This window comes from Mytilus trossulus, chromosome 12 (assembly GCF_036588685.1).
Source record: "Mytilus trossulus isolate FHL-02 chromosome 12, PNRI_Mtr1.1.1.hap1, whole genome shotgun sequence".
NCBI classification, from domain to species: Eukaryota; Metazoa; Mollusca; class Bivalvia; order Mytilida; family Mytilidae; genus Mytilus; species Mytilus trossulus.
In genome coordinates, this window is record NC_086384.1 from 23,621,576 (window position 1) to 23,693,664 (window position 72,089).

Sequence of the window (72,089 nt, forward strand, 5' to 3'; positions counted from 1 at the left end):
TTCCAAAACTAAAAGGTTATGCATTTCATAGAAAACCTGTGTAATGTGTAATTTTCATTTGGAATATAAATTGAAGGGAAAGTTAACAAAATTTGAAATTTAATGTCCGCGACATTCATTTTCTCTTGCTGTAAATGTGCGTGCAAAGCTTAAGCTGTTTATACGTCAAGTATGGCCTTCAACACAAAGCCTCGGCTCACACTAAACTGCAAGCTATAAATAGCTAAACATTGCTAGTGAAAAACAAGTCAATCAGACAAAACTAACGACTCATCTTTATATAAAAAAGCGAGAAACAGTTATGATTAAAGACAACAGTAGTTTACTTTTGTTCAAAAGTCATGAATAGTTATCAAAGGTACCAGGAATTTAATTTAATACGCCAGACGCGCGTTTCGTCTACATAACACTCATCAGTGACGTCCAGATCAAAAAAGTTATAAAATCTAACAATTACAAATGTAAGGAAAATTGAGGATCCATAATTAAAAAAAGTTGTGCCAACTACGACTAAGGTAATCTATGCCTTGAATAAAATAATCCTTAGTTTTCGAAAAAAAAAATCTAAGTTTTGTAAACAGGAAATTTATAAAATTTAGCATATAATCAATCGATTATACAATCCTAATCCGGGTTACAAACTTACACCGAGGGAAACACGTCAAATTAGAGGAAATTAACAGAACGTTAGAAACACTGAAGTGCAACAAAACAAACTGTTCAATCACACGAACAAACGATAAACACTGATAAATAGGATCCTGGCTTAGGACATGTGCATACAAATGTTATGAAACTTCATGCAAATAAGTTTAACTTTTCTTGCAAAGTTTCCTCATTCAAGGAATATTTTGAATGTTCACATAGCCATTGATATATGTATAGCAGTAGATCCTTAACCTGTCGACGCGCTAGATCTGGCTCTTTTTCAAGTTCATACAGTTTCCTCAGTTTTGTTTTATTAGTTTGGGTGGTCTCATTAATCGATATATGAGATTTACACTTAGGTCAAATAACTACTACCTAAATTTATTTCATTCATATGAGATCCAAAGTTGTGCCAATGATTTTAGACCCCAGAGCAACCATTCAAGTATTTTGATTCTCTCGGAATTCGTCATATCTTTGTTCCAGCTAAAAAAGCAGCCAAAATAGATTTTTAAATGTCGATGTATGTACTACTTAGTAAATTTGAAACGATAATTCGAGAATATTGACAACTACACTGTTTGTACAATTATCATTGTAAATGACCACGCTTCATCAACGACTGAAATCCAGCTGTTACTTATTACCACGTGGTTCCTGAGGAAATATCTTGATATTAAAAAACCTGAATATCTGAAAAGGCATAGAGATTGTGGATGTGTATAATTTACAGTACATTTTTAGCTCACCTGGCCCGAAGGGCCAAGTGAGCTTTTCTCACCACTTGGCGTCCGTCGTCCGTCGTCGTCCGTCGTCGTCCGTCGTCGTCGTCGTTAACAATTTACATTTTGAACTTCTTCTAGAGAACCACTGAATGGAATGGAACCAAACATGGCATGAATGTTCCTTATGAGGTGCTGACCAAGTGTTGTTACTATGTAGCCGATCCATCATCCAAGATGGCCGCCAGCGGGGGACTTAGTTTAACATAGGACACTATGGGAAATGCATACAAATGACTTCTTTTAGAGAACCATTGAATGGAATGAAACCAAACATGGCATGAATGTTCCTTATGAGGTGCTGACCAAGTGTTGTTACTTTGTTGCCGATCCATCATCCAAGATGGCCGCCAGCCGGGGACTTAGTTTAACATAGGACCCTATGGGAAATGCATACAAATGACTTCTTTTAGAGAACCACTGAATGGAATAAAACCAAACATAGCATGAATTATCCTAATGGGGTGCTGACCAAGTGTTGTTACTTTGTAGCCGATCCATCATCCAAGATGGCCGCCAGCGGGGGACTTAGTTTAACATAGGACCCTATGGGAAATGCATACAAATGACTTCTTCTAGAGAACCACTAAATGGAATGAAACCAAACATAGCATGAATATTCATTCCTTATGGAGTGCTGACCAAGTGTTGTTACTTTGTAGCCGATCCATTATCCAAGATGGCCACCAGCGGGGACTTAGTTTAACATAGCACCCTATTGGAAATGCATACAAATGACTTCTTTTAGTGAACCACTGAATGGAATGAAACCAAACATGGCATGAATGTTCCTTATGTGGTGCTGACCAAGTGTTGTTACTTTGTAGCCGATCCATCATCAAAGATGGCCGCCAGCAGGGGACTTAGTTTAACACAGGACCCTATGGGAAATGCATACAAATGACTTCTTTTAGAGAACCACTGAATGGAATAAAACCAAACATAGCATGAATGTTCCTTATGGGGTGCTGACCAAGTGTTGTTACTTTGTAGCCGATCCATCATCCAAGATGGCCGCCAGCGGGGGACTTAGTTTAACATAGGACCCTATGGGAAATGCATACAAATGACTTCTTTTAGAGAACCACTGAATGGAATGAAACCAAACATGGCATGAATGTTCCTTATGAGGTGCTGACCAAGTGTTGTTACTTTGTTGCTGATCCATCATCCAAGATAGCCGCCAGCCGGGGACTTAGTTTAACATAGGACCCTATGGGAAATGCATACAAATGACTTCTTTTAGAGAACCACTGAATGGAATAAAACCAAACATAGCATGAATGTTCCTTATGGGATGCTGACCAAGTGTTGTTACTTTTTAGCCGATCCATCATCCAAGATGGCCGCCAGCGGGGGACTTAGTTTAACATAGGACCCTATGGGAAATGCATACAAATGACTTCTTCTAGAGAACCACTAAATGGAATGAAACCAAACATAGCATGAATGTTCCTTATGGAGTGCTGACCAAGTGTTGTTACTTTGTAGCTGATCCATTATCCAAGAAGGCAGCCAGCGGGGGACTTAGTTTAACATAGGACCCTATTGGAAATGCATACAAATCACTTCTTCTAGTGAACCACTGAATGGAATGAAACCAAACATGGCATGAATGTTCCTTATGTGGTGCTGACCAAGTGTTGTTACTTTGTAGCTGATCCATCATCCAAGATGGCCGCCAGCGTGGGACTTAGTTTAACATAGGACCCTATGGGAAATGCATACAAATGACTTCTTTTAGAGAACCACTGAATGGAATGAAATCAAACATGGCATGAATGTTCCTAATGTGGTGCTGACCAAGTGTTGTTACTTTGTAGCCGATCCATTATCCAAGATTGCCGCCAGCGGGGGACTTAGTTTAACATAGGACCCTATAAGGAAATGCATACAAATGACTTCTTTTAGAGAACCACTGAATGGAATAAAACCAAACATTGCATGAATGTTCCTTATGAGGTGCTGACCAAGTGTTGTTACTTTGTAGCTGATCCATCATCCAAGATGGCCGCCAGCAGGGAACTTAGTTTAACATAGGACCCTATGGGAAATGCATACAAATGACTTCTTTTAGAGAACCACTGAATGGAATAAAACCAAACATGGCATGAATGTTCCTTATGAGGTGCTGACCAAGTGTTGTTACTTTGTAGCCGATCCGTCATCCAAGATGGCCGCCAGTGGGGGACTTTTGAATGAAATTAAACATGTTCCTTTTCTTATAAATGAGGTTGTGTTGTCACTTTTAGCCAAATTCTATATTTTTTTATATGATTTCAAAAACCCAAGTAGAATCAGGTGAGCGATACAGGCTCTTGAGAGCCTCTAGTTTCTAACCTGTTTACAAATATCAAGTATTTACAGAATTTTTCAGTGTTAATGTAAATCAAACTGATAGAATTTCCTAACAGGAGCAAAAAAGGTTACTATCAATTTATTTTAATTTATAAATTCATGTCCATTAGGGTGACGTCATATTTCGAATGCAGAGACGTTACGCTCGATGTTGGTGACGTTTTCTGATTTCACGTACCTCTGACCAATAATCGGCTTAAAATAAGAAAAATACCGTGAATATCAAATGTTTTTTTGTGTTAAAATCTTCGGAGCACTTAAAACATTATTTGTACGGTGGCTTATTAGTTTTTATTAACTTTTGTCAATAAGCTGTCCAAAAACAAACGAGGCAAATCATATGTTTTTGCGTGTAGACGGGTAACATACTAATATTGTTTTTAGGGTTCCTCCTAATTTCGGATACCCACAAGTAAATAAAATATAAAAATTGTATACCATATGGAAGAGGAACGTTAGGACTTTGTGATGTTATATTTGTATAACGCAATTAACACCATTTTCGAACCGAGTAGACCTTGAAAAAATCCATTTCAGCTTGTAGACACTGAAGGAAAAATATAAGCCCTTTGCGGCATAACAGGTGAGAATCGATCGATAGCGAGATTATTTGTCATCAAAGTCTTTATTTCAAATATCATTACGTAAAACAAAGTTGGAAAATGCTTTAAAACATTGATTCCCAATTTAAAAGAACGAATTCAATGAGAACTTCGACATCATAATCAAAATCAAAGCCCCTAAAAACACTGTCACAACAACGTTTAAAAAATACATGCTCTACTTGAAATTCTCAATACCGAGTAAAAATATGTAAAACATGCTATCTAGTCAGAAAATTCTACATGTCCGGTAATCTAGAACATCTGAACGGCATTTATTCATATCGCAGTCTCTTTTTTAGCATTACATAAAATTATATTTTGCATATGAGTCCCCACAGGGCTCCCGTCACAAAACTTTTAACTAACGTTTAACGTTATTAATTTTGATGGTTTTTAAAGAAAACGAAGAAAAAAACAGGATTGTGCATTTTAAAACGGAGAAATGAAGCCAATTTGATAAATTCCTAATAAAAAAGAAACGGTAGTATGCATTCGTTTATATTTTTGTCAATTTATTTCGATTACTAATGCGTTGGAAGGGTGTCTACCAAAATGTCACAAAAATGGCATCTTCATTTTTTTTCTAAAATACTAAAAACAAGTTGTTACAAATCTTTATAAATAAGTGAAAACTGTATAATTGAGAAGAAAATTTAAGCGATAATCGGAAATTCTCAAACCGAAGAAACATTTCGATATAAATAGTATAAAGATTAATGTAAAAATTATCAAAATACAGTGGGCACATGGTGGTCTACCAAAATGTCACAGCGTCGCTTATTTGACGTTTTTGACGTAAACCATTACATGTAACCGTTTTTTTGCATTATGGCGTTTTTGAAACGTATTTATTTTGTTCTAAAAATATCTAAAACTTAAATTCGGAATCTATTTTTTCTTTCAAATGTTTTTTTTTCTTTCGTGTCATTTTTTGTTAAAGCTAATGAAATAGAAACCCAACAACAACAAAATTATACATGTATATACAAAATTTATATCTTCAGTGGAGATAATCGCCTCAAACTTCAGCTAGCATATCATACATAATGGATATTCGTATCAATTAAAGTATTGAATAAGAAAGCTGAACGTTGTGTATACATTATTGTGTTATTACATACATGTATACGAATACGGACACACGGACACATATCGATATGTAAACAATCAAATACGGGGATGTTATACGTAGAGCTAATTGGATATTAATATTTCCAAACATAAGTGGAAAATTTTCCGTTTTTTATATGATTGATATTTTAAAAGTATATATGTATCAAATAAAAATCATCGATACTTTATGTTGCCTTACATATATGTTGACGAAGAAAGTTTTGGACCTTAAATCAACATCATAGGTTGGTATGTCAAATATTCACCTCAACATGTCTGGAATATTTAAGTTGACTTGTCCACTAGTAAGACTAAAGTTCTAATGACGAAGACAAATGCAATTATAGGTCATTGCATTGATATCCTAGTACACGGTGCCTAGTAGAATCCGTAGCCGAATTTGGATATTAACAAATAATTATGAATTATTATGAAAGTTGACATAGAAAGGGTCCGCAGTATGCCGCAGGTGGACTTTTGAAAAATCAAGCAGATATTGCCGTTATATACGCAGGAAATTTTTAGATATGTTCGGCTGTATTATAACTGTTTCAATTCACGCAGTCACGATTAACAACACCATGGTCATATGCTTGCAAACAAAGAAATTCTAAATATGTAGGAGAAATTCCTAGAGATAGAAAATCATTTAAACCAATAAAGGGTATACGGACCATACATCGAGAAGAAACAAAAAATATAAAAACGGTACTAGTTCGAACCGTGTCGTGTTATTGCGACGGATGCCTTGAGCGTGACAATTGTTTGTTTACTGATTCTAGTTGGCATTTCGTTGGAAGTCAAATTTTTGCAGTTTTCTGTGATGATGAGGAAAATTACACCGGGGAGTTATAATTATGTTATCAGGAGAAGAAACTAATGAGTGGGGTCAACTTTCGGCATTCTTTTTCTATAGGGGTCCCAACACTTATAGAGCAAATTTACTAAACTATTTAAAAACCCCAAATCTTTCCTTAACCCATACCTAACCGTAACACTCGCCCTAACCATAAATCCTAACCCTAACCTAACACATCCTCTAACCTAACAATTACCTCTAAAGTATAGGGACCCTTAAAGTAAAAGAAGGCCCAACTTGAAGGTAGATCTGTAATTAATTGACATTATTTCATTAAAAAAAAAAACATCACGGTTTACAGGGCAATCTTTCGAAAAATCAAAAAGCAATTGTCCCAAGCGCTTCCGAATTGTATGTATGCAAAGACAATATTTTGAAAAGAAATACGTTCGTTTTAACCGAAGAAGAGAATAAAAATATTTTTGGAATGTGCACGTGTTAATTTATGTTAACTGCTTCATTAATATTCATTTGACATTTATATTGTGTCACGGCTTCGTATTGTGTCACTGCACAGGATCAGAGCACTACATAGAACTTTCTCAATATTGATCCAATATTGTCTTAAGCAATAATATCTATTACATTGAAGTTTTTTTTTATTTTTTTTTTTATTTCTCCAATTGATATTAAAAGAAGTGATTTAGAAATGTATGACGCGTAATTTATCTTTTTTCTCGCGTTAGATAAATTTTGTATTAAACAATGAGTACTTTGTGATATTTTAGAGAAATGCAAAATTGAAAACTTTACTCGGGAGAAAATCACATGACACTAAAGTACATCTTTACTTAAATTGTATTCTAAGGAACAGAAAATCATTTCGTTGAGAAATAAAGAATGCGCCAAAATGAGAACAATTAAATAAGATACCATCAACGACAAAAACAGTTAAATGAGATAGAGAAAAAAAAACAGAAAAACAAATACAGAACAAAGTAAAACATAAAATATAAAATTGAGAATGGAAACGGGGAATATGTCAAAGAGACAACAACCCGACCAAACTAAAGAGCAGACAGCAGCCGAAGGCCACCAATGCAGCGAGAAATTCCTTTACACGGAGGCGAGCCTTTTATGACCACCCCATTCCCCAAAAAACGAAACTTGACAATCAAATACTGTCGTCGTAGAATTTTGACAGACATTTTAAGTCTTACAATCATTAAAAATACGCAAAAGTTATTTTGTTAAACTACTTTAAAGTTGATATAAAAAAAATTTATACCGCGGACATCCCTACAACCATTTTTGAAAGATCAAGTATTAAAAAAAGCTAAAATTGTAAAGCGTTTCTCCTCTTCAATACGGTTTTCATAATAGAAAAAAATATATGTCTTATCGGGGCCTTTTATAGCTGATTATGCGGTATGGGCTTTGCTCATTGTTGAAGGCCGTATGGTGACCTATTATAGTTGTTAATGTCTGTGTCGTTTTGGTCTGTTGTGGATATTTGTCTCATTGGCAATCATACCACATCTTCTTTTTTATATATTATTTTAAAACAAATTGTGCATGAATGCATACGCGTGGATTTGAATTTAGCGTAAATCCCACTATTTCCGTCCTTTTTACAAAACACTATACGCATTTATCTTATATTTCCATTTGTCAAGAGGTTACCTGGCATAAACCCATATCACTTTTCATTAACCGAAAAGCGAGTGTTTAACAAATATACTGGACGTCAATATTACAAAACGTCTATATAATATGATTTTGACGTTAACATACGACGTTACCAAAAGTGACACCAACATCGAGCGTAATATATAGTTTTGCTGCGCTGTAGTTGAGTGGTAATGTTAATTTATCCGGCTTTTGTTTTACTTGCTGGGTATAAAATTCCGGGATTTGATAAAGCTTCTGTAATTTAATTTTAAAGCTTTTATTGTTATTTTACACATATCCATAAAATCAAAATGCTATTCATCACTGTACGTTTAGTTGTAACAGTTTTTTGAAAATAACAGAAAGACAACATGCATACATGTGTAATTAAACAAATTTATAACTAACAGTGGTTTGGTTTCAATAAATATATTTATTAATAGTATCGGAATCTGTGTTTGTTTATGTTCAACACGTGTTGATGGGCACATGGTTGCATACCTGGTTTGTTATTGTATGATTTGATTGGCTATTGTATGTCGCAATGCAGGTATCCTATCTTTTTGTACGAGGGTATGATCGTGATTCTCGTGGTGCAGAATCTCATTATAAATATAAGATATTTTTATAACCAGTTATTCGACGTTCTGCCTTTACCGAGTAGCATACCTTCCGTTTCGTTATACATATCCACCACCCTTTTCATATGCTGTTAACCTCAGTTTGCGTTGATTGGCATGAAATCTATTTGATTTTATTTCATTGTCCACTATGTCATTAAAGGTCTTTTATAGAATTTTCTTTGATTACCGTACATAAAAGCTGGTCTACACGCAGCTGCATTGAGGGCATCAACAAAATTGGAATCAAGAAGATATTAGAACGACTCAAACGAACCATGAACTAGGACATATAATGTGGCAACAGAATATAACTTCAAGTGACTTATATAAATTCAATGCATAAAGATAAATTGCAAAATTTCACAAGTTTTGACATGTTTAATGCATTTGTATAAAGTAAAATCACAAAAATACTGAACTCAGAGGAAAATCAATTTGGAAAGTCCATAATCACATGGCAAAATCAAATAACAAAACGCATCAAAAACGAATGGACAAGAACTGTCATATTCCTGACTTGGTACAGGCATTTTCAAATGTAGAAAATGGTGGATTAAACCTGGTTCTATAGCTCTAACCCTCTCACTTTAATAACAGTCTCATCAAATTCCGCTACATTTACATGATGCGTTAAATTAACAGTCACAATTAATAAAATAGTCAAAATATGGGTCTTTTAAATTCGGCATTATCTTCCACTTCCTTTCTGTTTCTGTTTCTGTTTCTTTTTTATTCATTTTTCACATATATAAGCACACGTAAGATCTATTCTTTGCTCTTGAATATCATGCCATAAATAATTGTAGGTCTTGACCATCGTTATGTAATGTTTATTCCAATCATTTTCCGGTTGGGATGAAGCTGTGTTCCAGTTGAAATACGTCATTTCCGTATCATTATAGAATCTGTAAGTCTTTATGGTGTTGTCATTGTTTCCCTGAATGCAGACCATATCTGATGCATCATTAACTAGAAAATAGATAAATCAATTTAAATTAAAAAAAAAATCTATAAGAAACTATACTGGGTGAGTCAATAGAAAGAAAATATTCCAACGTTTAATATCTAAGTAAACGTTTACTACATGGTTTACTGGTCTAAATACTTTTACGATGTAGTTCATTAAACTGAAAAAATACTTACAGTTTCGATATTCTACCGCTTATTTAAGTTAAAACTTCAAAACTTGAAATGAATATTGCAACGAATTACGGTACAAGTATTCATTTTGAATACTAGTATAACTTTTAAATCTTTGATAATTTGAGTCTAATGTATTCACAAAACTTTAGACAGGGGTAAATAAAAACATAAAGACAACAGCAGTCTGCCATTGTTCTAAGCTCATAAATCGGTTAAATTTAACATTGTCATTAAAGCGGGAGGTTTGGCATGACACAAAACCAGGTTCAACCCACTTTTTGTCTTCTTAAAATCTCCTGTACCACATCAGAAATATGGCCATTGCTAAATTATAGTTTGTTTTTGTGCGTGTTAGATTTTAAAGTTGTGTGTTCTGTTGTGTCGTAGTTCTCTTATACTTGATGCCTTTCCCTCAGTTTTAGTTTGTAACCCGGTGTTTTTTCTCAATCGATTTATGAATTTCGAGCAGCGGTATACTACTGTTGCCTTTATTTATTAATACACAACAAGGTAACAGAACAAAATTTAAGAAACCGCATGAAATCAGAAACAAGACTGCTTGCATCGATAACATAGAATTTATCTTCCGTTTTGCATGTTCAACCCGCAAAGCCAAAGCGTATATGGAGATCTGAATACTATAGTATGTAAAAACAACTATAAAAAAACATAGTAAAACTAAAAAGTTTTTTTTGTATCGAAAATAGCTTTGTTAAACAAATGAATGAAATGTGATAGTAGAAGAAGAAAACATCTACCAAGGCTAAAAAACGGATCATTAAACCAATGCAAAAGAGAAAAAGCATCATAACACAAACAGAAATCAACTCCATGGAAAACTCTGGTAAGACCTTGGAACCAAAGATGACAACAACAAATCTGTTCAATTATTTCAAGTATATTTAGCTTACCAAGTATTTGCTGAACAATTATTTGCTTGGCTGCAGAATCTATTCTAATAAGATCACTACCCATATCTACACAAAGTTGTTTAATGTAGTTAAAATCCACAATCTCAGGCGAACCAATGAAATAACAGATATCACCATTTGGACTGTATAGAAATCCAGGATTGGAAACGCATTTTACCAGTGAACTAATATCATCTAAATGTAAAGGTCAGACTCTTTATTAATGTCAAGTCAAAAAATATATCTATTTATAGACATCATTGGCACATTGTATATCAAAACATGATGCATATTCATTATTTGAAATAATTTATATTATTGTTTCATCTACTTTTTAATAGTCTGACAATGTATCATTGTTCGTGAAATATCCCTTATAAAAAATGTGTATGCAAAATGTACAGTGCCCAGAATAATTAGTAAATTCCTTTAAATTATCCAAAATAAGTTTGTGCATTGTGAGCTTCTTTAAGTCAGGAATATGACAGTTGTTTTATATTCGTGAAATGTTTTGAGCTTTTGATTGTGCCATTTAATTGGGGACTATCCGTTATGATATTACTCGAGTGAAGTTCTTTGTTATTTACCTTTACTGTTCAATGTTTTGAGATAATGAACTAAATCTTTGTATTTACTAAGTACGCTTTTTTTCAAATAGGCCAAAAAATAGAATGTGTTGTCTTAGTTACACGTTTGATTGGTAGGGATTTTTTTTTATTTTGTTATTTTTAATTTTACATTGAGTCTATGGTAGCAACATCTGATTTTAATGGTGCTTAATGAAACATGACAAAAACATCTTTAGGGTAGACAATTATTAACACTAGTATAGGAGGTATGAAAACTGGACCCACACATATATTTTCATTTTATTTGGCCTTATTTGTTATCAAAATTACCAGGCTTATAATTTAATACGCAAGACTCACGTTTCGTCTACATAAGACTCAATAGTGACGCTCAGATAAAAACAAAAGTTAAAAAACCAAACAAGTAAAAATTTGAAGAGCATTGAGGACCCAAATTCCAAAAAATTGTTACAAATACGACTACGGTAATCTATGCCCGGGATAAGAAAAGCATTAGTATTTCAAATAGTTCATATTTGTAATAACAGTAAATGAATAAAAATGACCATATAATTGATATGCATGCTAACACCGGAGTTTTATCTACTAGGCGACTTCAAGTTGTAGAAAATAAGGAGAATATACCAGGGGTTATATAAATATAAGTAAAATGGACGATATTAAGAATACAAAAAACAAAACAGAAAAAATACGTACCTTCTGCTCTTTCGTAATATTTCCAACCAGCTGACGTCACAAGATTGACCTCTATACCTTGAATCGACAACTCTAGAATATTAAGACTATGAATAATGCATTGCTTTGTCTGGTAGTGGTAAAACAATGATCTGCAATTCGTTCGCAACAAACATTTATTTGTGCATCGGATCAATGATTTCGTCTGGTCAAACTGCCCAAGATTCAGGTACAGGGACAGCTGGCCAATCAAATTATCATTTACAGTCATATCAATTTTTTTGATGTTTCCGGACAGACAGCGATAGCTAAGATACGATATGTAACTATGTAATACCATATAAACTCCAAACTTTCTCAAAATACCCATGACTTTTTATGTCAAAGTACACAGATCACATAAGTCTAATTACGAAATTAATTATATTTAAGAAAATGTACAGCGGTAGTAGAATTTAGGAAAATTAGTTCGTTTCAGTTAATAATAATATGAATTAACTGTATACTTTGTGTCTTGATAGTTTGATTAAGAATGAGAAAATGACAGATGCTATTACAATTTGAAAGGTAAAACAATAGAAATCAAACACTGACAGGGCTTGATGTTTAATAATAAAACAACTTCTAACTTTCAACAGTTTCAAAGAATTATTGAACAGAGACTGAATAAACAAATACATAGTTTTACTTCGAACTAAATAAAAAATATCAAATTTGAATAAAAATCTTTCATCAGTAAAAATGTTTATTACAAAACTAGCTTGAATCACTTCTACATCAATCAGCCCACATTTCAAACGATCGAAAACTTGATTAATCATAGTTCAAAAATGAATAGAAAATGTTAAAAATAAGTAAGTTATGCAAACTAAATCATATTCTGTATAGATTAGTGTTATCTATAAGTGGATCTTAATTGACAAGTCATAAGCCATTACTTTGTTATGGCACATTAAAATATTGTATATAATTGATTTAATTCTAAATATTGCAAAGAGGTGTTTTATGATTGTGAAAATTCCAACGACTAACACGTGTCTTCAAACATGGTGTCAATCAATAACCATGTACAGTCGATGATAGACGAAGCGTCCACCCGTTTGTTATGTGAATTCTCCTATTTTTTTCACAATTATTTTGTATTCATTCTTAGTCAGCAATATAACAATTGTTATCTATTCGAATGATGTGTTCTGAGCTTTCGCTTTAGCCATTGGATTACGGTCTTTCCGTTCGGTATTTTTGTTATTCTTATTTTTTAAGGGATGTCTTTTCTGGATGTTTCTCTATACTCATTCTACTTTTTTATATGAGAAATTGATATACACTTCCCCGAAAAATAATCATATGCATTTTTAACTTCCTCCCAACGTATCTAATATAAATCATGAGAATTTTTTTAACTGTGAGATTTAAAAATAAAATGACAATATTTGGATTGATTTATTTACCAAATATCTAATTTGTTAACCCAACATGTGTTTTCTTCAAGACAAAGCTGTATAAGTATTATCGACTTCAAGGCAAACCTTCATTTAACCAATTAGGCATTCTGGAACTTGGAGTGATGGGAGACATCTTTTGAAGGCTTAAGAGTAACTTTGAGCAAAATATAGTTGTTGCTTTCGGGTTTTTTATTCATACATGCGATGTTAATTTGTGTTATGGATTGGATTAAAAACCATATGCATTTTCCATCGGACAATCAATAATATAGCCAATATTAAAACGACAAACAATAAATAGAATTAAACATTATAAAGCAGAATACACACAAAAACTCTAAAAATGTGTGCAACGCGGAACCATCAAAGACTGAGAATATCTGTTTATGATATAGACAATACGGTTGTTACAAGTCTGGCTTTAATGGCATCAATGACAGGAAGATGTTAAAACATATTGTCGTGAACGATTTTTTTTGTTATTTACAAAACATGATTTGGTCAAAAGTTTTTAATATAAGATAAGATAATCTATATTTCACACTCAAAAAGTCCATATACATATGTACATGACAAAATATTCTGTATAAACAGGATACAATGTTAAAAAAATTTCAGTATTATTTGTAGTTAAACATTTAGACTCAGTTAAACTCATTGTACCATTTTATTTTACAGTGTTGAAGAATACAATAAAACACTTTAAGAATTGAATTAACCAAATGATTTCTAATATTTTCAAGAGCCTACCTTTCTTGAAAGACAAAAATTCATTTACGATTCACAAAGGTCATAATTTAATTTACAACGAACATATTCCTTTTTCTTCATCTTTATTGATATTCCATTATTATTTTTGAATGCATTATCAATCATTACTCGCATTTTATTTAGACTATAAAGATACACAACAGATATTCATACAATAATAATGATAAACTTTCGCTTTAGTATATCAACTTTCGTACATATATACTTTAGTATTGTCTATTTATATAACAATCATTATTTAAAAAGTAAAATCACAAAAATACTGAAATCCGAGAAAAATTCTAAACCAAAAGTCCCTAATCAAATGGCACAATCAAAAGCTCAATCACATCAAACGAATGGATATCACTTATCGTATTCCTGACTAGGTACATGCATGTTCTCATGTAGAAAATGGTGGATAGAACCTGCTACTGAATTCATTACAAACAAAATGTCAAAAATGTTTTAATTTCATCATCAAATACTTGTAAAATAACACAAAATTGGGGCAGATTGTATTTTTTTATAAAGTTTGTTTTAAAAATCATACACAGATTTCTTCACATTAAATAAAATATCAGTCCTCTAAGCAAATTCTTTACATTAATATAAAAGAATTCTCAACCCTGCACCCGATTAAAAACATATCAACAGCATAACTCAAGAAAGACTAATACATGCATCGTTTTGTTAACATTCATATTTTTGTTATATTTATGTACGAACCTAGTAAATAAAATACTTATAATAAATTTATTTTAATAGTCCCTGAATAAATAGGATATATATTTCATTTCTTGTGGATGATATTTTGTTTTCTCAAAACACCTCCCTTGAAATATTTCTTAGATAAAATTTTATGTTTCATGCCAGGATTTAACGAATTACAATAATATTATTTTTCTGTCAATGCAACAGAGAAAAACATGCCATCATGTTGGAGATCACCGTCTTAAAAATACCGTTTTATCTAGAATATCCTTTTTTTTTTAAGAATGCAGATGTATATAAACTATGAGTTTTTGTAGAGTATAGGCGCGTCTAGCATTTCATCTTATTATCTATGATGGATTTATTAAAACCACTGGTTCTTTGCCACTGCCGAAGGTATTGACACCCCAGTAGTATGTACGTCTGTGTTGTCATAATCATCATTGATATGGTCACAACTATAATTTATCTGTAGACGAACATTAAGAATTATGAAAATCACTACCCTAGGAAATGATTTCCTTTGCTGTATATGGCAAACATTTCGGAATTTTGTCCCGAAGCGCTCTTCAACTTCATTCTTTATTTAGTGCTTTCTTTTTGTTATTCTAGTGTCACTGATGGGTCTTATATCTAGACATTAACTGCTTAGTGTCTTTAAATATCAACTGTATGTGTAAAGAGCTTAGAAACAGGTGTAATGTGAGCTACAGCGAACTATTACTCCTGGTTCGAGCCGAGTACGAATACAGCTGATACGTAAAGACACTAAACAGTTATTATCTTTATCCAGCAATCAATTTTGTACATTGTTTTTGCCTTAAAAGATAGAAAAATAAATATTTTAGATTTAAGATCTTTTGAGGCCCGCGTAGTAATATTAAGAATATCACAATTAGACCGGTACACAGAAAAGAATCTCCGATGATCAACAATAATACATCGCTCAAAGATAATTATCATATATTATAACATTACAACTAATTTCAACAATAAAAACAAATAACAAAACACTGCCAAATTTAAAACAAAAGTGTATGCTTTGTTCTACAGTTCAGAATTTTGAACCGAATGTGAAATTCACTGAACATGCTGAAATTGACATTGTTGCAGTACTGATAGCATGTACACATTCGACGCTGAAGAAAATGGAGTTCATCCTGTTACCACAGGAGTACACAAACGTAGTCCAACAGTGGGTGGAGCTTTAAGTGTTATCTGTTTAGTATACAAATACAGAATAGCCATATCTGTTGGGATGCATATGTACAATATGTCACCCAATTGCAGGATAGAGACGAAAAGAACGTCTGGCTCATGGTGATCACGTTTATAGTCATGGTTTCTACGGTGAGTTTATTTTTAATAATACATTACAAATGTTAAAAAATAAAAATGTTTTAAACAGAATAAGGATAGAAAACAAAAAAATATACACATTATTTTTCTCATATATACAGCATAGGTTTCTCTATTGGTTTGACGTACCGTTTTACTCTGATCATCGATGAGTTCTGTATCAAATGCCATTTAAGAAATTCCAGTAATTCAAAACAGTTATTAGTATTGTATTCTCTATTTGCAATCTACCATAGCTCCAATGTTCTTTAAATACTCTAGATATGCATACCTATCCATAATCCATAATCCATAATCCATAATCCATAATCCATAAACATATTAAAAATTAGTTGTTAAAGTATTGTTAAGTTGTAAGTTTATTATTATCTTACCAACGTATATTAATCAATCCTTAAACACAGAAAATATTTTCATAGAATATTGAATTACTTTTTCTATATAGTGACTGTGTTAAGGGCATACGATACAGTTTTGATCCTGTATTTACAAGTTTATGGAAATTTGCATATACTAGTAGGCTGTTTTTTACCTGATTAAATAAAATATGTAATAAAAAATATACCTCCATATGCTACTTTTTGAGTAAAATGAGGTCGAAATTATGTATATTTGCTCAAAATTCAGATTTGTGGCCGTAATTTCTTTTTCGAAAGAAAGACATAACTTTTTTGTTATAAAAGATAAACACAAATTGTTTTTTGTTAAATAATCGGTAATGTCTGTTTTTTATAAGTATCCTAAAAAAATATGCATTTTATTTATTCAGAAATAACTCATATTTATCAAATGATCGTGAATTGAGGAAAAAACGTCATTTTTTGCTGCATGTTTATCAAAATTAAAAAAAATCCTCTTTTTACAGTTTTATAAAATTTGGGTCACATAATCTTCCTGCAAAATGAAACAAATTGCCGTTTTGAAAAATAGGGGTCCATAAACTCGTTTTCAAATTAAATCAGTTTGATTGATAAAAATCAGTCGAAAAATGCATCTTTTCCCGATATGTCACAGTTTGACGTCGCGAAAATAACATTTTACGTTAGCAACGTCATTACCTCCCCAGTAACTGTATCGTATGCCCTTAATGACTATCTGTAATATGTGGCCACATAAAATCTATCCAGTTATTTTGCAAACTATCAAAAACATGTGACGAGAAGTTGTTCAATTATGATTGTTGTGCTCTTTTATTTTATTTTTCACAAATGTATGTGCACTGACGGTCTAGTTTTTCATCTGCCATATCATGCCATAGATAATTGAATTGTTTCACCATTACTATATGATCCCGATTAATGTCGTCAGGCTGTCCCATGGCTGTGTTCCAGTTAAAGTATGTCATGGCTGAGCCATCTGCAAATTTGTAGCTTCCATCATCCCTGTCTCCCTGAATACACACCCAGGCACCTGCGTCTGTAGCTATAGAACAAAACGTATTTTAGTGAACTTATAATGTTACTTAAAGTATATTGAAGTTTGTATGTGGAATGTGACCGACTAAATAAGGCATGTCACCTGGTCTTTACTTTGGGAAACACGACATGTCAATTGTTGAGTTTAGTGGGAGTTCCGTTGCCCATACATAATTTGTCTATGTTGAGGTTTGTATGCTGTTGTTTATTGTGTTTTGTCATGGCTCTGTTTTCAGACTCATAAATACAGTCCTGTACCAAGTCAGGAAAATGGCAATTGTTATATCAGAGTTCGTTTCTGTGTGTGTAACATTTTAACGTTGTGTTTCCGTTGTGTCGTTTGTTTTCTCTTATATTTGAGTGTGAATTCACATTACTATAAGACGTGTCACGGTACTTTTCTATCCCTAATTCATGTATTTGGTTTGATGTTATATTTGTTATTCTCATCGGATTTTGTCTAATGCTTAGTCCGTTTCTGTGTGTGACCTATTTTAATGTTGTGTTGTTGTTCTCTCTTATATTTAATGCGTTTCCTTCAGTTTTAATTTGTTACCCCAATTTTGTTTTTGTCCATGGATTTACGAGTTTTGAACAGCGGTATACTACTGTTGCCTTTATTTAGTAACTTTTGCTTCTCTTTCATTGCATTAAAACTAATAACTTTATTTTCTTCTTTTTATATATATAAAAGGGTCAGACTTTTCCAAATTGTGCTAATTGTTTGGCAAATTGCATGATCATCTATTCATTATCATACAAATAAATAAAAAATATTTAGTTATGACACAAAAATAAATCTTTCAAAACTTTTAGCTACAAAACTGTGCATTGACATCAAAAGAAAATAGGAAAGTGATATATCTTGTTGAAATTATATCTTTTCTTTTTAAACTTGAGAAGAAAGATTAAGGGGACAGTCCAAACTCATAAGTCAGATAGGATATTACTTTTCCGTTTCGTCTACAAAGGACTGATTAGTGACGCTCGAATAAAAAAAATGTTTAAAAGGCCAAATAAAGTACGATTGAAGAGCATTGAGAACCAAACATTCTCAAACAAAAATGCCAAATACAGCTTAGGTAATCTATTCCTGGTTTAGAAAAGCCTATTTTTTCAAAAAATTAAAGATATTTTGAAACCAGTTTATTTATAATTATGAACATATGAATGATAACTCAAGTCAACAATGAAATGCTGACTACTGGGCTGGTGATAACCACAGGTAATCAAATGTCCACCAGCAGTGGAATCGCATCGACCAAGTGGTTGTAAATAAACTTATTTTAAGTTGACCTATTATGAATTTGGCTATTTTTATGCACTGTTTGATTTTGTTTTTACTTTTTCACGTTATACTTTTTGGTTTTCAAATATTTAGCTTTCAGCGATCCTGGTGAAGGTAAATCAAGAAGACGCTCTTCGGACGCATGCAATTTATAACAATTTGTAATCATTGTTCGCAGCACTGAGTTGAAACCTCTGCTGATTGACATTTATAAATTTTGAAATTATTAAAAAAAAAAATAAGGTTTCAACTCCCTCAGGCAAAGTTGGCCAAAGATGGGTTTGAATGGCTGTTTTAGTTTTGTCAATTTGAGTAAACAATTACTATAACGACTTTTGAAATGTTTAACATGTTTAAGGATATTTGAAAATGTAGCTGAATTTCAACCTAAACTCTTACAAGCACCGCTTACCAAGCAATTGTTGTACAAACGCTTGCTTTTGTGCTGAATCTATCCTGATGAGCTCACTGTTCATGTTTGAACAAACCGTTTCTATGACGTCAAAATCAACAGCTACTGGTGTCCCAATGAAGTAACACATACTTTCATCTGCATTGTAAATGAAGCCAGCTGTGTCAGTGCATTTCTCTGCAGGACTGGAACTTGTAAAAGTACTTGGAGTAGTACTTGGACTTTCTGTAAACAAATAATGATTGTAAAACGTTTGTCATAATGAAAGATAACTAATCAATTATTCTTAAATGCACAATGTTTTATCTTGACTGTTCCTTTGCTGTAGAAAGCTGTTTCATTCCATTTAAGTTGTGAATAACTGCCTAAATTTCAATCTCTATATACATTTTTAACAATAAATACTTTTTTTTCAATTTTAGCATGTTTTTATTTATCTACGTTAAAAGTGTACTTCGAAAAAGGTTTTTATTAAACGCTTTCATCATAGATATATTAAGAAGATGTGGTATGAGCGCTAATGAGACAATTCTCCATCCAAGTCACATTTATAAACGTGCATCATTATCGTCCTTCCCTACGACTATATCACCCTGCTCTGTCGCTCAGTAATAATCGTATCAAGACTTCAAAACGAGACCAGGCATTATCAGCGACGTCACAATGTGAGAGGAAAAGTTATCAGCGACGTCACAATGCGAGATGAGACGTTATCAAGCTTGCATTCGTCAAGCATAAAACTGTCTTAGGGAGAGGGGAAAAGACCATTAATAGAACGATAAACAGATAATCGGGTTTTCTACGAACAGATATCGTAAAATATCAGCCGCTCGACACAATGGCTCGCGGCTGATATTTTACGATATCAATGTGTAGAAAACCCGATAATGTATACTTATTGGTCAAAGTACTTAGCTTGGCATAGGTTTGAATCACCTGCTATTCGTTAATAAGGTTCTATAAAAAAAAAAAAAGTGTCGTTCATTGTTGATGTTTTTATTATGTTGTTCTCCTTCTAATCACTCAGATTTGAATACATAATCAGTTTTGTCTATGTATTAGTATTTGACTTTCTGTCTATATGTCTTACGTCCATGGGTATCCATGTACAAGAAACCGTTTGATAGAGAATAGCAAAAAGAAGACACAAACTTGTAAGCAGTATATACCACTGAACAGACTTTCAAATTAAGAATTGTGAAATCAGACGCTTTGAGTAAGATTATTCATTAAAATTCACTTTTTATTCAATTGGTGTCCAAATCATAAGACCTTATGTCGACGTAAAAATGTATTGCCATTTTATTAAATGTTTAAGTTTTCCTACGATCCCTCAATCTGAGTTGAAATTAAAAATTCTAACTTTTCTATCATTTGTAAATATATGTAATAAACTCAACATATATACCAGGATTGAAATTTCAAATATACGCCAGACGCACGTTTCGTCTACAAAAGACTCATCATTGACGCTCGAAAAAAAAGAAAGGCCAAATGAAAAATGAAAAGATTGAAATGTGTTTTTTATAAGAAACTATTAAGTTCATATGAAATACGTTAATTACCTTCAAACGTTTTGTAGTATTTCCAACCCGTTGACGTGACGAGATTTACCGACGACTCTTGGATATCTAGACTGTGTAAAATACACTGGTGTAATTCTTTCTGGTAAAACAGTGACCTGCAATTGGCAGTCAGCAGGCATATCTTGGTACATCTAACTAGACTTTTTGACTCGATATTTCCCAAGTTGTTATATTCGGAGAACTGGTCTCTCAAATTTAATTTTTCTGACATTTCAATTGTTTCTATGTTTCCCGAAAGAGGCGAAAATCTCACAAAAAATAACAAACTGATAGGCACTAATTTATCGTTCGCCATTACTGCAGCTTTTACTGCAGCTTAAATGTAACAGTTTTTAATGGGTTAACTATTTATATTTATAGAAAAATTAAACATCAACTATATTTAATTTAGCATCTCCCAAGTTCCCACGAAATGTTTTTATGTGACCGATTTAAGAATCACAATGAATAAAACAAACATTGATTGCGGCAATGAACTTTGGAAAAAAATGAGTTATTGAACAACTATTGAAGAAGTTTAATTGTATAACATAAGAGATTTCAGGCTTTAGTACAGTAGTTGTAAATTATAAAGTCATTAAACTAAAATAATCATAATTCATCTATCAAATTTAAATTCATCAACGATTTTTTTCTATACATTTAGTTCATATTTTTTAAAAATGCATTACGTTTTATGAATAGACATTTTAATGGTAACATTAAATTGTTTTTATGCGAGTCCTAGATAAACAATTTTTCTTTACATGACGGGAAATGAATAAAAAATACAAGGAGAAGATGAAATCATAGGATATTAGCTAGCTTTTGTAAAATAAATAAAAATGTATAGTCGATGTAAGGATGTTATTGATTGAAATTCCTTTATAGCACAGATTTGATCGAATGCGGATAAATCATATTAAAATCAATTCTATTTTTTTTTTGGCGTTAAGGAAGACAGAGCTCTTAGTGTCGACAAAATCTTTAAATAAAATATTTTGGAATTTTATAATGCGTAAATGTAAGAAGTCTAGAGCCTTAATGTTGGTATGCCATACAAGTTCAAATTTAGATGATGATTTCAGACAGACTCATATCCTATCCACAAATAAAAGTAAAAGCATAAAGATACTGAACTCCGAGGAAAATTCAAAACAGAAAGTCCCTAATCAAATGGCAAAATCAAATGATCAAACACATCAGACTTATGGACAACAACTGTCATGTCCTGACTTGGTAAAGGCATTTTCCAATGTAGAATATAAGAATTATTTTGATAGATTTATGCTTATAAGAATTTTCGTTTACGTGCACATACAAGTTGCTTGGTTTTACCTTTTTCTTTGTGGGCCATCTTTTCTATAGGCGATAAAGAGCTTTAATTATTCTTTAACCCCTATGTTACTGTTTAGAAGTCTTTTGTATTGTTTGTGTGTGCAAACATGACTGTGTTTGTCATTGTGATGTTGTATCATTATTCACCTAACTTAAAGATATTTTCTATTCATGACCAATTATAAGCACCTGTTGCGTTGCAATGTTCATTGTAATAAATGTTAATCAAAGAAGGCGGATGGTGCCAAATGTATAATTAAATTAATACGATAGCCGAAATGACAACGCAATAAAAAGAAAAACGAAAAAGACAAAAAACAACATTTTGTATATATCCAGCTAGCTTTTAAACCAGGTTGAATCCATTAATTTGTTTTTACATAAGAAAATTTTGTTGCCTGTACCAAGTCAGGAATATGACCGTTGTTATACATTCGCTTGATAAGTTTGAGCTTTTAATTTTGCCAATTGCTCAGGTACTTTCCTTTATAGTTATTTTATTATTTTACTCTTTACAAAACACAACATAGTAAGGCTTACGGTCCAAAATCGTGTCCATACTTATAACTTTGTAATTGTGATAAGATAAGATAAGAAAAATTATTTCAAGTCGGGTTACATGAAATACTACAAACATGAGCTCCGTAGAGCTTTTTGTCGACAATAATAACAATAGCAACACATACAGTATTAAGACATATAGGACATATACAGCACACACAATTATTATTGTAATTGTAATTATTATATTTTATAATGTTGGCCAAATTTTGTTGTGTGGCCTTTTAGTTGTTTTCAAATTAATCTTATAACTGTGCAGTTTAGAAATCAGTGGAATAATCATAGAATGATTCGAACTTTCCATTTGACTTACATAATGATTCCAGAATTATCCTAATACAAGATGCGTTTTTCAAACTTCTACATTTTACTAGAAATTTCCAATGCAACTTTTAGGACGTTTCATTTCTAGAGTGTTTTAGAAATTTCCGTGACAACTATATATATACAGATACTAAAGTTAAACTCTCAGACTAAGACATCGATAGACATTAGTATTAACAGCATTTAAATTGACACTTTTATTCTACAAACAACATTATACTGGATTGTGACCTTAGTAGTGAACGTAATATTCAGATTGGATTCCGAGAAGATTTCCGGATACAGATAAAGATAAAAGATTGGACTCATATTTTGACAGTTAAGTTGCCAGTTTTTTGTATAAAACCTCTTGTAAAATTTTGTATATTCAATCTTGTTAAATTTTATTATAGATGTGTGTCTTTTGTTGGCTACGCTACAATAAAAGGTGATTTCTGACCGTAACACAATAGACAATATAAAGACAGCTAGATTTCATGAGCAAAATTTGTTACATATGAAAGCAAATACAAGCAAGTAAAACACTAAACTAGATTATAAGCACATGCAAACAAAGAAATAAATAAGCTGAACTAGTTCTTAAAGTAGCATGAAAAATGCAAGGTCATGACTTTCTATACTGTTCATAAAGTTGTTACACTTAATCGAATGTGTGTTTAACAATTTATATTTTGTGTGGGAAACATGGTTTTATATCAGTTGTCAACAGTAAGGAACAAGTTTCAGTAAAGGCTAGTACTCTCAGATTTGTACTTTGTGTCTTTATATTGTTTTTGTTACTTAAGAAATGATTCATGGGGGCTTGAATATATCGTTATTTTACCACGGTTTGGCCCTTTATGACAAATATTTTACCCTGAGCGATAGCGAGGGGTGAAATATCGGCATAAAGGGACAACCCTTGGTAAAATCTAGATATATTCAAGCCCCCATGAATTATTTCGATTCTAATAGGACAAATACGGCATTTTTTTTTGGATCGAAGAGCTCTAGGTGGAGGCCATTATTTGCCGTTCCCATAATTAACGCACTTTTAGATTGGCGTAAAAGAACGGAGCAAACAGAATAAGTGACATGCTCAAACTATTCACAAAACTTATTAAGATAGATTTGGATGAATTTTAATGATAACTTACTTATATGTCTTCTATGTATATAAATAAATGGGCTTAAACCTCATTTTAGGATCGTTTGTTTACGTTTCCTTGTTGTGATGATTTTCGGTATCAAAAGCGTGTATTTTCCCGTAGAATGCTTAAATTATAACGTCATCATTCTATGACGTCGGGTACTTCATTCATAAAAAAACATATGACGTGGGAGTTCGAACGGAACAGCCAATGCAATATATTCATATTTTACCACGGGTGTGTACTCAAAGCGTTGAAGGACGTCGTGTTAGAATTGTGTTTATGCTTTGCATCAATCAGATGAGTTAAACCTTTTTAAACTGGTCTGTATAGTTTGCCCGTATGGTGTCCTATTATAATACTGTATCATATTAGGGAAGGGTCGGTGTTTAAATAGGAATTGACGATGAATATATATACTCCTTCAATGGCGAGAACTTATAATACAGAAAGAGCATCGCTATTCTTTTTATGGAATCTTCTTTACTGTTATACACTGTTGGAATCAGATAAACTATTTGTTGGTTTCACCAAATGTCATTCATGATAATCTTATAGCAAAAATGAGCGAAATGATACAGGTTCAAAGAATGAAGAAGATATACCTCCATCTAGAGGATATAATTGTAAACTACTACTTAAGTTGTAGAAAAAGAAACGATACAGTTAAATCTCAAATTTGAGAAGTAAACAACAAAGGGTATTTAATCATTCCAGGGTAAGTAACAACAGAGGGTAGATATTTTGAAAACATAACATGGAACGTAAACGTCTTTACTCTAAGATACCTCGATTTTTTTGTTGTTGTGTTTTGTTGACTATTGAAGGAATCAATCTGTTGTGTCATTATTCATTTTGTCTTTGTATCTAATTTTTTTTCTCCCTCAAATTTGATTTTTGGTTTGTGTCTTCATATTTTTTCTCTTTTTTTCTTTGCTCATTACGGGTAAATATTTTTTATAAGATTGTATTTAAGTGAAAAACTTGATACTATATTCAAATTGTTGCAGAATATTTTATTAAATAGCTTATAATTCATTTTTAACAAAGAATGTTGGGAATGTGCCAATGCGCAATCAAACGACACAAACCATCAAATGATATTTAGAGGTCAACCACCGACAAACAGACATTCAAATCTATAAAGTCACAATAGTATCGCTGTTGATGATTTTTCAATCAATGTTTTATTGTTATGGTGGTTTCTTTTTGTAAATAAAAAGTGCTGATGAATAATAATAAAACGAACTCTCGAATTCAACACTTATGCGACTGTCACTTGACTTCTAAGTTCACTTCATTAAGTAAGTAGCTGCAATCTCCATTCAACTCATAATCTCTTCTCGCTTAACATGTCAAATAGTAAGGTTTAAGTGATGTTACCTTATTTGCATACCATATCTTTAGTCCCATTCTGTATGCAGAATTGTCAGTTAAAACAACATTAAGGGTTTTTAATATAAAAAAAAGAGTTGTGGTATGATTGCCAATTTGTCACTTCTATTAATAAATAATAAAGACATCGTTGTACTCATGCCTTCATTTTCTCTTATATGTACCGTTTCACTTCTTAACTTAACAGTTTACATGCAGCAACGAGTATTTTTTTTTTTTTACCTTGCTGACTCACTGACGTCTTCTTATGCCGGTATCCCTTTTAATCCTGGTATCTATGATGAGTTTATTTGCAACCACTGTGTCGATGCCACTACTGGTGGAGACTTATTTCCCCGATGGTATCACCAGCCCAGTAATCTGCACTTCTGTGTGGACTTGAGTTATCATTGATATGCTCATAATTATAAATTAACTATTAACAAAACTTTGAATTTTTGAAAAACTAAGGATTTTCTACCTTTGGAATAGATTAACTTAGCTGTATTTGTCAAAAATTTTAGGAACTTTTGGTTCTCAATGCTCTTCAACTTCGTACTTTATTTGGCCTTTTGAACATTTTTTGATTCGAGTGTCACTGATGAGTCTTTTGTAGACAAAACGCCCGTCTGGCGTAAATATAAAATTTTAATCTTTGTTTCTATGATGAGTTGATTTTATCATATAATAAATATGTGAACTAATGCCTCTAAAACAAAGAGAAAATCAAAAGAGAAAAAACTGAGCTACAAAAACGCACCTACACAATGAAATCTTGTTAACTGGTTCAGTACTGAACAGTTACGGATTGGTGTTCAACGTGGCAAATATTACATGCGTACCAAGACGAAAACATTTTGATGTAGTTTTGTAATACACACAAATGACAAACAAGATCAAGAGTTGTACTTGACCGACATAGAGAGTCCGATTTTCAAACCTGCTAGTTCACAAGTAGTCCGAGAATACTCTGACGTTCGACGGCTGCATAGTCAGCTATTTATGGCACCGATATGCCAATAACAGACCATTCAAACGAGAAAACCAAAGAACTAAGTAATGTACAAAATAACAAACGAAAACAAATATGTAACACAGCATGTCGAAACGACAATTTGGGAGAGGAACCGGATAGGAGGAACAGTTCCCAATGGAGGATTTTGCAGATGATGGTTTAACGTAAATCTAAACTGACTATTGAAATACCGATCAATATGTTTTATTTAGAACAAAACATCATATATTTCTACAAACCTATCACCACAAACTAACAAAACTTTGCCAGACTTATCAAAACAAACATCATGTGGCGCTTTGATTTTGTCAAACCTATCTAACACAGTTTTCCTTTGATATCCATCTTCTGAGATAGCATGCAATGCACCAGACAGATCACATGCTATTATACAACCTTGGTTATTAACGGCAACGCCAACTATCTTCTTCATATTTTCGTCCTTGTAGGAAAATATTTTTGTGCCATCTATCGTTGTTGCTACTACCTGGTCGGTATCGGATGTATAAAGAAAACGTTTGTTTTTTATATCAGTCGCAAGACCAGTAAATTTGTTATTACAGTTTGTATCTGTGTAAAAACACTTTTGTAAGCCTATTTCTTTGTTGTCAATATTTATCATTTGTAGGCTTTTCCTAACGATAATATACATGAATCCGTTAAAGATGCAAAGCCCACCAGTGAGTGCCTCCCTGTTGCTATTTTTAATTTCTTGACGTAATACAAATCTGTTTTGTTTTATCTTGCAAGAATATATGTACGCATCATAACACGAAACATAAATTGTAAGGTTTTCGATGTCACAAGTCAGTCTTTTTATACCTTCGTTGAAAGTAGTTTTCGCAACACATGTGCTAGTCACACAATCAACTGCATTTAATACCCCATATTCACCGCCAACCAAGATAGTCGAGTTCATCATACATACAGTATTAACATCAAACTCGAATGACAGAGTTTTTTTATGTCTCAATTTTATGTTTGTTATTGTGCCGGTATCCAATGGATTAAAATTCACGAATTCATTCAGGTCAATTGGTACACTACAAATCACTTCGGTTTGTCCGAAACTTACTGCTTTTTCTACTTGATGGAATATTTTATTGACGGCAAATCTCGCTTCCACGGCTGTTTTTACATTTAAAATTTTGCTTGTTTCAACGAGTTTAGATCTTAATTGAGGTTTCGATTTTTTTAAATGAATAAACATTTGATTCAAGGTACCATTATCTCGAACAGAATCTGTGGTCTTCATCAATGAAACAACACGGCTCAGTAGATTTTCGGTAGTTTTTGACTTCGCTTCGAATACAGTGTTTTGTGCATCACGTGACATATCTAGTTCCTTTAAAAATGAAGCCAGTAGAATATCCACACTGTCTTTAATTGAAGCTGCGGATGCTTTAGCAGCCAACTCGATCGCTTGAAAGGAATTATCGAGTTTTTCATAATTGCTTGTCTTTTCTTCAATTAGTTCTTTAACTTTAGCTTTTACTTCATTCAATTCATATTTAAAAAATTCTATTCCATCCGTGTTAAGATTTGTCAGTTCTTCAATAGCCTGGATATTTTCACATTTCCTATGATGTGCAGTTAAACAAAGCAAACAGCAAAGTTCCTGATGATCAAAACAGAAGGCTTCCAATATTTTAGAATTATGAATTGAACATTTATCGGATATTAGACTGAAATCAGGCTCGCCCCCACGAGTACAATTGTTTATTTTTTCGATATGTACAACTTTATGATCTGCAGAAATCTTCATAAGGTTGTGAAGTCGCAAGCATTCGTCACAAAACGCTTCACTGCATTCCCGACACCAGTATGATGCCACATTTTGAATAGTTTGTTTTTTGCACAGATGACACTCTTGTTTCGTACTTTCTGATTGGTCCATTTTTGCTGAAATTGTTAAAGAATGGGGTGCCAAGGATGCACATTGCGTTGCATCGTGCTCCCTTTTGGTAGTCGTTACAACTGATCTACAGACGGGACAAGGATAACTCGAAAGTTTATGCCCTGTCTGGCGTTCTGTTGATAATATAAACTCGCCGATACATGTTTCACAAAAATTGTGTGAACATGGTAAAGTTGTAGGAGATTTCAGTTTCTCTAAACATATCGGACAAGTGAAAATATCACATTCATCCATACACGTTGTCATAATAGTCGATCATTGTCATAGGTAAATTACTTCCTTTTAGTGATTTAATTTATCTCCCCTTTTAATATCTTTTATTTTTTCTCTAAAAGAAATGTAATCGTGAACCTGAACATTGAATGTTACAATGAAGTAATTATTTACATAGGCGACAATGGTAGCCTTATTTGGTCCTGCCTTTTCACTATCAAAGATCAATTTAAAAAAAAATCGAATTCTGAATTATCAACACCTTTGGATGTTATTGCAATGGTTAAACACAGATGGTGCTGCAGCTTTTTTGATAGAAAAATGGCATTTTTTAAGGGTACTCAACAGTTCCGGAATTTTCGAAATAGTATAAATGAAGAACACCCCTTGCTCAATTTGGCACAGAAAATGTTGCTTGTCTCAGAGGGTTTTCTCTAAATTTCTCGCTATTTCTACACCAATGGCCAATACCCATTTCTCACTATTTCAATTTTAAATTTCTAATTACCAAGGCAACAGAAAATAAATTTACTTCTACCTATTATCTTGGATGAAAAATCTAGGTGGCGCCAGTCATCTTTATTTACTTACTTCCTTCTAACCTGAAATTCCGATGTTAATCAGATAAGTGGATTTTCAAATATTCTAAAGCTCTTCTGCTCAATCTTACAATTTCTCTGCAATGTTTCATCAAAATTAAAACTTTCGATTTGTCTACGCTTGAAACTACTATTCCACATTGAAAGATCGACTTCACCATCTCATTAAACAGAGCTTTTTCTATAAAATTGGTAAATCGTAGATACAAATTTCTTCTTTTGGGTTATGATAACTCTTATTTTGTGAAGAACCCGCTGTGGTGAAGAAATATACTGAAGATGATATTATCAAAAAGCAGGACGTTTTGATCGACAATATATTTGTTGAGATTGGAGAATTGATATTGCAACAGACAGTCGATACTCCAATGGGCACTTATTGCGAACCCTTACTGGCTGATTTGTGTTTGTACTCGTATGAAGCAGAATTTGTTCAGAACATTGGTGAAAGTTAAGATAATTAATCACCCAGTATATTTGTATGATTTTAGTTCAAAGCAACAGGATTTATTTGTCTTACTGAGGTTTTTTTGGAATAAAGGCCAAGATAGCTAGTAGCACAATTACTTACACAAATACATAAAATAACATAACTAGAAACCTGATCTTGATTTATATACATATTTATTTTTTAATTTACCTGTGACGTTACTTTTTGTTGCGTTGGTACATTCGTGTGACAGACATACAGTTAATTCTTTTAAGTTGGTTTTGTGCACCGTCTTAAATCAATTTTAGTTATTCGTTGTTATTCTATGGTAAACATGTCGAAATGTACTATTATATTATTAATTTATGTATTCCTCCGTCTTGGGTGTTCATGCATTTATTTGTACTGTATGTCCGTCATGTAATGTCATTTTAGCAGAATATTTAGTCAGGAACAAGTCAGGAACATATTGCAGCTGTTATCTAATAGTTCGTTTCTTTGTATGTTGTTATTTCATTTACTTTTGTTGCACTTCCGTGTTCTATTGTATCGTCGATTTTCTCGTGTAGATGATGTGTTTCCTCGGTTTTAGATTGTAACCTGGATTGTTTTTCTCTAAATCGATGTATGACTTTTGAACAGTGGTATACTACTGTTGCCTTTTACTAGTTCATTTCCATATTATCGACTTTTGACTCCGGAATTAATATTTTTCGACATCCTGGTACTTGGACAAGCAAGAGCAACGCTAATAAGTAAATTCAATATTCTAATCAGTACACTTTTGAGGGAAAGTAAACTGTTTAAATGATTTCTATACAGGACTAAATCATCTGAAAACAGTAACATCCATCACCCCCACCCAAAATTACACCGATCATTTATTTTATTTTACCTTGTTTGGCTGCTCGTAGTTTACAGAGTACCAGGATGTCCTATAACAGATTAGGTAACCTGTCTAATAGTTGTAGAACCCGAAGTCGAAAGTCGGCAACATGCAAAAATTATACTTCAATACTCACAGCATGACGAAAGTCGAAACTTCGCATACTCTCGCAAAATCAAAAAAAAACTTAAATTACTAGTATACTTTTTCTCTTTTTCTATTACAATTTTCAATACTTCTTCCATAAAGGGACGTTAAAACCGCCCTCTCCTTACTTGAAAAGCCAAGTTTGAAAATATCCAATAATTCTCCTAAATAAACTTCATAGTAACATCAATTATGATTTCTTATGAAAATTAAACAGTTTATCGGGTAACCTACTTGACACATGGCAAAGTACATAACATTACAAATACCACTCATGTATTACTTGATTTATTTCACTTGACTGGGTGGATTTAACAGGTTCGCTTATCATAGACCAGTCCATCTATAGACAGGTGTTTCGGGATTAATTCATCAATGAAGTGTCTAGTTATTCGTCCCATATCTCATATTCAGTTCTTATGTGTATTCGTTTGGTGCATGGCACTGATATGTGATTAGAAATCAATAATAATTACAACGGCAATCATCCTTATCACACACATCTTCAAATAGACCGTCCTTTTGCAAATTAAAACGTAAGCTCCGCCCGATCAGTTGAAATAACATTGGTAATATTGTCCGTGAACTCAGATTAAATTAACGGATGCGATATGAGTTGTAAAAGAATAACTAGATACTTGTTTGATCGGAATGATTTCCTGAAAGCCTATGATATGATATTGACCCTTATTATTCAAACGGTTAGAGCTGATTTGATTTAGTCAGAGAATTTATTGAATTCAACTAAGATGTGGAGTTTCTGGAGTATGCGTAAATAACAATAAGACAGATAAAACCACAGGCAGAATTAAAACTAATGAATTGAAGAGAGACTGACAAAATCATGGGAAAAATGAAGAACGACAAAAAAAACACCAGTATTCGAATACTTCATTCAAAATAAACAAAATATAAACAAAAAGTCAGGGGTAATTTTTAAGAAGATAACAATCAAACGATCTTATTAAATTTTAATCAAATGACTTCAGCAATGGAATGGTGTCGATATGATTATGTCTAGTTTTATATTGTGCCTCGACAGAAGTCATCGCTTGTACATTTGTGAGATTTATGATAACATTTTGATAAAATCTTACCTTGATGATGAAAATTTTCACTCTTTAGTTACACTCTGACTGTCAAATTCCCCCCAAAAATAGTGAAGTTAAGTGAATTGAAAATTTAAAAGTCTCTTTAGCTCTTAAAATTACAAGAACAAAAGTGTTGCATATCTTAAAAAATCGAAATCAACAAAATGGTAGTATGAAAAGAAATGATTTCATTTTATGGGATAAAATTTGTGCATATAGATTCAAACGTAATTAAATGTATATCCTTTGGTACCAGTACGTTTTTGGTGCAGAGTAATCCAGAAATATTGTTTTGTATTATTTTCCATACTAATCCTGATACACAGAGGGAATTAATGTTTTGTTTCTCTCAGAAATCACCTTGATAATGTTCAAGTCTCTTTTTAAGTTGTAGTAAGTATATGTCTGCCTTTGCATTACAAACTGTTAGTACCTGTTTTATGTTCCTTTTGTTAACAGGTAACCGATGAAACTAAGCAAAATGACAATCATACACAATTCAACAAAGGACTAATATCAGCTACTGAAATGCCAGCTACAGACCTCAGTAAAACTGATTCATCTTATGAAAATCCAACACAATCCCTCCCGTTACGGATTAAGTATCATACCATCATAAAGTATACATGAAAGTAGGTTTCGGGCAGATAAAAAAAAAACTCTCATCAAACGAAAGGATAACAACTGTCATATTTCTGACTTAATACAGGCATTTTCTTTATATGTAAAAAGTGGTTTATTAAACATGGTTAACTACCTAAACCTCTCACTTGTATGAAAGAGGGACGAAAGATACCAGAGGGACAGTCAAACTCTAAAATCGACAATAAACTGACACCGCCATGGCCAAAAATAAAAAGGACAATTAGACAAACAATACTTCACATAACACAACATAGAAAACTAAAGAATAAATAAAGGCAACAGTAGTATACCGCTGTTCAAAACTCATAAATCCATGGACAAAAAACAAAATCGGGGTAGAATAAACAACACGAACCCCACCAAAAACTAGGGGTGGTCTCAGGTGCTCCGGAAGGGTAAGCAGATCCTGCTCCACATGGGGCACCCGTTGTGTTGCTTAATATGAGATAATAAATCCGGTAAATAGTCTAATTCTGTAGGTCACATTAATGAAAGGGAAGGGGACGACGTAAGGAACATATCCGATATCATTTGTGAAACGGTTATTCCATAACGGTCAACCAACTCGTTATGGCGTCAGTAAAATTAACGAAGAGATGATTTCAACTTCACCATTTGGAACTCTTGATTTAATAGCTTCCTTGTTAGCAACAACCCTCTATCAAGAAAATCATAATAGGAAATGCAAGCACGGGAATATCGTATCAATTGGGAGATATATACACCGTATGCAAGTGCTGCAGGAATGTTGCTTTTATAAATGGGAAGTTCGCAATTGGAAAGCTGAAATCATGACAGTCGCATCTGATTCCATAATATTGACAACGATATGTGAACAAAACAAACAGACACAATAAGTAAAAATGTCAGAAATAAGGGTACAACAGCAAAACAATACCCACCAAAACTACGGGTTATCTCAGGTCCTCCGGAAGGGTAAGCAGATCCTGCTCCACATGTTGCAACCGTCGTGTTGTCCATGCCATTTTAAAACCGGTAATTAGTCCAATTCGGTAGGTCACATTCGTGAAAAGGGAACGGGTTTGTAGTAACGACATAAGGAACATATTCGATATCATTTGTGAAACGGATATTCCAAAACGTCAACCATCTCATGATGGCGTCAGTAAAAATTTACGAAGTGATGATTTTAACTTCACCATTTTTAAAATGAAACGGTCGCCAATGGGAAGCTGAAATCATCTGTTATGTTGTGAAGTGTTGTTTTAAACCGACCCTCATTGTCAATTTCTGGATATAAGTCCTAATTAAATGGCAAAATCAAAAGCTCAAACACATCAAACTAATGGATAACAACTGTCATATTCCTGACTTGGTACAAGCATTTTATTATGTAGAAAATGGTGGATTGAACCTGGTTTTACCTGGTTGATCAGGAATATAGTACAAATAAATGCAAGAACACTTAGGACAGAGAAATGCATAAATAAATAACAAGAGTGCACACACTGAAATGTCTCGCCTTCTTTACTAATCATTGATATTATGTTGATAGTCGTAAGTGTAAAGTTTTATTACAACTGTCACATAAACTTAACATTAACCAAGATAACTAAACAAAGACCAATGAACAGTGATAATGAGGCCAAGGTCAGATGATCCATGCCAGGGAGACATGTACAGCTAACAATGCTTGCATACATTAAATACAGTTGACCTATTACTTATAGTTTAAGAAAAATAGACCAAAACACAAAACCTTAACACTGCAGTGAACTGTGAAATAAAGGTCACGGTCAAATAAAACGTGCGGGACTGACATATAATCATAAAATATTTCCATTCACCAAATATAGTTGACCCTTGGCATATAATATTAGATAAAAAGACCAAAACTCAAAAACTCAACTATAACCACTGAACCATGAAAATGAGGTCAAGGTCAAATGACATCTGCCCGCTAGGCATGTACAATAAATATAGTAGACCTATTGCATAAAGTATAAGAAAAACAGACCATAACACAAAAACTTAACCATAACCACTGAAACATGAAAATGAGGTCAAGGTCAAATGACATCTGCCCGCTAGACATGTACACCTTACAAGCATTCCATACAACAAATATAGTAGACCTATTGCATAAAGTGTAAGAAAAACAGACCAAAACACAAAAACTTAACAATAACCACTGAACCATGAAAATGAGGTCAAGGTCAGATGACACCTGCCAGTTGGACATAAGTTTTTAAAACATTTATTAGATTCATCCTGGGTGGAATGTAGGATCACTATGTCTCATTTTATTACAAAAGGGCAGGATGTGAACAATTGTGGTAACACAAACAATCAGATCATACAAAGGAGACGTTATGAAAAATTCACTTTATGGCCCTATAAATTCAAAAATATAAACTATCTTAAGGTGGTACCTAACACTACAGGGAGATAACTCTGTAAAGTCAGCTAAACGTTTTAATTACGTTGTGTTGTAAAGGGAATGTTAAGCTTCTCAATGATCAAAACTGGTGTTTGTCAAACTGCTATATAACCAGTGTAATTTTTCTGACAAAACGCTTGGATCAAAATTAATGAAATTTTTATATTTTTGTTGAAGGGTCAAAGTAAATACTTTGTCAAAATTTTATAAAAATTAAACGAGACAAATTAATTTTAGTGAAAGGGTTGGGTACCACTTTAAATGAATTAAAAACAAGAATGTGTTCATAATACACTGATGTCCCACTAGCACTATCCTTTTTTTGTTCATTGGACTGTGAAATAAGGGTCAAACTTTGGAATTAAAATTAGGAAGATCATATCATAGGGAACATGTGTACTAAGTTACAAGTTGATTGGATTTCAATTTCATCAAGAAATACCTTGACCAAAAACTAGACCCAAGAAAAAGCAGGAGATACAAATAGATGGATAGACAAACAGACTGATGGACAGACCGACATATCCAAGTGCCTTTTTTCAAGAAGTTTCAATAATTACCATGGTTAGCATACCAATAAAATAAAGTATGGTATGTCTAAAAAATTTTATGGATCTTTGAAATATTCAAAGGCTCAATTATAGATGTAAAACATGTCCATATAATCAATATGACTACTTTACCACACATAATTTTTCCAGTGTATGTATCAATCCATAGAATATTTTTCCTGGTAAGATTTCCAACCCTGAAATAATGTGTTCCATAACTTGTACTTGCTTTCCAATAAAAGTTAACATGTAATAAAAAAAAATCCCAATGCAATTTGCACTCTCATGAACAACTGCACTTATAGATATCAAATTAGAATCTAATAATTTTGAAACAAACAAGTCAAAAAAATATCTTTGGTTTTTTTTATTCACGATTATACATGATACATATAGTTAAAAACAAGGCAGAGATATTTTTGAAATATACCAACAGAGATGAAGCAAAAATCAAGATAAGTTGAGAATTTCCTGATGAGATAGAAGAAGTCAAAATTAGGAATAAAATATTTAATTTTCAAAAATTTAATTAACAGAAATAAAAATATCTACAGCCTGTTACTGGACATAGCACTAAATATAGGTAGCTTTGTAAATATCAATATCGGTCCTAAAAATTCCTTAAAATTTTATTATTTACTTTTTATATTATTTCTTTTTACATGCATAATGTTAAAAATAACAATATAAACATTATATTTGTGATGATTTCATTCAAATGTCATCAATGTGTATTTCATAATTAAAATCTCTGTTTAGACAGGTTAAGGCCTAGATTTGTATAGATTTTGCTTCAGGGGAATTTTAACCACATGCATGGTCCAAAAATATTTGTTTGTGGTGAAGATGCCCAGATGCCTTAATGCCCAATTTTGAAATGTGTTTAAACAGAATAGTTACGTTAAAACAGCAAATCTGAAAAAAATCTGGAATAGTATCTTTTTTTATTCAATCTATCAAAGCTATACTAAAGCAAGCAGTATATAGAATAATTGATTTAAATATGTGCATAAAAGATGTAATTATTGTGTTTTAGATAGAATATGACACAGTTTAAAATTTTGGACCAAATTAATTTAGGCATTCCTATATATGCATTTTATAATACAAGCATACTACTATGAGCAAACAATATATTCCAAATAAATTCAATCTATTCTAACAATCAATTACATTGTATCATACACAACAATATTACACATATATACAATATCACACTTTTACGTGTACTGCACCAATAAAAATGTCTGCCTTCGGCAAAATGTATTTAGTCATGTCCTTCTCGCAAAGAGTTAATTTTAGCACAAATTTTCAAGGCTGGTCCCAACTTCATGCTCATAGTGGTCATCAAATGGTCTTCTTTTAGAAGCATTAAGGCTTGACCGTCAATCTCCTGGGATCTAAATTCTTCGGCGTAAGGTCCACATCCTGGAAGTACTTTGATAAATTCATACACTTCAACAACCTGCAATTATAAAATAAGAAGAATTGATTTCAAATAATTGTAAGGTATAAAATAGCATTTTGAAGAAGATAGTTTATATCTTCTAAATCTCTATCATCTAATTTTCCACACAAAAAAAGTTCTATCAATAAATCATAAATAATGGTTTAAGGTGGTGTCAAACACCTTGATTAAAATTGAAATGGCTCATTTAATTTTCATAAAGATTTGGCAAAATATCAACTTTGACTCTTAAAAAGAAATAGATTTTTTTTAAATTGAACCACACATGTTATCAATTTTTTTTATTGGATATATATAGCAGTTTGACAAACACTAATTTTGATCATTGAGAAGCTTAATATTTCCTGAACAATGGAAGGTGTTTAAAACGTTCATCTGCATTTTACAGAGTTATTACCCTGTAGTGTTATAGACCACCTTTATAATTGCAATCTTGTTTGCGTAACTCATGAAATTATGAGTTTATAATTTATAGTTTTGAAGTTCTTCTCAGATAAACTAAATAAATCTTTTTCCACTGTGTATGAAGTTGTTGTATTGAAATTTCTATTATATCAGCTAATTAAGCACAGAGAGCTTGCTATCAGTATCTTCCAACATCCTTTTTTATAGTTTAAAATTGAGTATTATTATTATGTTTGCACTTGTATTTTGTCAGCCATGATGGATTTTATTTTTAGTAAAGTGCTTATCTCTCACAAATTTTTATATATAGATTCCATCAGGCCAACAAGTGAGTTTAGACATTTCTTCACTCAAGACTGTTGAATTCTAATATATCTAAACCGTGAGGCTTGCTGAGCTTTTAAATAATCAAATTTAGTTGAGAGTGTAAAAACATTCAAAATTTTGTTGAGAATGGATATATTCAATGTAATTCATGAGTTATAGTGGTGGAATCTGATTTCTAATGGTTTTTGTCTTTCCTTTTCAAAAATTTGTTCCTTATATGCGTCCTCAACAGACATGATCACCTTTTTTATGATGTCACATTAGGAAATTCATAAGAAACCATAATACTTGATGTCATAATTAAATTTCAACCAATCATATGCAGATTAAAGTTACTTCACTAGAACATTAGTGAGGAGAACAATTTTTGGAGCAATTGGTTAGGTTATGAAAAAAAACTGAAAAACATTAAAGAATGTATGTTCGTTCATATACCTTTTGAGTCCAATGATTGAGTTAAAAAGATGGATAATTGAAACCATTTTTTTAGCCATGTTCATCAAATCTTACCCCTATCTTCCACTTTCAATTTTCAATATATTTTTTACTTTAGGGAACCTTACAAATAGTATAATAGAAGATACAGAATGGCAGTATGTTTTCAGTCGTTTTATACTTACATTCCATTTAGATGGGTGAGACTTTGGTATATCTGTTTCCATATCTGTTTCACTGTGTGTTTGCACTTGACGTGGGGGTGGGGGAGAGTCCGGGGTGGAGCTACTGTCAGACATAGATGAATTTGACATCTCCTCCTGGTCAAACTGGTTCTCTTTCATTCCTATCTCTCCTGGAGTCTGTAATGAAATTACATTTAATTAATTTATGGTGTTTTAACGCCACTTTTAAGCACTGCATTTAGGCTATTTCCTGGCGGCCAGTTTTTGTTGGTGGAGGAAGCCGCATTGCCCTGAGATAACCATGACCTTCGATAGGAAAACTGACAATTTTAGTCAATTAAGATTGGAGTCGAGTGTTCCAGCAAAAGTGGGGTTCAAACTCACAACCTGAGTGTTGACTGGGTAATGATTACAGTAGTAACTACTTAGACCACTTGGTAACCAATGAAAAAAGAACAGAAAAGAAATTACGCATGTGGATTCATTGAATTTTACTTGATTAAAGGAAACTTGCATGTTTGATGATATCATTTCATGGTTTTGCTGAAGTCTGCATACATGCCTATACATAATTTGTTATTGTTGAATTTTTAATTCTCATATCACCTCTACCAACGAAATCCAGTGTTAGATGATATTTCACAAGCATTACCACATAATTGGTCATATTTGAATGCTCACAACCTTTTTTCTCTGAAATCCCAAACTGTTCACATACTAAATAACCCACTTTAACCAGTCAATAAGAAAACACCAAAATGTGTTTGTTTGATGGTGTTTAAAACCACTTTCTATAAGAGTCTTTGGCTATATCATTGAAGCCAGTTTTTTATTGGTAGAAGAAGCTAGAGTCTGTAGTTCCAAGCTTAAAATATGATGTTGCTGCATATCAAAAGATGATATCTATAAGCATGTAGAAAAAACTAAAATTATGCATCAATAATTATCAGGTCGATGGGTAAACTTGTGTCATTAATATTTGACATAATCAATACCTTTGAGTTAGTATTATAAGATAGTCTTCCACCTCGTCCAGGCCTCCATCCTTTCCTAAGGTTTAATGGCTTCCCTCTTTTTCTCATATATCTACCTCCCAGAGCTGAAATTATAAAATAATAAATATCAATCCACAATAAACAAGTGATGTGATAAACTGTTGATCATATTTATTAAGGGAACAATTTTCTGTAAACCAACATCTTTAGTGGATACTTTTTGCTATGTTTTGTCTTTTATGGCAGATTTTGCGGCAATCTTCTTTTTGATAATTCTGTTGTTTCATTCATTAAAGACAAGATCAAACATTGACATATTAGTGACTATTCATGTTGGGTTCATTCTTAAATCTTGAAAGTCAAAAATACAAATCACTCTCAAAATAAGTTAAATTACAGCATTTTGCAGATAAGTGGTTTAGTACGATAAAAGCCATATTTGGCCCCAATTATAAAGTTCAATGTAACAAGTCAAAATCGTTTTAAGTTGACTTAAAAACATGGGAGAAAGTTAAATAGAACATTTTTTTGTCAAAGTTTAATTCTGACCAGTTGATTTTTAGATCCCAAAAAAGTCAAAATAGGAGATTTTGATGAAATTTGACAAAATCTGCTGAATTTCAACCGAGTTTATGACTAGGAAACATAGAGCGCAGGTGTCGACAAACTATATATTCAAGTAAGACATGTGAAATGTCTTCACAAACATTATTTTAAAAAGATCTTTGTTGTCGACATATGCGCTCTATGTTTCCTGTCCAATAATCTATGGAAATTTAACTATTTTCTTTGATTTTTTAGTGGAAAATCAATATAAGTACAACTTGTGACATCATAATGAAACGCAGGAACGTAAATTTTCAACAAAATGGCTTATTTCCTATCTAGTCACTGTATTAGCTATAATTTATTTTGATATTGGTCAAAAAATCCTAAATCGAAATTTACGCTAATAAAGGGGGCCATTTCAGGACCTTACCAAACCTACTCCTTTCTCTTAATTGGACTGGATTTATTTGGTTATATGTAAACAGATGGAGGATCAACTTTTAAGATGGTTATTTTTTTTTATTCAATTTTCATTTCATTTCATCCCCTGATTTGGTAAAGTTTAAATTACTAAAAGTTTGTTTTCTGTGCTGTATTTCGTGGTCTCCTGGTCTTTCTTCTTTTTTTTATTGTATGTTTCTCTTCAATTTATAGTTTTCTGTTTGACTTTATAAATGCATTCACATTAAAAGCATGGACTACTGTACATGCAGAGCACAATTCATCTTCATATTTATGAATCTCAATGTGATTTCCTGCCAAGTAAAATAAAAACGTTATAAACTTTCCCAACAGCACTTACGTGGGCGTCCAACACATCCACGTCCTCTTTGTTTCAGCATGGATATTCTATGTGCGACATTGTAACGTTTAGCACAGATCATGGAACAGAACCTCTTGGACCTCTTACTGAATTTAGCCATCTGTTCTTCTGTTCCACAGAATTCACATTTCTCAAATACAGCAGGAGGCTCTACAACAGTTAAAAGATATCTAATTCACATTTCTCAAATACAGCAGGAGGCTCTACAACAGTTAAAAGATATCTAATTCACATTTCTCAAATACAGCAGGAGGCTCTACAACAGTTAAAAGATATCTAATTCACATTTCTCAAATACAACAGGAGGCTCTACAACAGTTAAAAGATATCTAATTCACATTTCTCAAATACAGCAGGAGGCTCTACAACAGTTAAAAGATATCTAATTCACATTTCTCAAATACAGCAGGAGGCTATACAACAGTTAAAAGATATCTAATTCACATTTCTCAAATACAGCAGGAGGCTCTACAACAGTTAAAAGATATCTAATTCACATTTCTCAAATACAGCAGGAGGCTCTACAACAGTTAAAAGATATCTAATTCACATTTCTCAAATACAGCAGGAGGCTATACAACAGTTAAAAGATATCTAATTCACATTTCTCAAATACAGCAGGAGGCTCTACAACAGTTAAAAGATATCTAATTCACATTTCTCAAATACAGCAGGAGGCTATACAACAGTTAAAAGATAACTCATATTCGTCAAAATAAATATAACAAGGAATGGTGGACAGGATAATTTACCAAAGTATTATTGTTCTAGGCCAAATAATCACAAACTTTTGAATATTCTACAAGCTTGTAACAAGTCTTCTTCTGTAAAGCTGCATGGAATATTCAATCTAATATAGTCTCATAATGGTTTACTTTTTTTTAAAGTTGTTATTTGGATGAAGAGTTGTCTCATTGGCACTCACACCACATCTTCCTATATCTATCATAACTTTATATGTCATTGACTTATACTATCGTTCTCTGCTGCCTATTCATGTTTTATATTATGTAATACATGTTGTTAATTTTGCCATAGCATGTCTATGCTTTTGCAATAAAGATTCATTCATTCAAACCATTTAATATAAATGTGAGTTTATATATCAATATTCTCTAATCTTAAAGAATCCTACAAAAGCATACAATTGTCTTTTTACTAAAAAAAACTTTACTTTTATAAGATTACCTGTTTTTTTTTCAATTTTAAATTGACTGTTTAGATTTATAATGTTGCCATCCAGTAGCAAATTAACATTCCATGAATATATAGGACAAACTTGACATTACAAATTAAAAACTGTGAAAAAGGTGGGGTTTTATTTATATGATATTAATAGATAAACATATTACATACATTATGATTTCATTCTTATTGCTGATGTATACTACTACTCAAATTTAGAATATTTTCACGCATTTTACCTCATCTCAAAATCAGCCAAAAAATAACTACTGCTTTAATTTTTGTTTTGATGAGATTGTCAAGTGTGTGTCGATTGTGTGCCCTACCTTTATGTTCTACTTTCTTTGGTGACTGGACTGGACTACTGGACATTCCAGCAGATCCACTGTCTGTATCCATAGGTACCAGTCCAGGTTTGGGAGGAATAAATTCTGTCAACAAAGATGACCTTTGGACCTAGAAAAAATAAAATGTAACCATTTATAATAAATTGAGTTAAAACAAACAAAAATTTGTAAGGGTTCCACGGAACCCAGTGTCTCGCCTACTTTTGCTGTAAATCGCAGGCTTAACAAAAATGAGGAAAAAATCAATAAAAATATTCCTCTTGATACTATCTTATGATTGTAAGAAGCTTCTGTCCAAGTTTGGTAAAAATCTATGATAGTTAAATGAATATATTAAATGTTTTGAAAACTTTAACTGCAGACTGTATGTAATGTTAACTGGAAGAAAATAGAAGTCCATTTAAAAGTAAAATACAGAAAAAATGGAGTTATGTTTTTACAAAATTTACTTCTGGATACTATCTAATGATTATAAATAAGCTCCTGTCAAAGATTGGTACAAATCCAGGATAGTTTAAGAAAGTTATTAAAATTTAAAAAACTTTAACCACAGAGTAAATGTAATGTTATCCCGCAGAAAAACTAAGTCCATTTAAAAGTAAAATACGGAAAAAATGGATTTATTTTTTTACAAAATTTACTTCTGGATACTATCTTATGATCATAAACAAGCTTCTGTCCAAGTATGGTACAAACCCAGGATAGTCTAAGAAAGTTATTAAAATTCTAAAAACTTTAACCACAGAGTGAATGTTATGTTTCCCCGCAGAAAAAACTAAGTCCATTTATAAGTAAAATAAAGAAAAAATGGAATTTTATTTTTACAAAATTTCCTTCTGGATACTCTCTCATGATCATAAACAAGCTTCTGTCCAAGTTTGGTAGAAATACAGCATAGTTTAAGAAAGTTATTAAAATTTCAAAAACTTTAACCACAGAGTGAATATTTGTGGACGCCGCCGCCGCCGCCACCGACGGAATGTAGGATCGCTTAGTCTCGCTTTTTCGACTAAAGTCGAAGGCTCGACAAAAACTAGAAGTGACTTTGATTTCTTTTAAATATTGGTTTTAAACACCTCTTTCATCTTTCAATTTTACATAAAAAAATTTGTAAGGGTTCCGCGGAACCCAGTGTCTCGCCTACTTTTGCTGTAAATCGCAGGCTCAACAAAAATGAGGAAAAAACTCAATAGAAATATTCCTTTTGATACAATCTTCTGATTGTAAGAAGCTTCTGTAAAAGTTTGGTTAAAATCCAGGATAGTTTATGAATCTAATAAATGTTTAAAAACAACTGCAGACTGTGTATGTATGTATGGTTAACTGGAAGAAAATGTAAGTCCATTTAAAAGTAAAATACGGAAAACATGGATTTATTTTTTTACAAAATTTACTTCTGGATACTATTTTATGATCATTATTAAGCTTCTGTCCAAGTTTGGTACAAACCCAGGATAGTTTAAGAAAGTTATTAAAATTTTAAAAACTTTAACCACAGAGTGAATTAAATGTTTCCCAGTAGAAAAACTATGTCCATTTAAAAGTAAAATATGGAAAAAATGGAATTTTATTTTTACAAAATTTTCTTCTGGATACTATATTATGATCATGAACAAGCTTCTGTCCAAGTTTGGTAAAAAAAACAGGATAGTTTAAGAAAGTTATTAAATTTTTAAAAACTTTAACCACAGAGTGAATGTAATGTTTCCCCGCAGAAAAACTAAGTCCATTCAAAAGTAAAATATGGAAAAAATGGATTTATTTTTTTACAAAATTTACGTCTGGATACTATCTTATGATCATAAACAAGCTTCTGTCCAAGTTTGGTAGAAATCATGTATAGTTTAAGAAAGTTTTAAAATTTTAAAAACTTTAACCACATAGTGAATGTAATGTTTCCCCGCAGAAAAACTAAGTCCATTCAAAAGTGAAATATGGAAAAGATGGATTTATTTTTTTACAAAATTTACGTCTGGATACTATCTTATGATCATAAACAAGCTTCTGTCCAAGTTTGGTAGAAATCATGTATAGTTTAAGAAAGTTATTAAAATTTCAAAAACTTTAACCACAGAGTGAATATTTGTGGACGCCGCCGACGACGACACCGACGACGACGGAATGTAGGATCGCTTAGTCTCGCTTTTTCGACTAAAGTCGAAGGCTCGACAAAAACATAAATAAAAGTAAATAGCTAAATTGAAAAAAAAGAATCTACCATAACATATCATTTATGAAAACAGGTAATTCATTTTGTACTAAGTAATTGGTCCTCTTGTATAAGAATCATTTAGACTACACTAACTGGGGAAAATTTTTTGGTCCTCTTGTATATGGACCACTCACACTACACCTATTGGGAGAAGGATTGTGTCCCTCTTGTATATGGACCACTCACACTACACCTATTGGGAGAAGGATTGTGTCCCTCTTGTTTATGGACCACTAAGACAACACTTACTGGGAAAGTTTTTGGTCCCTCTTTCTCGCGGACCACTAAGACCTCACTTACTGGGAAAGGTTCTGGTCCTTCCTGTATAACAAATCCCTCTATTACATGGGTAAGAATGTGAGGTTTCACTATGGCCTTTTGTTTCTCTATAACGACATTGTCTTTTTTCTCAATGGAATCTGGCTTGTCCTGAAATACAATTAAGTTATATTTTCCATGAGATCACATGATTATGTACAAATGACATTGTATTCTAAACATTTTTATAACTGATTAGCAAATATCTTATTTAATAAGTAGTAAATCATTCATCACAAGTCTATCAGCAATTAGTTTAGTTTAAACATATTTATTTATAGTGGATTAGGAAACAAGTTTTGCAACTTATATTCATCCCTTTCCACTTTGCGGGTATCAGCAATGAGATTGTGTGTTTAAGGGGGGTAGACCTTGGTTCATGGAGACAACTCTTTAAGTCAGTTATACATTTGTAAAAGTCAAGTTTCATCAATGTATTTTAAGCATTTACCTGAAACAGATTGGAAATAATCTAAGTAACCTTGAAACTTAGAATATATTTCTGAAAATGGTTGACACAAACGTACTGATGATTTTAAGAGTTATTTCCCTTAACCAAGTCTACCACCTTAAACCCTGCTCCTGGTAGATGCATTCAACTCTTAATCTTAAAAGACTAGTTTTCCTAACCAAGATATCAGTACTCTCTGGGTACTTATGGTTTCATAGAGTCATTTTATTTTTATATTGAATGAAATATGAATTTGCATGTTAAACTTTATCAGAGCTAGTGAAGCATGAAATGAACAAAAAGTGATTGAACCAATTTCTTTGCCAGTAACTGTTTACCTTCTTGTCCTCATTCAGTTTCTTGCCCAACTCAACATTCATATTTTTCTTTGAAGTCTCCACCTCTGAGTCTGACTGGCTTTTAAGTTGAATAGCCTGGTTCATTTGATGAACAGGGGTAGCAGGTTTAGACTGACTGAGAGCACCAGTAGCTCTGGCCTGTGACAGAGCAGACGCCACTGTATTAGTGGATGCTGTTGCCATAGCAACAGGTGCTCCTTTACTCTGATTTCTAGGTCTGCCCCTGTTTGGGTTTTTGGGTAAGTTAGGGATGGAAATCCTTGGTCGCTGAGCCATTGTAGGGTTAATTCTGGCAGTAGCCGTTTTATTCAATGGTGTTATCATTGTCTTTCCAACCTGTGAACCAACAACCTGAAAGTAAAGATACTCTATTAATAAGTGGCAAACAGCAAAAAAATAATACAACAATGAAAGAAAATTCCAAAACACCAATTGTTCTAAAAAAAATGTGTAATTAATTAGAAAAAAATTTCTATAGCAGCAAAGATTTGAGGTGTTGATATGTCAATGTTTCATTATAGAACAACTATTCAGTCTAAAGATAACTTTATCAATGATTTGACAAAACACAAAACTTTATCATTATCATTAAATTTTAAAGGCATCAAAAATGAAAAGTTTATATTTTTGTAACATATACATGTTTATATAAAAAAAATCTTGAATAAATTAAACAAACTTATTTTAGATGTCCACTAACAACTGTTATCAATACATAACAGTTGCTGTATAATTCCATTCGATACTCCTAAAGCCAAATAAAGACTATTTTCATATCACTTCCATTATTGTAAGATCATGGCAGACATTTTGAATAATTGTTTACTGTAAATTCAGAAATTATTAAGTGCATTGATTATTGCGATTTTGTCATTTTACACTAGAATGCGATTTTAATTTTTACGATTTTGAGAAAAGTCATGCTTAATTCAGTTAAAATATTACTAAATGCGAGTTTTAATTATTGCGTTTACAACTCAGTCGCATTATTCACAATAATAAAAACCTCGCAATAATTTCCGAATTTACAGTACCTGTTTGCCAATAACACCAGCTACTGTTGCCTTTCCCTGCAGACCTTGAATGGTATCAGTTTTACCATCCTTCACTTGTTGTCCCAGATTCTGTATGCCTGTGATGATTCCCTGAGGCTGCAGGGGATTGGCTGCTCTGATAAATAACTGCTGTCCAGATAAGATAGCTTGTGATTGGCCAGTCCCTGACAACAATTGCTGGTTTGTAGCCAATGGGAATGCAGCTTGCTGCTGCAGATTGGCCATGGCTTGTAGCATTGCCTGGTTTGTGTATAAAGGCTGAGAGTTTAGGATCTGTCCAGTACTAGAAACAACTTGAGGCTGGGAAAGTCTGAAAGCTCCTGCTTGTGATGTCAACATCTGTTGTCCATTGTTAGCAACAGCTACAGAAAACGTCTGCCCTTTCTGAAAAAAAGTCCATAGATTTAATCAAACTTCAAAATGACTTATACACTTGGAGCATTGGACACTATTAATATTTTCAGCATATCATACCAATAAAAAAAGTTATTTGGGCAAAAATGTACAGCTTAGGAATAAATGGTTCAGAGGTCAAGTTCTTTTATCTTGTTGAGTTTTTTAAAGTGACATTTATATGACAGTTGTTTTTCACTCGTCTGATGTATTTGAGCATTTGATTTTGCCATTTGATAAGGGAACTTTGGTTTTAAATTTTTACATAGAGTTTTTACCAAAAATATGTTTTTGCATCATTTGTTATTAAACTGATTGAGAATAAATAGAGGAAGTTTGATTGTCAAAAAACAAATTTGGCTTGATTTTATCCCCTTTCAATTTTTGTTTATCAAAAGGTGGGAAACATAAATTTTGTTTATCAAAAGGTGGGAAACACAATTTTTGTTTATCAAAAGGTGGGAAACACTCTCTAAAAGCCCATTTCATTTATCCCATGCTAACATAGATACATGTATAGGAAGATGTGGTGTGAGTGCCAATGAGACAACTCTCAATCCAAGTAGCAATTTAAAAAGTAAACCATTATAGGTTAAAGTACGGCCTTCAACACGAAGCCTTGGCTCACACTGAACAACAAGCTATAAAGGGCCCCAAAAGTACTAGTGTAAAACCATTCAAACGGGAAAACCAACGGTCTAATCTATACAAACAAAACGAGAAACACGTATATATTACATAAACAAAAGACAACTACTGTACAACAAAACGAGAAACACGTTTATATTACATAAACAAAAGACAACTACTGTACATGGCTATTTAAAATCAGAATCATGGTCAGTGGATTTCCTAAATTTCGTCATATCTTTTATTTTTCTTTAAAGAATTTTGTACTGATAGCAGATCTATGGTAGTCTATGCTACATTATGTTTTAAGAGCAGGCAACTGAGTATAACTCCTCCTATTTTCATTAAATAAACTGGTAAAGGATTTCTAGCTATGTACTACAATGTATATGTGTTTTTGTTTAGTTCAATGTGTCTACTGAGTATGAAGAAATAACTTACTGAAGTTACAAAACCTTGATTATTTCCAACCTGGTTTGGTAAAACACCTGAAATACAAAAAATATCAACTGTTTACCTTTTTAGCATGTTATAATGTATATATTAACCTCAAAAACACCCTGTCTGCAATATAATTAGAATACAGATTAAATAACCAATTGTAAGACCTGCCAATGGAAATGCCACACTAGTGTACTATAAGGCTGTTTTTGTCATTTTCCTTATATCAAAAAGCAAATATCTATTTTTTGTTTGTTATTATATTTTGCAACTTTCTCTTTCCTTAAGGATGTATTCTTCTTTTTTGATCATTTTTTGATTGAGTTAAGTCTGCCTATTGATATTTTATCGTGTGTTTTTCTATGTTGTGATATTATGCTATTGTATTGGAAAAAGGGAGAAGGTTTGGATCCATTAAAACGTTTAATCCTGGTGCAAATGTTTGCACCTGTCCTAAGTCAGGAATCTGATGTACAGTAGTTGTTGTTTGTTTATGTAATATATACGTGTTTCTCGTTTCTCGTTTAATTTATATAGATTAGACCGTTGGTTTTCCCGTTTGAATGGTTTTACACTAGTAATTTTGGGGCCCTTTATAGCTTGTTGTTCGGTGTGAGTCAAGGCTCCGTGTTGAAGGCCGTACTTCAACCTATAATTGTTTACTTTTTAAATTGTTATTTGGATGGAGAGTTGTCTCATTGGCACTCACACCACATCTTCCTATATCTATTCTGACTTTTCAGTCTCATTCAGTCTCGTTGAAATCTCGTTTTTGAATTATTTCCAGAACATGTGATAGAAGTGAAAATATCAATGAATTTGAAAAATATTATGATCATACATAAATCTGTGTAAAAATTGTGTATTTACAATGAATGGTTTAAGAGTAATCCAGTTTTCAAATTTCACAACAATCAAATCAGTATTTTTAGCCAAAATTGTGAGAAAATGGGTGAGGGATACAAAAAATGATTTTACAAGAATTATGTACATCCCATATCATTTTGGTCTTTTCAAATTTCTTAGATATGTATATTTTCAATCATTTATAACAAAAAAGTTGTAATAATATGCATTTTGGTCTTAAAACTGAAAAAAAACACAAAAATACAAAATTGACAGCATGGTAAATTTTAAACAAAAAAGCATCAAAATATGATAAAACATTCTTATATTAACACCTACCTATAGTTTTTGTAAGTTAAACAATATTCAGATTGGTCTTCTTCATCTTTATAGAAAGTATGAAAAAAAATTAATTGTGAACTGTGATTTTTTTCACGAAAATAGACCAAAAAAAGAAAAAATTGATGAAAAAAGGGGAAAATCATCAAAATTAGGCATTTTCAAAGGGCTGTAGCAAAAAAAAAGAAGTGCACCACCATACGATGTTTTGTTCATCAATTATTTTGTTACAGTCTTATAAAACAAAAAATCAGATTAAGAAAAAAAGTTTAATTCTAGAAATTTTTGGCTCCTCAGACATGTCAGAGGTATACATCCTTAATGACAAACACAATAGAAAATTAAGTTTCGGTGTTGAGATTAGAAAAAAAATATGTACACAAATTTGCATTAAAATGATGTATTACAAAATTAGATGATTAATCGTAAAGACAATTCATAAGAATGTTTAAACAGTTCACTTATATTTTAATAGATTCTAAGATTTGTTTCAATTCTAAAAGTGTCCCACATGTACTTTTTTATAATTTATTTCATTTTAATCTGAAAATATTTCAGTACAAATAATCTTATTTTTTGAGAAAAAAAATATTCCTTTGTCTATTTTCATTTTATTCAAACTATCCTAGCACAAACATTGACAAAAAGGTGTTTCTAAAAATTGTGAATTTTTAAAAAAAGTCCACAGAATATCAATGTAATTTGAAGATATTATTTTCATAGGTGATTCCTATTCATTTTTTGTTATTCCTGGCTGGAAGATAGTTTGAATAATGACACTTTTAACTGTTGTATTATGCAATATAACATTATACTTACTTAACTGTCCCAACACAATAGGAGTACCAGGCATTGCCTGGGTGGGCATGATTGGTTTGCCTGCTACTAGAGCAGTGGCCTGGGCCTGTACTGTGCCTGTGGTCTGACGACTCTTGGCTGTAACATTCTGAGCTACTGCATTGGTGACTAGATTCTGTACTGATGTGGCAAAATTCATACTTAGTTGCTGAAAACAGATCAATCGTTAATAACTAAACAAATTAATGTATAAAATTGAGAATGGAAATGGGGAATGTGTCAAAGAGACAACAACCCGATATTGGAGGGAGATTTGGGTACTATAAATTCACCTTGACCAGCAGCAAAATTGTCAAATCTAAAAAACGTGATTGCAAAACCTTTTTGAATTATAACAATCTTGAGATTATAAATGCCTGAAAGTTTTGCATTATTCACATATAAAACATAGCAATAATTTCTGAATTTAAAATTTACATTGGTGCAAATAGACATCATATTTGTTGCTCAAATTTTTTTTCTTTTATTGTTTAGTATTGTTTGTTGTGCCGTTACACCATTGTCACAGGTTTATGGGGAAGGATCTGGCACTAGAAATTTATTTTAACCCTGCTACATTCTGTATGTGCCCTTTCTAAGTCAAGAGCCAGTCATTCAGTGGTTTGCATTTGTTGTTGTGTAACATATCTGTTTTTTGTTCATTATTTGGCACATAAATTACTTAGTTTTCTCATTTTAATTGTTTTTCATTTGCCATTTTGGGCCTTTAATAGCTTACTATGTAGTATGGGTTTTGCTCATTGTTGAAGGCCTGTTGGTTGTTTATTTCTGTGACATGTGGACTCTTGTTGAGAGTTGTCTCACTGGCAATGATATCTTGTGTTTAATATCAACCCCAATGATGATTGAATGATGATTGCGGCAAAGTTTGGTTTGATTTGGCCCAGTAGTTTCAGAGGAGCAGATTTTTGGAAAAGTTAATGAAGACGGACTAAGACAGACAATGACAGACACCAAGTGATGAGAAAAGCTCACTGTGCCCCATGGGCCAGGTGTGCTAAAAAGTGTCTATTGAATATACCTGTGTAGGTGTAGTAGGACTAGGTGACATTAAACCTGGACTGTTCATCCCACTAACAGATGATGGTCTGCCTTGCATGGCCATAGCCATACTCATATTTAACTGTTGTTGTGGTGTCATATTCATGTTCATAGCGCTGGCCTGCATAGCAGCTGAAGAAAAAGTAAATAATTGAAATAGAAAAACAGAAAAAAATTGTCAAATATTATAATACTGTGGCAAACTGTAGCAATATAGTACACTCTACTAGCAGAAGAGTCTTGCTTTAATTAAAGATGAAATTCTACACAATATTTATCTAGATTTGATAGTCTACTTAATATTTTAACTATTAAATAAGCTAAAACACAGTATTTTAAAATATGCCGATTCTGTTGACTTTTAACATATCTTATAAATGTGGAATATTACAGAGCTTGACATATTCATTCTCATTGCACTGGACTGAAATGTTCAAATTAAAATTATAGCATAACATTTTGGTCCTGTTTAACCTTGTGTGTTTAAAGAAATTTTTCACCAAATGTTTTATTTTAGGAATCATTGGACACACTGCAGTAATCATTTAAGGTGGTACCTAACACTAAAGGGAGATAACTCTGTAAAGTCAGCTAAACATTTTAATTACGTTGTGTTGTAAAAGGAATATTCTAACATGACGTCCTTCAAACGCTTTGAGTACACACCCGTGGTAAAATATGAATATATTTCATGGGCTGTTTCCATTGTACCCCCACGTCATATGTTTTTTAATGAATGAGCGACTCGACGTCATAGAACAATGACGTCAGAATATAAGCAATTTACGGGAAAATACACGCTTGTGAAACGGAAAATCATCACAACAAGGAAACGTTAACAAATGATGCTAAAATGAGTTATATTAGCCGTTTTTGTATACATATGAGACATATAAGTACAATTATAATTAGATTAATCTAAAATTATCTAAATATGTTATTATAAATAGTTTAAGCATCATCATTTATTCAGTTTGCTCCGTTATTTTACGTCAATTTAATAGTGCGTTTATATATTGGAACGGCAAATAATGCCATCACCAAGAGCGCTTCGATCCAAAATAATTGCCGTATTTGTCCTATTAGAATCGAAATAATTCATGGGGGCTTGAATATATCTAGATTTTACCAAGGGTTGTCCCTTTATGCCGATATTTTACCCCTCGCTATCGCTCAGGGTAAAATATTTGTCATAAAGGGCCAACCCGTGGTAAAATCACGATATATTCAAGCCCCCATGAATTATTTCTTAATTAAGCTTCTCAATGATCAAAATTGATGTTTGCCAAACTGCTATATAACCAGTGTAATTTTTCTGACAAAACGATTCGTTCAAAATTGTTTGAAATTTTTATATTTTTGGTAAAGGGTCAAAGTTAGTACTTTGACAAAATTTTATGAAAAATAAACGAGCCAAATTAATTTTAGTGTAAGTGTTGGGTACCACCTTAATAAGAATAAGATGTGTCCCATCTTTGAAACTAAATCTCACAAATGTACAGTTAGTGCTATTCCATTTAATTGTATGTGGGAGGGTAGGAAGGGACTTTCAAAATATCCCTACAACAAGGGCCATTTTTTAGATCCTTTTGCATAACAGTGATGGATACACACTTAAAAAAGACCCAAAACCCACATTCAATAATTAAACTTCCCTTCCTACCCTCTCATATACATTTTAATGGAAAATCCCTTATATATTATGTTTAGTTACAGTACTGCTTACATGTTCTTTGACAAACATACCTTGCATTGCATTTTGTAACATGATCTGTTGTTGATTGTAAGGAAACTGTGATATCTGGTACGGTGGGCTGTGTAACTGGGGGATAACCTGAACTTGTGGGATACCAGGAGTACGGAGACCAGTAGTCATAGTTGTGGCTTGTGTAAACTGATTCCCTGCCTGTATCAAGTTGGGTGTACCACAACTGGTAGCCTGCATCTGTCCTTGTTGAACCTGTTGTATATTTTGTATTGTTTGTTGTTGTGTTACTTGTTGAGGCTGTATCTGTTGATGTTGTACTTGTTGTTGCTGCTGTTGTGGCTGGGGTTGCTGCGATGGTTGTGTTGTCTGTTGAACTTGCTGTACTTGATGAACCTGTTAACAATTTATTAAATATTGAAATAAAACATGTTTTTTCTTGTAATTGTTATATTTGACACTGTTTCACCATAACAAATTTAATAAAACTGGTTCTTTGACTGGAACAAATTAGCAAAGTTTCTGAAAATGTTATGAAGCCTACAAGACATTTTTTTTTTATATAACCCCCTTGGTATTGCATTGAAAGAGTGCATTTCAGTTGTTGTCGTTATTTGATGTGGTTCATAAAGTGTTCCTCAGGTTTTTTATATACCGGTAGATTTGACAGTTGGTTTTCCTGTTTGAATGGTTTTGTACTAGTAATTTTTGGGGCCCTTTATAGCTTGCTGTTCGGTGTAAGACAAGGCTCTGTGTTGAAGGCTGTACTTCAACCTATAATGGTTTACTTTTCAAAAATTGTGACTTGGGTGGAGAGTTGTGTCATTTGCACTCATACCACATCTTCTTATATCTATTTGAAAAGAAATTGAAATACCGTTCTATTTCAATTCCGATTCTTTAGTGCATAAATGAATTTATAAGTAGGTCTATATATATTCATAACATCAGAATTAAGTGCATGCTAATAATAAATGGTAAGTACTGTAGATTCATTATTATTAGTTAAATACCAATTTCCAGGGATTTGTGGGTATAGGTCAACCCCCAATTCAAATGTTCAATGAATAACAAATTTTCTATAAGTTTCGTACCCAGAAATGCAAAACCACGAAATCTTATATCCACAAAAATGCAAGTTTTCCTCAATCCACAAAAATTGATACCCATGAAATAAATGGAACCACAGCAATTTATTCTTATTACAAAATGTAAGTAGCTATATACAGTGATCACAAGTTTGAAATTGTAGTATATATATATTACAATTTCAAACCATCAATTTTCATATTAACTATTTATAAGTGCTAAAATAAGCATGTAATTTTCATAAAAATATACAATCCATATATAGAGGAAGAACAAGAAATTGTTAAAACAGAAAATACCTGTTGCTGAAGAGTCTGGTGTTGTAGTTGTTGAGTTGGTTGCTGGACATTCTGAGCTGGAGTCTGTGGTTGCACTGTCTGAGACTGAGTAGTTACATTGGTTGGTGCTGGTTGTGACACTGCTGTTGGTTGTTGCTGTTGTGGGTTTGGTTGAGACTGTTGTGGGGTCTGGGACTGTGATGGCTGACCCTGTTGTTCAGTCATATTGACTCCAGATCTGTGTAAAAAAGTGGGTTTTTTTATAATATTTGAAATTAAGCTAATATTATTTAATTTTTAAAATGTACCACGGTAAAAAATAAATTCCAGTTACTCGTTACTTTCATCTGATGTTTTTTACCAGAGAAATAAATTAAACATTAAACATTACACACAAATATTTACTCCTGAAATCTTACTCACAGTTATAATTTAATTCTGAAACCAAATTTAGTAACATTTTAAACTTCAGTTGTAAGTAAAATACAATTTTCTATTTCTTTAATAGTATAAAAAGTTACTAAAAAAGACTTTTAAATACTATTTTTTTTATCATAAACAAGCTTCTGTCAAAGTTTGGTACAAATCCAGTATAATTTAAGAAATTTATTAAAATTTTAAAAACTTTAAGCACAGAGTGAATGTAATGCATCCTGGCAGAAAAACTAATTCCATTTATAAGTAAAAAACGGATTTTTTTTTTTACAAAATTTACTTCTGGATACTATCTTATGATCATAAACAATCTTCTGTCCTAGTTTGGTAGAAATCCAGGATAGTTTGAGAAAGTTATTAAAATTAGTGAGTATTTGTGGCCGCCACCAACATAATGACGGATTGCTATGTCCTGCCTTTTCAACAAAAGTCCATGGCTCCTCAATAATAAAGACAACTATCACAGTAGAGCTTCTAATAGCAATATTGTACGAGAAACTCTACTGTGATAGTCGACTTAAATACTAAAATTATTTCCATTTTTATTGATAGAGTTTACGATTCCTATGTATAGCAGCCAGGTATAACTGGAAAGAAAATTATCTCCCATTATTATTTTTGGTTGACATCTCACTTAATAATTTTGGTGCAATTTAAAACTTTGCCAACAATTGTTCAGTCATAGTGCTGATAAATGTTTGTAATCTTAATTTTATCAGTAAAAAAAACCACTCATCATCGACATGATAAAAAGTTGAAATTTAGTATATTTTCTTTCTTTCATGTCGATCCCCCAACGTTGATCTGGACCCATATTTACAGTCTATACAGACCCAATAAAAAAAAATATTTATAAGGAATAAAAAGGAAAATATATATATTGTAATTCATAAATGTTTATGAATTTTATAATAATGTTAAAGCTGCACCGTATAAAAAGTTGGGCTATGGCATGTTAGACGAAAATATTTCATTTGATGAGTATAAAACAAGTACGTTGATACAATGTACGTTTATATGGATTATCGGGTTTTCTACACATTGATATCGTAAAATATCAGCCGCGAGCCACAATGTAAATCTTTTTGGCGAGTGAGCGTAGCGAACGAGCTAAAAAGTTTCACATTGTGTCGAGCGGCTGATATTTTACGATATCTATACGTAGAAACCCCAATTATCGGTTTATCGTTCTATTAATGGTCTTTTCCCCTCTCCCTAATACAGTTTTGCGCTTGAAGAAACCAAGCTTGATAACGTCTCCTCTCGCATAGTGACGTCGCTGATAACTTCTCCTCTCACAATGTGACTTCGCTGATAATGCCTGGTCTCGATTTGAAGTCTTGATACGAGAATTACTGAGCGACAGAGCAGGGAGATATAGGGGTAGGGAAGGACGATAATCAAGATTATTGGATATAATTATAATAAAAACATATATTAAAGAATTAAGTACAATCAACAGCTATCAGCATTAATCAGAATCGTTTTCAATTGACTGTGATCCAAGCAAGTGTCAGCCTGTGTAACAAATACATGAAGTTACATTCAACAAACAACGGTACATGCCGATCCCAAAGCTGATACATACACACTTCATTTTGTTTAAGCTCTAAAAACTTCTTAAAATGAGAAATGTTGGTTGATTTGCCGAATCCTTTCTATAAAAGAGGGTATCGGGAACGTTCGCCCTAATAACATGTTCGCCCTGGGTACGTTCGCCCTGAGTTCGTTCGCCCAGAGAGTCCGTTCGCCCTACTAAAAAATATTTATTTTCAGGGCATTGAACTTGAATAAACTTATTCAGATATTTCTATAGTATATATTCTTGAAATATATGGAAACAGGGAAATATTTAAAAGTTTATGGCTTGTTTAGGATCGTTAATTGTTCAATGACAAAATAATTCAGATCACTAATTATTGTGATACTTGTTTTTTGATGGATTATTAATAAAAATCAAATGTTTTGTTTTCATAAGATATTCAGCTTAAAACACAATGATGTACGAACTGTAAATCATATGTATTTTACTGAAATACGTTGATTTACAAGTTCATTTATTATTATACTCGGAGACTAGTCTCATACTGCATACATGTACATTCATGATTGACTGAAATAACAATTATTTTGTTATATTATTAGTATTCTACTCTGTAAATCAAAGGGAAAATGAAAAAAATGATTACGGTAATGTAAATATTCTGTCATTTTTTACAAACTTCAACATATTTTGTTCAAATACTTAAATTTATGCGACTAGACAACAAATAGAAAAAAAATTAAAATCTGGGCGAATGGACCCTGGGCGAACAGGTATCAGGGCGAACAGGTAGTATGGCGAACGCGAATCAGGGCGAATGAACCCGGATTCATAAAAGAGGAGACAGCATGTGTTTTGCAAATATACTGAATTAAATTTGTCATCAAAGCCTCCAAAGTCAGTATAGATTATTCATTATTTTATCATGGGGCTGGATAGATGTAGGACCAGATCAACGTGGGACAGATTTACTTTTAGCTTGATCAGTTTGGTGATGGAACAACCGGATACCGTTTTCTTTTAGTTTTTAATTCTATACATTTTTAAAACATGTTTGTGAAGTAACATAAATTTCACTCACAGAAGGGTCTAAATATTTGAGTTCATTAACCTTATATGACACAATCGAACTATCTAAGCTGAATTGAAGATTTTATAACCCTGCTGAAGAAAGAGACGTATAGTTTTTGTAGTGTCGAAAAGCAATTTTGTTTGAAGTGTTATATCAGGATTTCAGCAGCTTTTCTTTAGTGCATGTTGATATTTTTAGGGTGATTATTGTCTTAAGTTGTGTATTAATGCATTTATCGACTGACATTTATATCTTTCGTCGACGAACATTCAATGTTTGCAAACAAAGAGGTCTAGACAAAAGTCGCCATATTGGAAGTGTAAACCGGAAGTTAAGTTAGTGGCAAGTACGAGGAGAGTATCAAAAAAATATTATATGACAAGGATTTGTATAGTATATGATTACAAACAAATTGATTAGTCTTTCAACATAAAAGTGTTTTTTTTTTCTAATATTATTCAAACCTTAACTGTCGGCCTACTCAAACTGCGTGAAATATTTGCCACTGGACGTTATTTATGCAACACCTAATCTATTAATTTAATTCTTAAAGGTTATGATGCACTGAGACAAAAAGAAACACTTTGAGAATCAACTCAGGTTATTTTTCCACTTGCTCAAGAAATTAGAATAAATTTTAAGGCTCTCCGAAAATTATTCAGTATTAAATGATTTGCCGCAAAATTACGGTACCACGATTTCCCGAGAACTACGAGAACAACATAATATCCCGAAAACAAGATTATATATCCCGAGAACAAGATTTGTTATGGTGTTATATGTGTATTTTTGCTTAAATAAGTGTAAAAGCATACAATGATTAAGGTTTATGGCGTTCATAATTGATAAAAGTACACGCAATCTTCAGAAAAAGAAACAACACCAAGCTTTAGCTTAAAAGGAGATATTTGGAGAAAATTGTACAGTAATTACAGCATTTATTTATATCATAAGAAAACAATACAATTACTAAGATTTTGAAAACATGTTATTTTAGTAAAAACATTGACGAATCATAATTTATTTCATTTTATTAACAATAACAATAACGATATAAATAAAATTTATTAACAATAGAGACATATAATTAATTAACAACAATCAGTTTTTATATGAATGTTTAACATTTTTTTTTAATAAAATATATTCTTTCAGTACATTTGATACTTTAATTTTCTGTCAGTTCTTCTAAGATCTTCTAATACTTTGATTTTCTTAAGTTGTCTACCGAATGTCCGCCATATTGTGTTCAACAAGGATTTTGTATACAAGACATAATCGAATTTTTGACCTGAAATTGCATTTTTATTGAATAAAAACGAGTATTATCTCTTATTAGTATTCTTTATTATTGTAAAAAGTAGTAAAAACACAATAAAAACACCTATAACACAATTAAAAATTTTGATCTCGGGATATATAATGTTGTTTTCGGGATATTATGTTGTTCTCGTAGTTCTCGGGAAATCGTGGTACCCGCAAAATTATCCGGTTGCCGGTGATGATGATGACAAGAAGGGAGGACCTTTTTCGGGACGTCGGGATCGGGTGATTTTAAGCTTAAGTTTCGGGATGACACTTTCGGGATCCGAGTTTTCCTATTTTTGAGCTTCGGGATTTCTTTGTTTGTTTTTAAGCCCGGGATTTCGGGATTAGGACCCCCCCCCCCCCCTCCATGATAGGATATAATGCTTTAAGGTTTTACTTTATAAAAAAAAAGTCTGACTGCCAAAAGAAGGGTCCGCTACAGTGCATGATGCAGTCGAATATCATTGGACCAACTATTTAAATAACAGTTGGTAAGAAAATGTTGGGCCAACATTTGGCCAACCATACAATAATGACAGTTGGTGCCAAGTTGTTTTGCCAACGAGGGGCCGACAGTGTCAAAATAACTGTTGGCTGAGAGTTGTTGTACCAACGTTGGTCTCTTGTTGTCCTGCCAACGCCAACTGTTTACCAACTGTGCCAACTGATTACCAATGTTGGCCCAACAAAGTATTGCTATCTGGGTATTCCCTCTCATATAATCAACCATTTTTTCATACATGAAAGGTGAGGCCCGGGCTCCCTACAGGCACCCTCGATCCGCATGCGTGGTGAAGGAGAAGCCAAGTTAGGCTTTTCGATTTGTGGGCAGGAGGATTATGAAGCCTGCTATCCATCCTGGTTATTTTTTAACGTAGATATCTATATCTATTGTTTATTCGGGAACCTCTTGCTTCTATTGTCAAAATTCTTATATGCCTTGCGATGGGTGAACGAATGACGAATCGTTTGTTGCAAACTGGCCTTTTGGTCGCTATAACAAACATATAAATTTAATTTATTCACATGTTTTCAACATTCCAATATGACAAATCATGGGACGATGTTTATTTTCAAAATGTTAAGTTTGATCTTTTCTTTATGTTTATATTCAGCTATCAGGGGCGGATCCAGGATTTCTAGGTAGGGGGGGGGGGGGGCAAATTTTTATAAATCGCCGATAGGAGCGAGGCGAAAAAATTTTGGAGGTTTTTTTTGGTAAAAATATTTAAATATTTTTCTAAAGGGGTGAAATGTAGACATCTCGAAGTATAATGTGGTAAAATTAGTGAAAAAATTAAAGTTTCATGCTGAAACCGCCATAGTCCGCACATGACAACATTCTACAGATAGACCGGTGGACAGACGGATGTAAAGCGAGACGAGAGAGATCACAATTGCTCACCTGACCAAAATATTTTTCAAACGAAAATTTCTACTTTTACCAGCAATTTTTAATTGTCCTTTCATACTATCTGTTTTTCACTTTTTTGACTATCGGAGGTCGTGCCACAAACATCTGACATCAGAATAAGATGCATTTATATTTATTTTCTTGGGATCTCAAGCATACAGTAATGCGGTACATAATTCGGCTAAATATTTAGGTTGCAAGTGAGAAATAAATATAGACACAGATACAAATTAATACACTAACCTTTCGCTTGAAACAGTTTTTCTATCTTTCATTACAGATAGTATAAAAGAATCTCACCTGCCGACTGTTTTCTTGACCGTGTCATGATTAAATTGTGAAAGTGTGTAAGGGATGTTTTGGAACTTCGATTATCAAACAAATTGATTATAAAAACCGCAAATACAATGTAACATTTGTTTTTGCTTTGACTGCTTAAACAGGTCGAGAACTCTAGATTTTCTGACGTCAGAATATATTTGCATAGTAATTTTCAAAACACAAGGCCAATTTGGCCTTGAAAAACTGACCAATCGATTCAATGAACTACAATGCATTGTGGGCTACTACGAGTAAACTACTACTTTAAACACGTGGAATTAGTGGGAAAACAGTCAACTTATATATTGTCTGGGACTCTCATTACCAATGTTTTTAATCTGCAATATATGTAATGTAAAATATATAACGTAATCCTCAATTTGCATGCTCAGATTAAAAAATATTGTTTACTGGCTTCACGATTCGACTTTCTTTTTCGCCTTGCAAAAGTAGTTGAACCGGTTTTGTGCATTGTTATGAATTGAACCTACATTTATTTCACGACACGAAACAGTGAAATATCCAAGGAAGTGACCACTGTCCTGTAAGAAAATCATTTAAAACCGATATAATGTCATTCCAGAATCATTTCTGCCTAGAAAAACACGAAAACTTTTATTGAAACACTTCTTTCTGTACTGAATGTGTAATTTTTTTTTATCAGGACCTGAACTAAAAGTAAGAACATCATAATATTCAGTATGCTAAAAATAGGTGTTATGAAAGCGGCAGGGGTGGATCCAGCCATTTTAAAAAGGGGGGTCCTAACCCTGGACAAAAGGGGAGGAGGTTCCAACTACATGTCCCATTCCAAATGCACTGATCCTTAAAAAAAAAGTGGGGTCCATCCCCTGGAACCCCTGTCCCCTGGGTCCGCGACTGAGCGGGTACGGTATATAGCTCAATACATTTTTTATAGTTTCATCCATCGATAACATCCGTTTGTTGCTAATTTTATCACAAAATATCTCAAATATTAAAAGTCTCTGGATCATAGTGGGTGCCATATTACCTATTTTTTTTCTTTCTAAAACGTGCTTTGTATATAGAAATAAGAAGATTAGGTATGAGTGCCAAATGAGACATCTTTCCAACAAAAAAATAATTTAGTAAAGTAAGCCATAGATTCAATGCTGAAAAGTAAGCCATAAATGACCCACAAATTACTTGTGTAAAACAATAAAAAAAAAACAGCCTAAACTAAATATATAAAAGGAGAAAATATCTATCCCATAAAAAAATATATATTATATATGAGCCTGTATTTCAGTGGTTGTCGTTTGTTTGTGTGTTACAAACTTGTTTTTTTGTTCATTTTTTTTTATAATTTAAAAGGCCGTTAGTTTTCTCGTTTGAATTGAATTACATTGTCATATCGGGGCCTTGTATAGCTGACTTTGCGGTATGGGCTGTGCTCATTGTTGAAGGCCGTACGGTGATCTATAAATGTTAATTTCTGTGTCATTTTGGTCTCTTGTGGACAGCTGTCTCATTGGCAATCATACCACATCTTCTTTTTTTTTTATTATAGATCCAACGCTGCAATTTTCACAAAAGATATCAAATTTTCCACCTTCATGTTAGCGCACATACACATGGATAACATCATTACAGCTTATTTCCTAATGCATGTAGAGCAAAACTTTGATTAGCTTGCTTGCTTTGTTTGTATATTGTACAAAATATAAAATATACAAGTTAAACTATGTCTTTATATGTATATTGTTTAAAGTTGTCAATCTTATTTGCAAAGCTTGTATAAACAATTATATATAATGATGCAAAAATGCGTGATATTTAAAGATAATATTTATTAATAAATTACAAGTAAAGCATTCGTGAATAATGGAAGAATTACACAGAAGTTAAAGAGAATATTTGTTATTTAATTGTAAAATTAAATGACAGAAAAATAAACGTAAATAAAATAGATTAAAGAAAGTTTAACTTGTTTATAGAACAATTTCCTAAAAATATAAATGTAAAGTGTTTAATCTTTTAACAGGTCAGGACCACTACCTTATATGGAAATGCATAAATTAGAATACTTATGTTCTCGCACATGTAATTGTTTCTTTACATGTGACGCAATTTATTTTTACCTAGGTTTTTGACCAATCCACTAAATGAGTCACAATGCATGATGGACTACTACGTGTTTACAATCAATCAAGAACACGTGTTATTTACTGAAATACAACACAATTTTTCGTGCAATGCGGGATTCACAATTTCGCTTAGTTCCTCATTTTGTGTATTCTCATTTATAGTTCGTGATATAAAGTACTACTTCCATGCTCAGATTAACGAAGAGTTGTTTCTATGCGAAGAAAAAAGGGTTTGAATTACCCGATAAATAGCCTATTAACATGTTTGATGATGGCACAGGGATTTCATGTATATGCCCAACAGACATGTAGCAACAGAACAACAGCGAAAAAACACAATTACCTATGAGACAAACTTATTTATGTAAAGTAAGCCGTCGATTACAGCCGGTGCTGATATTCACGAGTATAGCAATTTTCGTATAGATAATTAAAGGCAAATGTGTGATCCTTGAATTTTGTGTTCGTAAAAAAGGCGAAGAAATATATACATACATGGCAGTGTTAACAAAATCTATAAGTATTTATTTTTGTCACATATCAGTTTATGTGACTTCCTAACGGTTCCCTTTGTCGTGTTTGTTTTGAAGGTAGTAAAGTCAGCAACTTTAGTTTCAGTTTGTTCGTTTTTTAACGGGCTCGGACATTTGCCAAACTGAATAAAACCATTACAGCTGATTTCTTATACCTGCAAAGTAAAACTTTGGTTGGCTTAGCTTGCTTGCTTTGTTTGTATAGTTGTTTATACAAGCTTTGAAAATAAGATTGACATCTTTAAACAATATACATATATAGGCATAGTTTAACTTGTATATTTTATAGTTTCTACAATATACAAACAAAGCAAGCAAGCTGACCAACGTTTTGCTCTACATGCATTAGAAAATAAGCTGTAATGATGTTATACATATGTATGTGCGACAAGTTGGAAAGTTTGATATTTTTTTGTGAATATTGCACCGTTGTATCTATAATAAAAAGAAGATGTGGTATGATTGCCAATGAGACAGCTGTCCACAAGAGACCAAATTGACACAGAAATTAACATTTATAGATCACCGTACGGCCTTCAACAATTAGCAAAGCCCATACCGCATAGTCAGCTATAAAAGGTCCCGATATGACAATGTAAAACAATTCAAACGAGAAAACTATAACGGCCTTAATTATATAAAAAAAAAATGAACGAAAAACACATAAACAAACGACAACCACTGAAATACAGGCTCCTATACAATATATTTTTTTATGGGACAGATTTCTTCTCCTTTTATAGAATTAATTCGGCCGGTTTTTTTCGGTTTTTCTTTTTTTGTTTGGATTGTTTTACACAAGTATTTTTTTGATCATTTATAGCTTACTTTTCAGCGTTGAACCTATGACTGCTTTCTTAACTAAATTATGTCTTTTTTGGAAAGATGCTCATACCTCATCTTCCTATTTCTATATACCTAGCACGTTTTAGAAAAAAAATTTAATAGGTAATATGGCACCCACTATGATCCAGAGACTTTAATATTGCAGACAATTTACATATATATACATGTACATATATATATGTCAACAGGACAGCAGCCGAACGATAACAAAAACTCTGAGGTATATTTTGTGATAAAATTAGCAACGAACTGATATGATCGATGGATGAAACTATAAAAAATGTATTGAGCTACCGTACCCGCTCAGTGACGGATCAAGGGGGCGGGGGTTCTGGGGGATGGATCCCTTTTTTTGGACGATCAGTGCATTTGGATGGGGACATGGAGTTGGAACCCCCTCCACTTTTGTCCAGGGTTAGGACCCCTCCTTTTTAAAATGACTGGATCTGCCCATGCCGCTTTTATAACACTTATTATTAGCATACTGAATATTATGATGTTCTTACTTTTAGTTCAGGTCCTGATAAAAAAAAATAACAGTACAGAAAGAAGTGTTTCAATGAAATTTTTCGTGTTTTTCTAGGCAGAAATGATTTGGGAATGACATTATACAGGTTTAAAAGAGCTCAATTTTTTTTGTAGTGGACAGTGGTCATTTCATTTTGATTTGACATGCTGTAATGCCACAACGGCAATATTCTTCAGTGGTCACTTCATTGGATATCTCACTGTTCCATGTCGTGAAATTAATGCAGGTTCAATTCATAACAATGCACAAAACCGGTTCAACTACTTTTGCAAGGCGAAAAAGAAAGTCGAATCGTGAAGCCAGTAAACAAGATTTTTTTAATCTGAGCATGTAAATTGAAGATTACGTTATATATTTTACATTAAATATATTTGCAGAATAAAAACTTTGGTAATGAGAGTCCCAGACAATATATAAGTTGACTAGTTTCCCAATAATTCCACGTGTTTTAAGTAGTAGTTTACTCGTAGTAGCCCACAATGCATTGTAGTTCATTGAGTCGATTGGTCAGTTTTTCAAGGCCATATTGGCCTTGTGTTTTGGAAATTACTATGCAAATATATTCTGACGTCAGAAAATCTAGAGTTCTCGACCTGTTTAAGCATATTTGATAACGTTGTCTCAAAAATGTCCCCAAGCTAATTGATAAATGTGTCAGCTTCGAAGGCGTAAAGATAATTGTATATACTTTTAAAAATTAATAGACTTGAACAATTAAGATTAAGTAATTCTGCCTTGAACCGACGAAATTCATTGTTTATTAAAAGAGATCAGAGAAAGCTGTTGTAATGAGTAACAAAATATTACGTGTCAAATTAAGTCCAGTCTGCTATATAAAGTCGTGCAAAACTATTTGGTTCACTAGACTGTGAACCAGAATAAAATGTAGTTAGCAGACTGGATTGTCTTTTAAAGGTTAGTAAAAATGTTAAATTTGTTTAATAGTTTATCTTATAAATTTTAGCAGAAAAGAGTTTAAATAATTAAAAGATGTTTTCTAGTAAAGTAATTTTAATCACATTCACAAGTAAAATCGTGGTACTGTAACAGTTTAAATAAATAAGAGGCAAAGTTTGAGATAAAATTTAGGTAAATGATTTGTATAAAATATTCTTAGCATATAAAAAAGAAATTAACTTATTCCTATAGATAACTTTGAAAATACAATTCTTCATTTGATATTTGATTGAATATTAAAAGTAAACGAAATAAGGGGAGATAACAGATTACACGACTGTTCATTTATGGCGCGTATACTATTGTCGGGTTTTGTATTATTGTTCGATTGATATCGCGAAATATTTGATGTATAACTATGATGGAAAAGTTATGTAATCTTTATTTTAACTATTGTAAATATATGACTAGACTGTGAACCAGAATAAAATGTAGTTAGCAGACTGGATTGTCTTTTAAAGGTCCCGTTGTCATGCCGAGTCCAAGCTAGTTCCCAAACAATGTAACATCTATGTGAGCAGTTCCCCGTAAAAAGAATCGATAAAACCATGAAAGAAAGACTACAACACGAATCACAAAGACGGGACCAAGTTCCCGCATAAATTTAATGACTAATATTGAAGGAAACACTGTAAATGTTGATATATTAGGAATTAAAACAAAAGGATTGATTGACACAGGAGCTGCTGTATCCTGTATTTCAAGTTACTTATTCAATAAACTAGATAAAACTAAAATAAGAGTTAATTTGTCAAGTATAAACAATGTTTATGGTGTAGGCGGTGAAGGCATTTCTGTTAAAGGACAAGTAAAACTTCCACTTAAATTTGATAAAGAGCCAATTGTTTACCAGAATTTTTACATAATTGATAGAATTCAACACTCTTTAATAATTGGAAATGACTTTTTGGAATATAATAAAGCTAACATTAATTATCCTACTAAAACTTTAAACTTGTATGATGGAATTGCACAGATCGCACTCATAAGTACTAGACAAAATGAAGCTAAAACTCTAAAACACATTGAGCTTCCAGCTAGGAAAATAAGCATTATTCCTGTTAAAATTCCTAAACAATATGTAGGGAAGCAAATAATACTTGAACCTAGCCAGTCTTTGCAAAATAAAAGCATTGTAGGTGCTGCTTGTCTAGTGTCGTCTTCAACCCAGCAAGCAGTAATGCAAGTCATAAATCCAAATGAAGATAAAGTGGTGCTAAACAGAAATGAAATTGTTGCTTTAATATCAGAAATTGAACCTAACTCTATTCAAAATTGGTCTGATAAAACTGAAAAAGTTCATATAAATAACATTGAAAAGGGTCATAAAAAGCAAAAACAAAATTTAAACATTGATTTTTCTGAAGCAGACTTAACAAATGATCAAAAGGATAAATTAAGAAAATTTGTTGATAAAAACAGGAATGTGTTTGCAACAGATTTGTCTGAAATTGGCATGACAGATGTACACTTTCATGAAATTGACACAGGGAACAACCCTCCTGTCAGTTTACCCCCACATAGAGCTGCACCCAATATTAGAACAGAAATTGAAAGACAAGTTGAAGAGATGTTGAAGTACAAAATTATTGAGCCTTCTAATTCTATTTGGCATAGCCCCGTTTGTCTCACTCGTAAGAAAGACAACAGTTGGCGATTTTGCGTTGATTATAGAAGGGTAAATGCTTTTACTTCCCCGATGCATGCTACGCTTGGAAACATGCATGATGTCTTTGATACCATGGGAGAAATGCAACCACAGATATTCAGTTCTATTGATTTATCTTCATCTTTTTGGCAGGTGCCTTTGCACCCAAATTCTAAACAAAAAGCAGCGTTTGTAACTCATTCTGGAATCTATGAATGGAATAGAATGCCGTATGGTCTACGTAATAGCAGTATAGCTTTTTCTCAGGTCATGTCACAAATATTAAGAGGATTGCACTGGAAGTATGTGCTTGCATATATTGATGATATTTTGATTTTCAGTAAAACATTTGAAGAGCATCTGCTACATCTTGAAGAAGTTTTTGCTAGATTACGAAAAGCAAATTTTACTCTTAAACCACAAAAATGTCACTTTGCTGTTAAGAAAGTCAATTATCTAGGTCATATTATTTCAAAAGACGGTGTCAAGGTTGATGAATCTAAAATTACTATAGTGAAAAACTATCCGAGGCCTAAAAATCAGACCGAGGTCAGACAGTTCTTAGGTCTGTGTAATTACTATAGACGCTTTGTAAAGGACTATGCTAAAATCACAGTTCCCTTGAATAATCTTTTACAAAAAGACAAAGAATATGTTTGGACTGATAAATGTCAAATCTCGTTTGAAAGTCTTCAACAGGCTTTGACAACTGCTCCTGTTTTGACGTACCCAGATATGTCAAAACAATTTATTTTGACTTGCGATGCATCAGGCTCAGCCATTGGCTATATTCTAGGTCAGTTAGATGAAAATGATAAAGAAAGAGTAATATCATACAGTGGTCGTGCTCTGAGAAATAATGAATTAAACTGGACTATCACTGAAAAAGAATGCGTAGCAGTTCTTGAAGGAATAACTAAAAACAAAGTTTATTTGTCTCATGCTAGATTCAAAGTGTATACTGATCATCAAGCTTTAGTTTGGTTACACAAATCAAAAGATACTAACTCACGTCTAGGTAGATGGGCTCTTGAATTGCAAAATTATGATTTTGAAATTATTTATAAAGAAGGTAAAAAGAATACAAATGCGGATGCTTTGTCAAGAATTCATTATAAAGATATTGAAGATGAAATACACCCGAAGTTGTCTGTAAATAATTTATTGGAAAATAAGATCAAAACTGAAATTAAGTTCGAGTATGCAAATGAAAAGCCAATTATTGCAGCTATTGATAATAATGATGTTGGTCTGAATGATGTATCAGATATTTCAAAATTGCAAAGAGAATGTGATCAATTGATCCCATTGATAAAATACCTTGAAACGGGCGAGTTGCCCGAAAATCAAAAAGAGGCTCGCAACATATGTTATGAACGAGACCACTATAGATTAAGTCAATCAGGTGAGTTAATTCATTTACATAGGTCAAGAACAAAAGGGATACCTAAAGCTGAAAGCATGATTGAACAATTGGTTTTACCGAAATGTCTAAGACAAGATGCTTTGTTAGCATATCATGATCACAATGGTCATACAGGCATAAAACGCACATACGCTGGTATACATCTTAAATATTATTGGTCAGGTATGTATCAAGAAGTTTATAATTATGTGACGTCATGTGATAAATGTCAAAGGTCAAAACAACCAACACACCATCGTCCGGCACCATTGCTCCCCCTTCCCATTGAAGACACTTTGTCTAGATGGCACATGGACATTCTTACGTGTCTACCCAAAACAAAAGACGGATATCAACACTTATTGTTAGTAGTCGATAGTTTTTCTCGATGGCCCGAATGTTTCCCTCTTAAGACTCAAGAAGCTACCGAAATAGCTGAAGTATTATACAATGAGGTGTTTTCTAGATTTGGTGCGCCAAGAGCAATTGTATCTGACAGAGGAGCTAATTTTTGTAGTAAACTTATTCAGGCTCTATGTGAACTATTTGAAGTTCAAAGGTATCATACTAGTTCGTACCATCCGCAAACCAATTCAACATGTGAACGAATGAATCGAACGATCGCACAAACTTTACGTACATTAGTGGCTAAAGATCAGTCAAATTGGCATAAGTTAATCCCTAGCGTTATGATGGCTTTACGTATGTCCACAAATACTGAATCAACTGGTTATTCTCCATTTCAAATGTTGTTTAGTAAAGAAATGAACTTGCCATTTGATATTTCTGTTCAACCTAAAGATGGTATGAGTAAAACTGCGAAGAGTCATCTCGAAACCCTTATTGATAGACTAAAAATTGTAAAAGATATTGCAAAAACGTCAGTAGAAAATTCACAAGAGAAAACTAAAAATAGGTATGATAAGAAAGCTGAAGCACCAAAATTTAGAGTTGGAGGTTATGTCATGTTGCAATCTATGAAAGTACCAAAAGGTTTGTCACCCAAATTACACCCAAAGTGGGCAAAATAATACATGTAAGTTAAGACGATGTTCAGATCACAAATTGATTAAGTCTCGTATTCACACAAATAGAATGAAACCGTATATTGACCCAAGAGATTATAGGAATCTTCCTGAAATTCAAAGAAATGTTGTTGAAAATGATAGAGATAAAGTAGATGATATAGGTGATGTTCAAAATGACAATATAGATAGTTCACAAAATCATGATGAACAAATGAAACAAAATGATGCATTGTCGCAACAAAATGATGAAGATAATGACTTCATAGCAGAAAAAAGTACTTGCCAAAAAGCGTAGGCAAGGCAAAAACTATGATAAGGTCAAATGGGTAGGTTATAAAAAGACTACCTGGGAACCTGAAGAAAACATAGGTGAAGGTCTATTGGTTGAGTTTTACACTAAGTTTACAAAATCAGGCACAAAGAGAAAAAGGCCAACTAGCTTACTTGTAAAACAGACAAATACATAAAGAAAAATTGAATGTTAGCCAATAAAGATAGTGTCTGAATAAATTTATAAGTCTTAATATTTGTCGGATTCAAGCTACCAATAATGCAATTTAGCTTTCTTTAGTGACCAAGTTACATCACAGAATTTAAGAGCTCTAAAATTTAGGCCACTGATATTGAATTAGGCCAAGTATGAACCATAAGAATTTTTATTGCTATTTCAGCAGTATTTAAAATTAGTGCTCAGCTGTTTCTAGACCAGCTACCGTGATTCATCTTGACTAATTTAACTTCAACTCAAAAATGCATATAAAACAACCTTTAGGTTGGTCGCATACTTTAGAACAATAAGCTGTTTTGTGGTAAACTTGCACTCTATAGTACAGATAACTTTATATAATAGAAATGAGAAAAGAAAATCATTCAGTTTAAGATATAAGGAACATTAAAATACTGAAAATAAAATATAATGAAGAAAGTAGCAAAAAGTTACAAATAGTTATCCTGCCACCTGCAAGACAGAATAAGAGATGATTTATGAAACCGAGTTGACAAATACGTGTGAAATTAATGTTGTGTTCACTCGAATACTGTAAAAAAAAAACGTTATTGTATATCAGAAAAAAACGAATTTGTGGTATACCGAGTAGGTTTACTAATTATCTGAGTTGCTTAAGACTTTAAACGTAGCCGCACTCGCAACTATTGGTTGAGTCAAGTAGGACAAAACTTGTAAAGTATCTACATATTTAATTGTTTTAATTGCGCGACCTTGTTACCTCTTAATACAACCAAAGTATATAGATATCGTGATATACGAATCAAATTGCATGTATACAAAACATTGTAAAAAAAAAAAAAATTGTTCGAATTTTTTAAAGTTCTGTGATGTACATAAATTGTTTTATTACTTAATATTTTTTTTATTGTGTATGCATAAGCTAACTATTTCTATTGTCGTTTCATATTCCTGAGTATCCTGCATAGTGACTGGTCCGGGACTACAGCCCCGAAAATTAATCAGCTCAGAGAAAACTAGAAGCATTTAAAGAGAAATATAGATACATAGTGACAGTAATATAACCTCAAATTTTAGTTGACTCTGTCAAAATAAACAGAAATAGAAAAAAACTGTGTAAAATATTGTATATAGAACGATTAGTTTCAAATCAGAGGATTTATTCAAGACGGAGCAGACAGCCAGCGAACCAAGATGACAGACAACCAAGAACCATTGAACTATTATTGCAATTAATTATTATCTCATATAAAAATACATCTTGTTCTACTAAGTAATCATAACTAATTTTTAGGGACAAAAATTTTGAAACAAAGGGGTAATATAATGATGCAAAAATGCGTGATATTTAAAGATAATATTTATTAATAAATTACAAGTAAAGCATTCGTGAATAATGGAAGAATTACACAGAAGTTAAAGAGAATATTTGTTATTTAATTGTAAAATTAAATGACAGAAAAATAAACGTAAATAAAATAGATTAAAGAAAGTTTAACTTGTTTATAGAACAATTTCCTAAAAATATAAATGTAAAGTGTTTAATCTTTTAAGCATATTTGATAACGTTGTCTCAAAAATGTCCCCAAGCTAATTGATAAATGTGTCAGCTTCGAAGGCGTAAAGATAATTGTATATACTTTTAAAAATTAATAGACTTGAACAATTAAGATTAAGTAATTCTGCCTTGAACCGACGAAATCCATTGTTTATTAAAAGAGATCAGAGAAAGCTGTTGTAATGAGTAACAAAATATTACGTGTCAAATTAAGTCCAGTCTGCTATATAAAGTCGTGCAAAACTATTTGGTTCACTAGACTGTGAACCAGAATAAAATGTAGTTAGCAGACTGGATTGTCTTTTAAAGGTTAGTAAAAATGTTAAATTTGTTTAATAGTTTATCTTATAAATTTTAGCAGAAAAGAGTTTAAATAATTAAAAGATGTTTTCTAGTAAAGTAATTTTAATCACATTCACAAGTAAAATCGTGGTACTGTAACAGTTTAAATAAATAAGAGGCAAAGTTTGAGATAAAATTTAGGTAAATGATTTGTATAAAATATTCTTAGCATATAAAAAAGAAATTAACTTATTCGTATAGATAACTTTGAAAATACAATTCTTCATTTGATATTTGATTGAATATTAAAAGTAAACGAAATAAGGGGAGATAACAGATTACACGACTGTTCATTTATGGCGCGTATACTATTGTCGGGTTTTGTATTATTGTTCGATTGATATCGCGAAATA

At 32.4% G+C, this 72,089-nt stretch overlaps 3 protein-coding genes across 5 annotated transcripts; all 3 read right to left on the bottom strand.

Moving 5' to 3' along the window:
- Positions 1-15,429: 15,429 nt before the first annotated feature.
- LOC134693390 (uncharacterized) lies at positions 15,430-21,189 on the bottom strand. The gene is made up of 3 exons (XM_063554184.1): positions 20,867-21,189; positions 19,302-19,526; positions 15,430-17,608 (listed from the first exon to the last, which is right to left on the bottom strand). The coding sequence occupies exons 1-3, from the start codon at positions 21,180-21,182 to the stop codon at positions 17,382-17,384; spliced, it is 768 nt and encodes a 255-aa protein (XP_063410254.1). The 5' UTR covers positions 21,183-21,189; the 3' UTR covers positions 15,430-17,381.
- A 5,627-nt stretch (positions 21,190-26,816) lies between these two features.
- LOC134692319 (uncharacterized) lies at positions 26,817-28,793 on the bottom strand. Its single transcript, XM_063552770.1, has one exon. The coding sequence runs from the start codon at positions 28,770-28,772 to the stop codon at positions 26,817-26,819; it is 1,956 nt and encodes a 651-aa protein (XP_063408840.1). The 5' UTR covers positions 28,773-28,793.
- Positions 28,794-35,845: 7,052 nt separating this feature from the next.
- On the bottom strand, positions 35,846-60,314 carry LOC134693393 (polyhomeotic-like protein 2). 3 transcript variants are annotated; one of them, XM_063554188.1, is made up of 14 exons: positions 60,296-60,314; positions 54,245-54,461; positions 52,898-53,252; positions 51,132-51,283; positions 50,072-50,258; positions 48,068-48,114; positions 46,583-46,987; positions 45,528-45,899; positions 44,670-44,849; positions 42,188-42,317; positions 40,656-40,826; positions 39,305-39,408; positions 38,310-38,486; positions 35,846-36,954 (listed from the first exon to the last, which is right to left on the bottom strand). In XM_063554188.1, the coding sequence occupies exons 2-14, from the start codon at positions 54,446-54,448 to the stop codon at positions 36,757-36,759; spliced, it is 2,682 nt and encodes an 893-aa protein (XP_063410258.1). In that variant the 5' UTR covers positions 54,449-54,461; positions 60,296-60,314; the 3' UTR covers positions 35,846-36,756. The 3 variants fall into 3 exon arrangements, with proteins under 3 accessions (XP_063410258.1, XP_063410259.1, XP_063410257.1); XM_063554189.1 differs by lacking the exon at positions 60,296-60,314 and adding an exon at positions 57,518-57,615 and having other exon boundaries at positions 44,721-44,849; XM_063554187.1 differs by lacking the exon at positions 60,296-60,314 and adding an exon at positions 57,518-57,615.
- Between the last annotated feature and the right edge of the window lie 11,775 nt (positions 60,315-72,089).

What these genes read in the sequence shown, in the direction of transcription:
- LOC134693390 (XM_063554184.1), bottom strand. Translation starts at nt 21,182, where the DNA reads ATGGCGAACGATAAATTAGTGCCTATCAGTTTGTTATTTTTTGTGAGA. An exon ending in ATACTACAAAACGTTTGAAG is followed by an intron (nt 19,527 to 20,866) that starts GTAATTAACGTA and finishes ATTTGTTTACAG; the next exon opens with AAAGTCCAAGTACTACTCCA. An exon ending in GTTTGTACAACAATTGCTTG is followed by an intron (nt 17,609 to 19,301) that starts GTAAGCGGTGCT and finishes TTTGTTCTATAG; the next exon opens with CTACAGACGCAGGTGCCTGG.
- LOC134692319 (XM_063552770.1), bottom strand. Translation starts at nt 28,772, where the DNA reads ATGACAACGTGTATGGATGAATGTGATATTTTCACTTGTCCGATATGT.
- LOC134693393 (XM_063554188.1), bottom strand. Translation starts at nt 54,448, where the DNA reads ATGACTGAACAACAGGGTCAGCCATCACAGTCCCAGACCCCACAACAG. An exon ending in ATCAAGGTTTTGTAACTTCA is followed by an intron (nt 46,988 to 48,067) that starts GTAAGTTATTTC and finishes ACTTTTTTTCAG; the next exon opens with AAAGGGCAGACGTTTTCTGT. An exon ending in CTGGTGTTATTGGCAAACAG is followed by an intron (nt 45,900 to 46,582) that starts GTACTGTAAATT and finishes CTTTACTTTCAG; the next exon opens with GTTGTTGGTTCACAGGTTGG.